Source organism: Hyla sarda, chromosome 1 (assembly GCF_029499605.1).
Source record: "Hyla sarda isolate aHylSar1 chromosome 1, aHylSar1.hap1, whole genome shotgun sequence".
Classification (NCBI taxonomy): Eukaryota; Metazoa; Chordata; class Amphibia; order Anura; family Hylidae; genus Hyla; species Hyla sarda.
Window position 1 is genome coordinate 254262583 of NC_079189.1, and position 72089 is coordinate 254334671.

Below are 72089 nucleotides of genomic sequence, written 5' to 3' on the forward strand. Positions count from 1 at the left end.
GTGAATGAGTTCATGTAGATTAGCAGGGATTTCTCGTGCGGCCAGAACATCTTTAATGTTGCTGGATAGGCCTTTTTTAAAGGTCGCGCAGAGGGCCTCATTATTCCAGGATAATTCTGAAGCAAGAGTACGGAATTGTACGGCATACTCGCCAACGGAAGAATTACCCTGGACCAGGTTCAACAGGGCAGTCTCAGCAGAAGAGGCTCGGGCAGGTTCCTCAAAGACACTTCGGATTTCCGAGAAGAAGGAGTGTACAGAGGCAGTGACGGGGTCATTGCGGTCCCAGAGCGGTGTGGCCCAAGACAGGGCTTTTCCAGACAGAAGGCTGACTACGAAAGCCACCTTAGACCTTTCAGTGGGAAACTGGTCCGACATCATCTCCAGGTGCAGGGAACATTGGGAAAGAAAGCCACGGCAAAACTTAGAGTCCCCATCAAATTTATCCGGCAAGGATAGGCGTAGACCAGGAGCGGCCACTCGCTGCGGAGGAGGTGCAGGAGCTGGCGGAGGAGATGATTGCTGAAGCTGTGGTAGTAACTGCTGTAGCATAACGGTCAGTTGAGACAGCTGTTGGCCTTGTTGCGCTATCTGTTGTGACTGCTGGGCGACCACCGTGGTGAGGTCAGCGACAACTGGCAGAGGAACTTCAGCGGGATCCATGGCCGGATCTACTGTCACGATGCCGGCTGGCAGGTAGTGGATCCTCTGTGCCGGAGAGGGATTGGCGTGGACCGTGCTAGTGGATCGGTTCTAAGTCACTACTGGTTTTCACCAGAGCCCGCCGCAAAGCGGGATGGTCTTGCTGCGGCGGTAGTGACCAGGTCGTATCCACTAGCAACGGCTCACCTCTCTGGCTGCTGAAGATAGGCGCGGTACAAGGGAGTAGACAGAAGCAAGGTCGGACGTAGCAGAAGGTCGGGGCAGGCAGCAAGGATCGTAGTCAGGGGCAACGGCAGGAGGTCTGGAACACAGGCTAGGAACACACAAGGAAACGCTTTCACTGGCACGATGGCAACAAGATCCGGCAAGGAAGTGCAAGGGAAGTGAGGTGATATAGGGAAGTGCACAGGTGATCAGACTAATTGGAACCACTGCGCCAATCAGCGGCGCAGTGGCCCTTTAAATCGCAAAGACCCGGCGCGCGCGCGCCCTAAGGAGCGGGGCCGCGCGCGCCGGGACAGGACCGACGGAGAGCGAGTCAGGTACGGGAGCCGGGGTGCGCATCGCGAGCGGGCGCTACCCGCATCGCGAATCGCATCCCGGCTGGAGGCAGTATCGCAGCGCCCTGGGTCAGTGGATCTGACCGGAGCGCTGCAGTGAGGAGAGTGTAGCGAGCGCTCCGGGGAGGAGCGGGGACCCGGAGCGCTCGGCGTAACAATAACAAGTACAGGGAATGCTCTCACAATAGTAAAGGAGTATAAATTTACATCAAGTGACCAAATGCAGTAAAACCATAGGACCTGATGGCCACCTGAAGCAGTTCAAGGAGTTGGGGAAAAGTTCCTTAACCCCTTAAGGACCCAGCCAATTTTCACTGTAGGACCCGGCCATTTTTTTGCACATCTGACCACTGTCACTTTAAACATTAAGGAAGATGCTTTTACCTTTCATTCTGATTCAGAGATAGTTTTTTCGTGACATATTCTACTTTATGTTAGTGGTAAAATTTTGTCGATACTTGCATCATTTCTTGGTAAAAAATTCTAAAATTTGATGAGAAAATTAAAAATTTTGCATTTTTTAACTTTAAAGCTCTCTGCTTATAAGGAAAATGAATATTCCAAATAAATTATATTTTGATTCTCATATACAATATGTCTACTTTATATTTGCATCATAAAGTTGACATGTTTTTACTTTTGGAAGACACCAGAGGGCTTCAAAGTTCAGCAGCAACTTTCCAATTTTTCACAAAATTTTCTAAATTGAAATTTTTCAGGGACCAGTTCAGTTTTGAAGTGGATTTGAAGGGCCTTCCTATTAGAAATACCCCACAAATGACCCCATTATAAAAACTGCACCCCTCAAAGAATTAAAAATGACATTCAAAAGGTTTGTTAACCCTTTAGGTGTTTCTCAGGAATAGCAGCAAATTGAAGGAGAAAATTCAAAATCTTCATTTTTTACACTCGCATGTTCTTGTAGACCCAGTTATTGAATTTTTACAAGGGGTAAAAGGGGAGAAATCTTCCTAAAATGTGTAACCGAATTTCTCTCGAGTAAGAAAGTACCTCATATGTGTATGTCAAGTGTTCGGCGGGCGCAGTAGGGGGCTCAGAAGGGAAGGAGCGACAGTGGGATTTTGGAGAGAACGTTTTTCAGAAATGGTTTTTGGGGGGCATGTCAAATTTAGGAAGCCCCTATGGTGCCAGAACAGCAAAAAATAAAAAAAATTTAAAAAAAAACACATGGCATACTGTTTTGGAAACTACACCCCTCAAGGAACATAACAAGTGGTCCAGTGAGCCTTAACACCCCGATCGATTATCGGTATGGCCGATATTATCGGCCGATAATCACGATTTTAGGCATTATCGGTATCGGCAATTACCTTGCCGATAATGAACCGGATACCGTTTTTTTTTTTCTCCCACGGTATGGATTTTTGCCCATACCGCTATACCGGTCGGGCCCCTCCCCCACCCTCCGAGTCAATAAAAAAAATTAAACTTACCCGTAATGTGGTTGGTCCGGGCCATCCATCCTTCATGTAGTGTCCGGCGGCATTTTGGGTGGAGGGTGAACCGGTCCGGGCTGCCCTTCTCCGGGGTCCTCTTCTCCACTCCGGGCAGGCTCCGGCCTAGTACGCTGCATAGACGCCGCTACGCCATGACGTCAGGTGATTCACGGGCGTCACTGCGCAGCGGCGTCTATGCTGCGTTACTAGGCCGGAGCCTGCCCGGAGTGGAGAAGAGGACCCCGGAGAAGTACAGCCCGAACCGGTTCACCCTCCACCCGGAATGCTGCCGGACACTACAGGAAGGATGGATGGCCCGGACCACCCTGACAGGTAGGGGGAGAGAAGCGGGTGGCGGCGACGGCCTATGGCACCGCAAAAGCCACTGCAGTGCATTGATTTAAAGCGCCCGCTTTAAATCCATGATCTGCAGCGGCGTCGCGGGGGGATAAATAGCCGATAACTTATACCGGAATATCGGTATAAGTTATCGGCTATCGGCCCTAACCTCCACCGATTATCGGTATCAGTATCGGCCCTAAAAAATCGATATCGGTCGATCCCTAGACAAAATGCCCCCCAAAATTTGTAACCCCATCTCTTCTGAGTATGGAAACACCCCATGTGTGAACATCAAGTGCTCTGCTGGCGCACTACAATGCTCAGAAGAGAAGGAGCGCCATTGAGCTTTTGGGAAAAAAAAATTTGGAATGGAAGAGTTTACAAAGCCCCCGTGGTGCCAGAACAAGTGGACCCCCCCACATGTGACCCTATTTTGGAAACTACACCCCCTCACAGAATTTAATAAGGGGTGCAATGAGTACTTACACCCCACTGGTGTTTGACAGATCTTTGGAACAGTGGGCTGTGCAAATGAATAATTACATTTTTCATTTTCACGGACCACTGTTCCAAAAAACTGTCAGACACCTGTGGGGCGTAAATGCTCTCTGCACCCCTTATTACATTACATGAGGGGTGTAGATTCCAAAATGGGGTCACATGTGGGGGTTCCATTGTTCTGGCACTATGGGGGCTTTGTAAACACACGTGGCCTTCAATTCCGGACAAATTTCCTCTTCAAAATCCCAATGGAGCTCCTTCTCTTCCGAGCATTGTAGTGCGCCAGCAGAGCACTTTACATCAACATATGGGGTATTTTCTTACTCAGAAGAAATGGGGTTACAAATTTTGGGGGGCTTTTTTCCTATTTTCCCTTGTGAAAAATTTAGGGTAACACCAGCATTTTTGTGAAATTATTTTTTTTTTTTTCATTTTTCCATCCAACTTTGAAGAATTTTCATTAAACACCTGTGGGGTGTTAAGGCTCACTATACCCCTTGTTACATTCCGTGAGGGGTGTAGTTTCCAAAATGGAGTCACATGTGGGTATTTCTTTTTTTGTGTTTATGTGAGAACCGCTGTAAATCAGTCACCCCTGTGCAAATCACCAATTTAGGCCTCAAATGTACATGGTGCGCTCTCACTCCTGACCCTTGTTGTGCGTCCGCTGAGCATTTTTTTTTTTTACACTAAAAAGCCCCAAACTTTTCCTTTTCATAAGGGGTAAAAGGAGAAAAAGATTTGTAGTGCAATTTCTCCCGAGTACGGAAGTCCCCCATATGTGGCCCTAAACTGTTTCCTTGAAATACGAGAGGGCTCCGAAGTGAGAGAGCTCCATGCGCATTTGAGGACTAAATTAGGGATCGCATAGGGGTGGACATTGGGAATCACTGGCGTAGAATACCCCTAACAGGGTGCCTCCAGCTGTTGCTAAATTCCCAGCATGCTTGGACAGTCAGTGGCTGTCCGGAAATGCTGGTAGTTGTTGTTTTGCAACAGCTGGAGGCTCCGTTTTGGAAACGCTGCCATACAATACGTTTTTCATTTTGAATGGGGGGGGGGGGGGGCAGTGTAAGGGGTGTATATGTTGTGTTTTACCCTTTATTTTGTGTTAATGTTAGCGTGTTACGGTGAGTTTCCTGCTAGGAGTTTGCGCTGCTGCGAAAAATTGGCCGCAGCCCAGACTTGAAGCAGAAAACTTACTGTAAACCTGCCTGTGTGAATGTACCCTGCTGTTTCAAAACTAAAACTCCCAGCATGTACTGACAGACCGTGCATGCTGGGGGTTGTATTTTTGCAACAGCTGGAGGCACACTGGTTGGAAAACCTTCAGTTAGGTTCTGTTAACCAACTCAGTATTTTCCAACCAGTGTGCCTCCAGCTGTTGCAAAACTACACTCCCTGCATGTACTGATTGCCGAAGGGCATGCTGGGAGATGTAGTTATGCAATAGCTGGAGGTACACAACTACAACTCCCAGCATGCCGAGATAGCTGTTTGGGCATGCTGGGATTTGCAGTTTTGCAACATCTGGAGGGCTACAGTTTTAGAGAACACTGCAAAGTGATCTCCAAAACTGTGGGCCTCCAGCTGTTGCAAAACTACAAATCACAGCATGCCCAGACAGCAAACAGCTGTTTGGGCATGCTAGGAGTTGTAGTTTTGCAAGATCTGGAGGAATACAGTTTAGAGACCACCGTATAATGGTCTCAAACTGTAGCCCTCCAGCTGTTGCAAAACTACATATTCCAGCATGCCCAAACAGCTGTCTGGGCATGCTGGGAGTTATAGTTTTGCAACATCTGGAGGGCTACAGTTAGAGACCACCATATAGTGGTCTCAAACTGTACCCTCCAGATGTTGCTAGGCAACTCACCGGCTTCCGTACGATCCAGCTACACGACATCTCCGCCCGCCGATCTCCGTCGCCCGCCCGGATGGGTAAGTGGATCTTCGGCGCTGGTCCCCGTTGTTTCCCCGTTCTGCCCCGACTATTGTGGGTGGGCAGGACGGGGAAAACGAAAGTTAACCCCCCGCCCCCGATCTGCTATTGGACGTCACTTCTAGACTGCCACCTCACTCCTATCCCTTTAGGGGGATCAAGGGTGTCTTAGACAACCATGATCCCCCTTATATTTCAGGTCACCATAGACCCATAATGACCAGGAATCGCGCAAATGGCAAGTGTGAATTCACTTGCGATTAGCCGCGATCGCCGACATGGGGGGGGGGGGGGGGGGTCTGATGACCCACCCCCCCCCCCCCCAGGGCCTTTGCATGGGATGCCTGCTGAATGATTTCAGCAGGCATCCCGGTCCGATCCCCGCCCGGCGGGGGCCGGAATTCTCCATGACGTACGCGTACATCATGGGTCCTTAAGTACCAGGGTGTCATGACATACGCATACGTCAAGGGTCCTGAACAGGTTAAAGAACGGCCAAGGGCAGGAAGGGCCACATCAGGCTAATCAAAGATAGATAGCTTTCCATTGATGAGAACCCACAGCGTTGCAGGAGAGAAAGTACAGACAAGTATGCCCTCAGCAACTGTAACTGGTTTTGGTAACTGAAGAATACTTGCCGAGGCCAGGAACAAGGGTTAAAACATTCCGGGCCAATCTGGTGTTCTCTTTCGACGATCATGGTAGAAGACAGGTCCAGAATCTGGAGATCTCTGGGCAGTGAAGTGAAGTCGAGAAGATCTTTTTCAGATTTATGAAGACTGTTGCGTCAGATGTGATTTTCCAAATTCAGTTAAAGCTCCTTTTCCTTCAGACGGGAAGAGTAAGATTGGATGGAGTCTTCTAAGTCAGAGATTTGTTTTTCTTCTGCAATTTTTGTGTATTAGTTCTGAGAAGCGATAAATTCTAAGGCAGCTTGGAAAAATTTAAATCTGCTATCAAATACAGGCATTAGAAGTTCTGCAGTTGTCTTGGCCAAAGCTTGCGTGGATTGTTAAGATGGGTATTCTTAGTCTTGGCAGCCCTTGTAAGCTGAATTCTAGCAGAGGGAGTTGTTTTATGGTAGGGTCACAGGTAGTGTATATGCAGTGTATTTCACACTGCGCAAAATCCACAGCACAGCGGGAAATAAGCTGCGTATTCTTTCGTGAGAAAACACACAGGGCTACCCGGCGGCAGCCCTGTGTGCGCAATGAGGTTTGAACGCGGGCCTGTGCGTCACAGTCATGTCCACTTGCTGGCCCCACCTCCAAACCTCACTGCACACACACTACCCACGGCAGCCCTGTGTCTGCTCAAAGGAGAAAATGCAGTGTATTTCCTGTTGTGCAGCAGATTTTGCGCTGCGTTAAATATACTGCATATACAATGTGTCACCCTACCCTTAAAGGGGTAGTCCAGTGGTGAAAAACTTATCCCCTATCCTAAGGATAGGGGATAAATTTGAGATCGCGGGGGGTCCGACAGCTGGGGCCCCCTGCGATCTCTCTGTACGGGGCCCCGGCTCTCCGCCGAGATAGCGGGTGTCGACCCCCGCACGAGGCGGCGACCGACACGCCCCCTAAATACATCTCAATGGCAGAGCCGGAGATTGCTGAAGGCAGCGCTTCAGCTCTGCCATAGAGTTGTATTGAGGGGGCGTGTCAGCCGCAGCCTCGTGCGGAGGTCGACACGCCCCCTTCCCGCGGGCTGTCGGGGCTCCGTACAGGAGATCGCAGGGGGCCCCAGCGGTCGGACTCCCCGCGATCTGCAACTTATCCCCTATCCTTAGGATAGGGGATAAGTTGCTCACCACTGAGTCACCACTGAACTACTCCTTTAAAGTCATTTTCTAAGTAGTTCAGAAAAAAGCTCTTTTCAGAAGAACCCTTCTTGCATAAGCTGAAGGTCCACCACCCCCCCCCCCCCCCACACACACACACACACACACACCATAATGTGAACAATTTTTGTTTTACATTGAAATAATTTATTTTTTTATTTTACTAATAATCTAGTCACAAGACACTCTAAGGGCCTATTCACAGTGTGGAATTTCTGTGTAGAATCCAACAGAAAAATTCTGCTTGTAAAGTCCGTTACTGCAGCCTTTATTGTTTTCAATGGAATTGTGCAGAACCCTGCACACAGCAGAATTTCCACGGGAGAGACATCTGCTGTGCAAATTCAAATCTTAGACTCCGCAGAAAGAATGATCATGTTATTGCCATCTATGGAGAGCATTTCCAAGCAGTCCTAGTGCAGCTTGTTCTACCGACACCTGCTGTCCGTGAAATGTCCAGCCGGAATTTTTCCGTCCGGTAATTTGCTGTGTGAATGGCCCTTGGGGACACATTCATATGGACTTAGATAACGCTGAAAAATCTATATTAAAATAAGCCCAGAATCTACAGCACAGATTTTGGTGTGGTCTGCCAGGGTGGTTTTTATTAAAGGTCAAACTAACTTTAATGTAAGTCTAAGATGGAACTGCATAGAAGTTCCACACAGAAGAAAAATGTAATAGAGTTTTAGAAAATTAAGCATTTTTTTCTTCACATGTCCCATTAACATGAGAAAATAGCACAGTGTCCACGTAAAAAAAAACCACATGCAGCTTTTACCTTAGTGACACAGCCTTAACAGTTTGCCAGATTTACACTTGCCTTTTATTATCAGCACTCCTCTGGTGTTCGCATCTGGGCATTTAGTGGCATTGTGTGGCTTCTTATCCATTCATCGATATTGCATGGTGACATGACCATTCAAACGCCATCTGTAGAAGCAAAAAAACCTTTGTTTAAAAAACAAAAAACAAACACAATGCAACTGCTTAACAATACATACAGGGATCAACACAGAAGGGTTTTAGGTTGAACTTGAGTGACTCTTGTCTTTTTTTCAACTTTACAAACTATGGGGGAGATTTATCAAAACCTGTCCAGAGGAAAAGTTGCACAGTTGCTCATAGCAACCAATCAGATCGCTTCTTTCATTTTGCAGAGGCCTTGCTAAAAATGAAAGAAGCGAGCTGATTGGTTGCTATGGGCAACTTTTCCCCTGTCCTCTCGACAGGTTTTGATAAATCTCCCCCTATGTGTCATCAGAAAATGGCCTATTGTCGAAATCAATTTCTTTTAACCACTTTAAGTGTACCTGTCATATCCTGAAAAAATTTTTTTATATTATTACTCAGTACCTAATCCTGATTATTTGTGTGTCTAGAACTTATATTTCTCACACAAACACCTTCTATCTGTTGCTCACTTGGCTTGTTCCTCCCTGAGTCTCTTCATCTAACCCCTCCTCCCTTTTTTTGCATGCTGCATACTGCAATTTTGATCCCCTGTTGCTTTTTTACATTTGCCCACTGACAAGTGATGAGTCTATATTTTTAATGGTCGGTTTATTTTAACAGTAAGAAACAACAAAAAATCTAGAAAATGGATGCATTTTAGGCTGGGTTGCCATATCTCCGGCATCCGGGATAGTTTCCCTCTGGCATGCACCAGAGGGAAACTGATGCTAGAACTGACCCCATTCATTTAAATGGGACAGTTCACAATCATCCAGCGTCTCAATTTGGACGTCGGATGGTTGAACACGCTGCGTTCCCCTGTCCAGCATCCAGAAACAATGGACGCCGGATGCCATACAACTGATGACAACTGATGAATGTTGTCATCAGTCATGGCATCAGTTGCGTCGAGATCTAGGCTGAGTTTACCTATGAAGGATGCTGGTCATATGTGAACCCAGCAGAACTCAGTATGTATAAGTATTTGATCCCCTATCAATCAGCAAGATATCTGGCTCACTAGTGTCTGTAATACAGGTAAAGAGCTGGGATTAGGAGCACGTAGGGGGAGTGCTCCTAAACTCAGCTTGTTACCTGTATAAAGGACAACAGCTCACAGAAGCAATTAATCTGATTCTGAAATGTCCACCATGGTCAAGACATAGGCCGACATTTATCATTGTCTTTAGACCGTTTTTGTGTCTAGAAAAGGCACAAAAAAGGTGCAAGCAGGGTTTATTTGCGCCTTTTTTGGTTTACACATTTCTGCTGATTTTGAGTTGCAATCTACTGATTTTGGCAATACACATGATATGGAAGGGTTTTATGAGTCTGCACCTTTTTGTGAAAAGGCAAAAAAAGGCGCAAAGTCACTGAAAGGTCTCTAAAACTACACCAGCCCAGACCTAGCTTAGCTTTTTGGTGTATGTCAAGAGAGAAATTTCATAAAATATTTACCTGCACAAAATTTATCAAATGCTCTACAAAAAAAAAGGTGTAGAAAAATGCTCCACTTACACCTACAATGATAAATGCTGGCCATAGAGCTGTCCAGGGATGTCAGTGACAACATTGTAGATCTACACGAGGCTGGAATGGGCTACAAAACGATCACCAAGCAGGTTGGTGCAATTATTCGCAAATGAACGAAACACAAAATAACTGTTGATCTCTCTCAGTCAGTGGCTCCATGATCTCCATGATCTCCAAGATCTCACGTCGTGGAGCTTCAATGAGAAGAATGAGGAATCAACCCAGAACTACAAGGGAGGATCTTGTCAATGATCTCGAGGCAGCTGGGATTATAATTAAGAAAACAACTGAAATTCTGCAGTGCCCACAAGGTCCCCGTGCACAAGAAAACACATATACAGATCCATCTAAAGATTGACTCTCAAATTTTTTAAAGTTTGCCTCTCAAATGAGATTTACGAAGTTAATCGACCCCTTAGGTGGTTCACATGAATTAAAGTAAAATGAAAGGGGTATTCCGGGCAAAAACATTTTATCCCATGTCTGATCACGGGGGGGCCCAGCTGGGACCCCCTGCAATCTCCCTGCAGCACCCGCATTCATGTACATGGGAGGGGGCGTGATGCCCCCCCCCCCCAATCAGACATCTTATCCCCTATACTTTGGATAGGGGATAACATTTTTTTGCCCGGAATACCCCTTTAAAGGTAACATTTAAAAATCTTAATTTTTTTCGCAAATTTTCATTTCAATAAATTTTTCTGTAACATAGCAGGTATTAACAGAAATATCCCACATGTCCACCGAGTATGCTTCACCTGACACACACAAGCCTAAGACATATTGAAGCTCCTATTGATTTTGACACCACCTTTTTAAAATATTTTGCATCCATCCTTTCACATTTTCAGAGGCCTTAGGGTGCAGAAACATAAGAAACACCCCCTGAAAGACCCCATTTTGGGGACCTCAGGGTTTGCCCATATAGGGGTCAGAAGGGGAAGATGATTAAGGGGACACTGCAGCGATGCCTTCATTAGGGAGCTTTAAAGTCACTAGAGGAAGTGGAGGAAGGTGGGGTTATCATCCTCACTAGCGGACTCTGATGAGGCAAAAGAATGATATGCCTACTCAGCAGAATACACACGTTGGGACATATTAATTAATATGAGGTGCTTCAACACATGAATCTGGTCGGCTCATTTTTGCCCCGTATCTGGTTTGGTCAGTGGCGTACCAAGGGGGGGTGGCCTGCCCCTGATTCTACTCACAAGGGGGGTGCCATGACGGTGTCACCCCCCCCATCCACTGCTGCACCGCAACGCTTTTCCGCCCAGCACCTGCATCTGTGGGAGTGGGGGAGTGGTGTCGCAGCGGCACGCAACGTGATGTCACAACGCTGATGCTGCCTTCACAAATCTTTTAAAGGAGCGGAAGGGTCCATCCCCAGCGGTCGAACGGAGGCATCATCAAGATGTAAGTAAATAATTCTATGTGAAGCGAGGGGGTGTATTTAAGGGGGGAGGGAGGGGGTGTAATTAAGGGGGGTAAAGTAAAGCCAGCAACATCACAAATGTTGCAATTCACAACAATTACAGGATGGAAAAGCTCAAATTGGTCTCCCCGACAGGTTACTGTGATTGCCTTCAACAAATAGCAGCAGTGATTACAAAAGTATCTCTGTAAGGTAATACCCAATGTATGAAGTATAAATAAGTCAGATCCCGCGAACCTTAACCCACCTATGACACAAATATATCTAAGAAGAGGTCAAAGAACAAATAATTTTTAGTGCTGTTTTTACTATTTTAGCAATTTACTATCAGTATTCATTATGCCTTCTAGGCTTAATATTAAGATGAGAATTTGAGGGAATTATAATTCCTTGAACCAATGAAAAGTGGCAAAATTGCATAAATTTTTTGGACAAAAGCCCCGTCTTTTTGTGCAAAAAAATAAAATAAAAACTTGCACAAAAAATTTGCACAATTTTGACAGGAAATAATAAATTCCTCTTTTTGTGTTATGTAGAGATCACTTTCAGCAGTCTCATCCTTATCAAAAAAGGGTTATAGTGTAATAAGTGATCAAAACACAAATAAAAGTGAAGCGCCTCAAGAGTAGTATCTCCTATAAAAGCGCAATTAACATAAGCCAATACACAGGTGCTCACCTGAGGAAATTGTGAAAAAACCACAACTACCCTATGTAGCAGATAATGGCCTCACACAAAGAAAATCTGAAGTTAGGATCTGGTGGTTGGCTATAATAGGCATAGACATAAGCTTAGCACTTAAAACCACCAGACGATACAGTCAAATTCAAAATAAAAAACTAAAAAAATGCTATGCTACATGCAATGCTACCACATAGCCATTGTGACATTAATAAAACTTAAAGGGGTACTCCAGTGGAAAACATTTTTTTAAATCATCTGGTGCCAGAAAGTTAGACAGATTTGTAAATTACTTTTATAAAAAAATGTTTACCCTTCCAGTACCTTTAAGCAGCTGTATGCTACATTCTTTTCTTTTCTTTTTTTGACACCTAGTAGACAGAACTTTTTTCTCCATAAGTTAAAAGTAATGTGGCGTGCAGGGGGTGCAATGTAGGGCAGATGTTATTAACCCCTACTTGTCGTGACACCAGGGTGGGGTTTAGCCTTAACCACCTGAAGGTAATACTGCTGGTCCTGGGCTAAGCACGGGGGCAATGAAGACACCGACGCCAAGTTATGGACAACGGTAGCTTTACTTAGGGTAGACAGGTGTTACAGTCTATGCAATACAGCCAATATCCCAAGGAGGTGACCAGTGACACAGGGGGACCTTGCAGGCTTGCTGGGACTTGCAGTATGTAGAGACACTTTAGTGCAGGCCATGGTGACTAGATAGGGGTGTCTAACAAAGAGCCCATAGGTCACTTGAGAGGTCACCTGGTCACTAAGTGCCTCCTGGGTAACAAGCACATAGTCAAAGTAATTAACCCCTTAAGGACGCAGAAAATTTTATTTTTATGTTTTTCATTTTTTCCTCCTCGCCTTCAAAAAATCATAACTCTTTTATATTTTCATCCACAGACTAGTATGAGGGCTTGTTTTTTGAACGACCAGTTGTCCGTTGTAATGCCATCACTCACTTTACCATAAAATGTATGGCGCAACCAAAAAAATACTATTTGTGTGGGGAAATTAAAAAGAAACCCGCAATTTTGCTAATTTTGGAAGGTTTAGTTTTCAAGCCGTACAATTTATGGTAAAAGTGACGTGTGTTCTTTATTCTTTGGGTCAATACGATTAAAATGATACCCGTGATTACATACTTTTCTATTACTGTTGCACTTAAAAAAAAATCACTAACTTTTTAACCAAATTAGTATGTTTAAGATCCCCCTATTTTGAAGACCTATAACTTTTTCATTTTTCCGTATAAGCAGCGGTATGAGAGCTCATTTTTGTGCCGTGATCTGTACTTTTTATTGATACTATATTTGCTTATATAAAACTTTTAATAAATTTTTTGTTATAAAAAGCAGCTATTTTGGACTTTTTTTTTTTAACGTTCACGCCGTTCACCGTACGGTATCATTAACATTTTATTTTAATAGTTCAGATATTTACGCACGCGGCGATACCAAATATGTATATAAAATATATTTTTTAACACTTTTTGGGGGTGAAATAGGGAAAATGGGGGGTTTTCAAATTTTTTTAACTTTATTTTTTGCCTTTTTTAACTTTTATTTTTACACTTTAATAGTCCCCATAGGGGACTATTTAAAGCAATCATTGGATTGCTAATCCTGTTCAGCGCTATGTATAGGACACAGCACTGATCAGGGTTTTCGGTCATCTTCTGCTCTGGTCTGCAGGATGGCAGATCAGAGCAGAAGACTCCCGGAAGACAGCGGAGGAAGGTGTATTGATCATGGCATCTGAGGGGTTAGTGGTGGACATCCGCGGGATCGCGGATGTCCGCCATTACCAGCGGGTCCCTGGCTGCGATCAACAGCAGGGACCTGCCGCGCATGATCCGGCATCGCTCCGGCATCGCTCCGATGCCCTCGGTTATGCTTAGGACGTAAATGTATGTCCTGGTGCATTAAGTACCACGTCACCAGGACGTACATTTACGGCGCTCATCGTTAAGGGGTTAGAGAAACAGTACACTTTTAACATATAACATATGTACATAGTGGATAACACTGCAGGGGGCCCTGGGGACATAAAAGGACTGCCTGACAGGGCAGTAGAAGGATACGGGGAAACACCATCCCGCACTGGGCTACCATAGTAAAATATTTAATGCAAACAAATTGTAAAGTTGCCTAATTTTATATAATCTATTAAAAAATAAAATAGTTTATGGTGGCAGTGCCTATTTAAAAAAATAAAAAAAACACCATAGTTCTCAGCATGCTGCGATTTGGCAAAGAAAAAAAGTAAAAACCTAGTCTTAGGGGAGTATAAAATGGGTACAGGAGCTGAGCCCGCTCCATACAAGCAGCAGCTAGTATACTTTTAACAACTGACGGCCACAGTTAGAGATTATTAACCAACTAGTTGCTGTTGTCAATGGTGTGGAGTGCCAGAGGGGTGCGATCAGGTGTATGGGGCAGATGTTGTAGCCTAGGGGCAGGTGTTATTAACCCCTAAAATGTTCATGGGCATGGTTTTCCCGGTAACCACCCGAATGGAAGCAATGCTATCCCTAGGTTAGGCAGGGTAATAATTGTCCCGGTTAGGGTTAACGGTAGCTTTACCTAGGTAGACAGATTGTAATAGTCTTTACAGCTAGGCCAGGATCTCAGAGAGATGGCCAGTAACACAGAGGGTACACCAATGGACACAAGGAAAGATGGAAGTAATTCCACGCTGCCAGTCATCATTCAATGAGGTGAGAGTCAGAGGTGATACTGGGATCATAAGTTTTATTAACACACACAACGCCTTTCAAGGCAGAGATGGCCTTTTCATCAGGCGTGCACAATAGAACAAAATACATGTATATAAAGGAATCAAAAATACACATCACTTCCGTAGGAGTGACGGACATTCAGGTACGCCAATATTAAATTACAAAATATATCAGAACACTATATAAAATATATCAAATATATTATATAAAATCACAATACAATGTAACAATGAGAATACAAATAAATTATGTAATAGTCCTCTCAATCGTCTCATTCAATCCTTCTGAAAATGATTTGGACAATTCTCAGGGATAGAATCAATGACACACAAAGACAACCCGCTCATGTGACCAGCATGCACCAATGTTATATGGCGAGATAAACTGTGAAGCATAAACTTGATGTTGATATTATGTCGGTGCTTGTTAATTCCAGCTCGCAGTGTTTGAATAGTCCGATCTATATTGAATACCGCACTGGCAGGTTAATAAGTACACCACATACAATGAAGAACAAATGGCAGAAATTTTTAGCAGAAATTTTTCTCCTGTAGATCTCGATGTAAAACTTCCACTGCCTTCAGTGGGTATCAAAGTGCAACAAAGGCATCGTGAATGCCCACAGCGAGAAGTGCCAGTGACATGGACATTAGTTGCTAGAGAAGAGGATACCGCACCCAATGTATTAGATTTATTAATTTGGCTTGGAGCCAAATCATTTCGAAGCATTTTGGCTTGTCAAAATGTTATAGCTGTTTTTCCTTTTTTTTATCAATTCCTTCAAAATAGGGTCCATTAACAATACTGGCCAATACATGTATAGAATTTTCCTAATATCTTTCGTACAAGAATTATAATTTGTTATTAAATTAAATGTCCTTTCAGAATTCATTCCCTTTTTACGGCTAGTCATAGTTTTTAATGCATTCTTATTTTTTATTATATTTTTGTTGTTGTAATTTATTCAGCACAACTACAACCCCCAGCATGCCCCTTGGCTCTCTGTGCATGCTGGGAGTTAGTAATGCAACAGATGGCGGCACTTTTTTTGCCTCCAGCTGTTGCATAACTTAACCCCTTAAGGACCAAGGACGTACCGGTACGTCCTTGGTCCTGCTCTTCTGATATAACGCGGGGTTACACAGTAACCCCGCGTCATATCACGGCGGGCCCGGCGTCATAGTGAAGCCGGGACCCGCCTCTAATAGCGCGCAGCACCGATCGCGGCGCCGCGCGCTATTAACCCTTTAGCCGCGCTAAAAGCGGCTAAAAGTGAAAGTTCCCGACTAGCTCAGTCGAGCTGTTCGGGATAGCCGCGGCTAATCGCGGCATCCCGAACAGCTGACAGGACAGCGGGAGGGCCCCTTCCTGCCTCCTCGCTGTCCGATCGCCGAATGACTGCTCAGTGCCTGAGATCCAGGCATGAGCAGTCATGCGGCAGAATCGTTGATCACTGGTTTCTTATGAGAAACCAGTGATCAACATAGAAGATCAGTGTGTGCAGTGTTATAGGTCCCTATGGGACCTATAACACTGCAAAAAAAAAGTGAAAAAAAAAAGTGAATAAAGATCATTTAACTCCTCCCCTATTAACCCCTTCCCGCAGAATGTCATATATAAACGCCGGGTTGTGCAGTGCGTTCGCGCATCCCGGCGTTTATAAATGACATGCAGTTAAAACGGCAATGCGCAGCATCGCACGGGTTAACTGGCAGAAGTCCCGCTGTTTCCAGCAGGGGACAACTTCTGCTTCACCCCCAGGACCATCAATTGATGGTCCTGGTCAGCGATCACTGTGATTGGTCCCTGTGGACCAATCACAGTGATCTGGGGTGAAAGTTCAGATCCCCCGCACTGCCCGCCCCTGGAAGTCGGGCAGAACGGGGGACGAAGGCTGCAGGGGCTCGCGGGGACCTGCGGCATTCGGGGGGAACACGTGGGGACCGGCGGACTTACCTGATCCAGCGGCGGGACCGAGGAGCAGCGCGGGACCGGCCACGTGGACGAGCAGCGACGGGTAAGTATGTGGTCCTCAGAGGCAGCAGTGAAGATCTTTACTGCTGCTTCTAGGAGTCTGAAAACTACAACTCCCAGCATGCCTAGACAGCCTTTGGCTGTCTGGGCATGCTGGGAGTTGTAGTTTTGCAACATCTGGAGGGCCTCAGTTTGGAGACCATTGTATAATGGTCTCCAATCTGTGCTCTTCCAGCTGTTGCAAAACTACAACTCCCAGCATGCACTGACTGTCCAGGCATGCTGGGAGTTTTAGTTCAGCAACATCTGGCCCTTCAGATGTTGCCGAACTACAACTCCCAGCATGCCCTTCAGCTGTCTGGGCATGCTGGGAGTTGTAGTTTTGCAACAGCTGGAGACACACTGGTTGGGAAACATTGTTTCTAACTCAGTGTTTCCTAACCTGTGTGCCTCCAGCTGTTGCAAAACTATAACTCCCAGCATGCACTAAAAGACCATGCATGCTGGGAGTTGTAGTTTTGCAACATCTGGAGGGCCCCAGTTTGGAGACCATTGTATAATGGTCTCCAATCTGTGCTCTTCCAGCTGTTGCAAAACTACAACTCCCAGTATGCACTGACTGTCCAGGCATGCTGGGAGTTTTAGTTCAGCAACATCTGGCCCTTCAGATGTTGCCGAACTACAACTCCCAGCATGCCCTTCAGCTGTCTGGGCATGCTGGGAGTTGTAGTTTTGCAACAACTGGAGACACACTGGTTGGGAAACATTGTCTGTTTCTAACTCAGTGTTCCCTAACCTGTGTGCCTCCAGCTGTTGCAAAACTATGACTCCCAGCATGCACTAACAGACCATGCATGCTGGGAGTTGTGGTTTTGCAACAGCTGATGCAAGAACCCCCCCCGCCCCGCCACCCCCGTGAATGTACAGGGTACATTCACATGGGCGAGGCTTTTACAGTGGGTTTCTCGCATCTTGAGATGCAGCAAATTTTGCGCTGGGAAACTCGCTGTAATCCCCCGCCCATGTGACTGTACCCTAAAAACACTACACTACACTAACACAAAATAAAATAAAAAGTTAAAACCACTACATATACACATACCCTTACACAGCCCCCCTCCCCCAATAAGAACGTCCGGTACACCACTGTTTCCAAAGCAGAGCCTCCAGCTGTTGAAAAACAACAACTCCCAGTATTGTCGGACAGCCGTTGACTGTCCAGGCATGCTGGGAGTTTTGCAACAGCTGGAGGCACCCTGTTTGGGAATCACTGGCGTAGAATACCCCTATGTCCACCCCTATGCAAATCCCTAATTTAGGCCTCAAATGCACATGGCGCTCTCACTTTGGAGCCCTGTCGTATTTCAGGGCAACAGTTTAGGGCGACATATGGGGTATCGCTGTACTCGGGAGAAATTGCGTTACAAGGTTTGGGGGGCTTTTTCTTCTTTAACCCTTCATGAAAAGGAAATGTTGGGGTCTACACCAGAATGTTAGTGTAAAAATTTTTTATTTTTTACACTAACATGCTGATGTTGCCCTATACTTTACATTTTCACAAGAGGTAAAAGGGAAAAAAGCCCCCCAAAATTTGTAACACAATTTCTCCCGACTACAGAGATACCCCATATGTGAGCGCAAAGTGCTCTGGGGGCGCACAACAAGGCCCAGAAGGGAGAGCGCACCATGTACATTTGAGGTGATTTGCACAGGGGTGGCTGATTGTTACAGCGGTTTTGACAAACGCAAAAAAAACAAAACCCCACATGTGACCCCATTTCGGAAACGACACCCCTCACGGAATGTAATGAGGGGTGCAGTGAGAATTTACCCCCCACAGGTGTCTAACGGATCTTTGGAACAGTGGTCCATGAAAATGAAAACTTGTACAGCCCACTGTTCCAAAGATCTGTCAGACACCAGTGGGGGGCAAATGCTCACTGTACCCCTTGTTACGTTCCTCAAGGGGTCTAGTTTCCAAAATGGTATGCCATGTGTGGTTTTTTTTGCTGTTCTGGCACCTTAGGGGCTTCCTAAATGCGACATGCCCCCCGAGCAAAATTTGCTCTCAAAAAGCCAAATATGACTCCTTCTCTTCTGAGCATTGTAGTTCGCCCATAGTGCACTTCAGGTCAACTTATGGGGTACCTCCATACTCAGAAGAGATGGGGTTACAAATTTTGGGGGGTATTTTCTGCTATTAACCCTTGCAAAAAGGTGAAATTAGGGGGGAAACACACATTTTAGTGGAAATTTTTTTTTTTTTTTTTTACATATGCAAAAGTCATGAAACACCTGTGGGGTAATAAGGCTCACTTTATTCCTTATTACATTCCTCAAGGGGTCTAGTTTCCAAAATGGTATGCCATGTGGGTATTTTTTGCTGTTCTGGCACCATAGGGGCTTCCTAAATGCGACATGCCCCCCGAGCAAAATTTGCTCTCAAAAAGCCAAATATGACTCCTTCTCTTCTGAGCATTGTAGTTCACCCATAGTGCACTTCAGGTCAACTTATGGGGTACCTCCATACTCAGAAGAGAAGGGGTTACAAATATTGGGGGGTATTTCCTGCTATTGACCCTTGGAAAAATGTGAAATTTGGGGGGAAACACACATTTTAGTGAAAAAAAAAATTTTTTTTACATATGCAAAAGTCGTGAAACACCTGTGGGGTATTAAGGCTCACTTTATTCCTTGTTACGTACCTCAAGGGGTCTAGTTTCCAAAATGGTATGCCATGTGAGGGTTTTTTGCTGTTCTGGCACCATAAGGGCTTGCTAAATGCAACATGCCCCCAAAAACCATTTCAGAAAAACGTACTCTCCAAAATCCCCTTATCGCTCTTTCCCTTCTGAGCCCTCTACTGCGCCCGCCGAACACTTTACATAGACATATGAGGTATGTGCTTACCCGAGAGAAATTGGGCTACAAATATAAGTATACATTTTCTCCTTTTACCCCTTGTAAAAATTTAAAAATTGGGTCTACAAGAACATGCGAGTGTAAAAAATGAAGATTGTGAATTTTCTCCTTCACTTTGCTTCTATTCCTGTGAAACACCTAAAGGGTTAAAATGATGACTGAATGTCATTTTGAATACTTTGGGGGGTGCAGTTTTTATAATGGGGTCTTTTGTGGGGTATTTCTAATAAGAAGACCCTTCAAATCCACTTCAAACCTGAACTGGTCCCTGAAAAATAGTGAGTTTGAAAATTTTGTGAAAAATTGGAAAATTGCTGCTGAACTTTGAAGCCCTCTGGTGTCTTCCAAAAGTAAAAACTCGTCACTTTTATGATGCAGACATAAAGTAGACATATTGTATATGTGAATAAAAAACATTTTTATTTGTAATATACATTTTCCTTACAAGCAGAGAGCTTCAAAGTTAGAAAAATGCAAAATTTTCAAATTTTTCATCAAATTTTAGGATTTTTCACAAAGAAAGGATGCAAGTTACCACAAAAATTTACCACCATGTTAAAGTAGAATATGTCACGAAAAAACAATCTCAGAATCAGAATGATAACTAAAAGCATTCCAGAGTTATTAATGTTTAAAGTGACAGTGGTCAGATGTGCAAAAAACGCTCTGGTCCTTAAGGCCAAAATGGGCTTGGTCCTGAAGGGGTTAAAAGTTTGAATCACCCCCCTTTTCCAATAAAAAAAAAAAACACAGTGTAAATAAAAATAAACATATGTGGTATCACCGCGTGCGGAAATGTCCGAATTATAAAAATATATCATTAATTAAACCGCTCGGTAAATGGCGTGCGCGCAAAAAAATTCCAAAGTCCAAAATAGTGCATTTTTGGTCACTTTTTATATCATTTAAAAATGAATAAAAATGATCAATAAGTCCTATCAATGCAAAAATGGTACCGTTAAAAACTTCAGATCACGGCGCAAAAAATTAGCCCTCATACCGCCCCATACACGGAAAAATAAAAAAGTTATAGGGGTCAGAAGATGACAATTCAAACCTATATAAGTAGGGTATCATTTTAATCGTATGGACCTACAGAATACATATCAGGTGTCATTTTTACCGAAAAATGTACTACGTAGAAACGGAAGCCCCCAAAATTTACAAAACAGCGTTTTTTTTTCAATTTTGTCGCACAATGATTTTTTTTACCGCTTCACCATAGATTTTTGGGCAAAATGAATGACGTAATTACAAAGTAGAATTGGTGGCGCAAAAAATAAGCCATCATATGGATTTTTAGGTGTAAATTTGAAAGAGTTATGATTTTTTAAAGGCAAGGAGCAAAAAACGAAAATGCAAAAACGGAAAAACCCCCGGTCCTTAAGGGGTTAAACCCCAGCATTAGGGTGTTTCATTTTGCAAAGCAAAAAATAAAATGTAACATTTTTGCAGACTTTGCTTACGCACCAAATCTCAGTGATGTAAAAGATATATATACCAAATTTCAAGAAGATTGGATAATATTTAGAGGTTGCACACTTTGATCAGTTTTGTAAAAGAAGGCAAAAAATATGATTTTTCAATGTTAATTACTTTTATTGGGAAAACTAGAAATCACAAACTTAAAATATATGATATGATAGGCAAAACATTATATTAAAAGGGGTACTCCGCCCCTAGACATCTTATCCCCCATCCAAAGGATAGGGGATAAGATGTGTGATCACTGGGGTCCCCCAGCAATCTCGGCTACGACACACCACTGTCATCACCGCACAGAGCAAACTTACTCTGTGCATAATGACGGGTGATACAGGGGCCAGAGCATCATGACGTCATGGCTCCGCTCCCTCAATACAAGTCTATGGGAGGGGGCATGACAACACAAGGGGGTCTGGCCCTGATGTCACGATGCTCCGACCTCTGTATCGCCCATCATTACGCACAGAGAGAGTTTGCTCTGTGCAGTGATGACAGCAGGGTACCACAGCTGAGATCGTGGGGGTACCGCAGCCGAAAACGCGGGGGTCCCCAGCAGCGCGACCCCCGCGATCAGACATCTTATCCCCTATCCATTGGATAGGGGATAAGATGTCTAGGGGCATAGTGCCCCTTTAACTTTAAACAATGCAATCGCTTCTTTTCTTCGCTTGGTGACGACTTTTCTGTGATGCTCGACTACCTTCAACAAGAATAGTATTTCTTCGATTCGTTAAACTTTTTTTTTATCAGAGCGATTCCTCTTTCTACAATATCATTGACCAACTTAAGAGCATCCACATAGCTTCTTAGAAAATCATTGCAGTATTTTGTCACGTCGTGTTTTATTAGTAACGAAATGGCTCAAGTCTTTTCCTTCAAAAACTAGGTTTTTACCCTCTAATAATTTCATTTCCTTTTTCTTTGCATGTTTGGTTTCTAAATTTTTAGTCATATTTTCCCTATCAGCCTGAGTAATACATTCGGCCAAAAAAGCCTATCCTACGTTTGTTTCTGACAGATACCAAGAGGTATCACTTAGAGACTGTGAGAGCACATTTTTTGACTTCTGCATCCGGGTAAGTGCTCAGAAGCTGTAGCATATCCAAATCATTCTTTGGAGTCCATCGACTTACAATTCCCTCATGCCAAAAGTGAACATATATGAGGCTGACAAAATGTGCAGCCCGTTTCATTCCTTTCAATTCTAGTTGGGGAATATTTAACTGTTTAGTGAAGAGGACAATTTTAAGTGCATATATTGCCTTTGCCATCCACCTTGCTTGATACAGAGCCCCCTGGGATCCTGAAACTGAATATTAGAAATTTCACTAGTTTGAGATAAAAGTGATCAATGTGAGCAACCCCTAAATATTATCCAATCTTTTTGAAATTTGGCATATACAGTCATAGCCATAAATGTTGGCACCCCTGACATTTTTCTAGAAAATGAAGTATTTCTCACAGAAAAGGATTGCAGTAAGACATATTTTGCTATACAAGTGTTTATTTCCTTTGGGTTTATTGGAACTAAACCAAAAAAGGGAGGAAAAAAAGCTAATTGGAAATAATGTCACACCAAACTCCAAAAATGGGCTGGACAAAATTATTGCCACCCTTGACTTAATATTTGGTTGCACACCCTTTGGAAAAAATAACTGAAATCAGTCGCTTCCTATAACCATCAATAAGCTTCTTACACCTCTCAGCCAGTTGGACCACTCTTCCTTTGCAAACTGCTCCAGGTCTCTCTTATTGGAAGGCGCCTTTTCCCAACAGCAATTTTAAGATATCTCCACAGGTGTTCAATGGGATTTAGATCTGGACTCATTGCTGTCGACTTCAGAACTCTCCAGTGCTTTGTTGCCATCGATTTCTGGGTGCTTTCAGACGTATGTTTGGGGTCATTGTCCTGCTGGAAGACCCAAGATCTCGGACACAAACCAAGCTTTCTGACACTGGGCTGTACAGTGCGACCCAAAATCCGTTGGAAATCCTCAGATTTCATGATGCCTTGCACACATTCAAGGCACCCAGTACCAGAGGCAGCAAAACAACCCCAAAACATAATTGAACCTCCACCATATTTCACTGTAAGTACTGTGTTCTTTTATTGTTAGGCCTCCGTTTTCGGTAAACAGTAGAATGATGTGCTTTACCAAAAAACGTTTTCCCCGAAGGATTTTGGCTTACTCAAGTTCATTTTGTAAAAATGTAGTCTTGCTTTTTTATGTCTCTGTGTCAGCAGTGGGGTCCTCCTGGGTCTCCTGCCATAGCGTTTTATTTCATTTAAATGTTGACAGATAGTTTGCACTGACAATGATGCTCCCGGAGCCTACAGGACAGCTTGAATATCTTTGGAATTTGTTTGGGGCTGCTTATCCACCATCCGGACTATCCTGTGTTGACACCTTTCATAAATTTTTCTCTTCCATCCATGCCCAATGAGATTAGCTACAGTGCCATGGGGTTGCAAACTTGATAATGTTGCGCACTGTGGACAAAGGCAAATCTACATTTCTGGAGATAGACTTGCAACCTTGAGATTGTTGATATTTTTCCACAATTTTGGTTCTCAAGTCCTCAGACAGTTCTCTACTCCTCTTTCTGTTGTCCATGCTTAGTGTGGCAGACACAGACACACAATGCAAAGACTAAATTAACTTCTCTCCATTTATCTGCTTTCAGGTGTGATTTTTATATAGCTCACATCTGTTACTTGCCCCAGGTGAGTTTAAAGGAGCATCACATGCTTGAAACTATGGGATGATAGACTGAGGAAAGAAGATTCCAGGTTCTTGGAGCAAATCACCGGCAATGGATAAAAGTTTCTTCAAAAGGAATTTTATTGCCAAGGAAAACAACGCGTTTCAGAGCTTTGGAGCTCCTTCATCAGGTAAGTATGGCAGCATAACAATACAAGATACAAAGACGCTCTTTATGCTCAAAACTGGCGCCAGATTAAGGCGAACCCCGCCCTGTGGGTGTGGCCGCCAACTCAGGGCCAATGGTGATCAAAAGAGTTAAACAGAGAGTGACATCTTAAATATGAATAAAATTACACATAACATATATAAAATCGATGTAGTTGCACATGTTAGATAGATGTCTTGCATTATATGTGGGTTTTGGATAGTAATAATGGGACGCTGGACACCGGCGACTTGAAGCGCACGCGTCCGTAGTGTGATGCGGGCACAGGTTGTGTGTATCCGCTGCTATGGTGACGAGCATATTAGGAAGTGGTGTGCATATGCGCATGCGTATACAATGGGGAGATCGCAATGAATGGGTTTCAGAGGATAGAAAAACCCAGGCTGAGTATTTGTGCGTGCGTGTTGGTGAATGACAGGATAGTTCTAATTGCGCATGCGTTAGAGGCGCTTGTATGAATGATTCAATGGACGTTTTTTAAGTGGTGAGTATCTTTTTGCATACATATTGTTAGCGTTATGTAGATAAATAAATAGATACTGCCTCCCCTATCAATTATCTAAGGATGTAGTTAGGAAGAAGAAATGCGATTATGGACGGAATGACACCCAGTTCCCATGGATAATAATGAATATTGTAGTGTACACTTATAGGGCATCATTAGTGTGGTACTGTGTAGACTATATTGGTTTGGCAATAGGCAATGATGTAAATATTATTTTAAAATACGTGAATAGATAGAAACAACATACATTCTCATATACATATAAAATACATAAAATACATATTTGGACCATATTAGATCTGCTATGTAATGAATTGAACTTAAAAATATGAACACATGGGTACTTAACAGTTGCTACATGGCAACAATGACATTTGACAAGTAATCAGCTTGTGTGCCTATATACTGCTTATGTAAAAACAAAGACCTGGAACTGATAGGTGTTTGTAGGGATGTATCCTATGTACTGCTGATTTTGTTAGTGATGTGAATGCTCAATGATTGGTATGGCATGGATGTATTTATCGGATGATATCAATTGCCTCATTAAGGCCTGCCGGATATAGGCTGTTGAGCTTATAGATCCAGTATGACTCACGGCGTTGGAGTCTCTCAAATCTATTATGTACATCACTGGAAATATGTTCAATTGCTAGAAGGGATAACACTGTGAAGTCTCTGTTGTGATGGGATGCCGCATGTCTAGAGACACTGGGGGAGATTTATCAAAGGATTTAGACTGCTTTTTCTTGTCTAAATTTGTCGCACAGAAAGTCGCAGTCTAAATATGTCCGACTTTTCTGCGACTTTTGCTCTAGAGGATTTTAAGAACATGTTGCATGCAAGTCTATTTTAGACTGAAATGCATTGGAAAATGCATTGGTGCTGAATTTATCAAAAGCGACTTTTCAGCGACAAGTCGCATAGGCTGAAAGTACGCTGAAATGTCAGACCATGTTGGAGCAGGTTTAAATATAGACTAAAGCATAGATCATGCAGTCTGTGCACAGAATTTATCAAGAGCTGTGTGCCATTTGATAAATTAGGTGCACAATAGACCAGACTAACCCTCTGTAGTTTGGTCTATATTGATGCGGGACATAGACAACTTTGATAAATATCCCCCACTATGTTGGAGAAAACCTCTGGTGTCATTGTACCTGTGGCTGTTCATGCGGGTCCTAAGTTGTTGGGAGGTTCTGCCCACGTATTGAAGTTTGCATGGCCATTCCAACAGATAAATGACATATGATGTTGAGCAATCAATTTTATTCTTAATAGGGAAGGTTTCTCCTGTTACATTGCTCTTATAATCCACCTTCCCATGTGAGATGTTGATACAACATTTGCATGTCTTAATACCGCATTTATAGACTCCTTTGATGGTTGCTTGTATTGGTAAAGGTGGGCCTCTTTTTTTGAGGCGGCTTGGTGCTAGAGCATTCTTGAGGGTTTGTCTGGAAGATGTTCTTTCAGGAAGATATCTTGAGTAAGGATGTTCCAGTGTTTTTTTAGGATAGATAATACTTCTTTATGAGTATCGGAATTTGTGGTCATGGCTCGAAAGGTCGTACGAGCAAGTATACGAAAAAAGGAGAACAAGAGTACTTACCGTCCTGAGCCTTGGAACCCCGGTAGACCTAGTACAGAATTATGAAATACAAACAGCGGATGAGGTGTGCCCAATAACCGCGACCGAGGGCACGCCTATAGAGGGCATGCCCTATGTATGGATTATGATAGAAAAAGGGAGGGTTGGGTGGGTGACGCCCACGAGTCATACGCCCCTACCTGAGGGAGAGGGGAGTTTATATACCCCACGCCACTCCCACAAATGCAGCCAATTAGGCTTTTTACTTGTGGTCATGGCTCGAAAGGTCGTACGAGCAAGTATACGAAAAAAGGAGAACAAGAGTACTTACCGTCCTGAGCCTTGGAACCCAGGTAGACCTAGTACAGAATTATGAAATACAAACAGCGGATGAGGTGTGCCCAATAACCGCGACCGAGGGCACGCCTATAGAGGGCAAAGAGTCAAGAGTAGGGTGTAACTCTAAAGTTTTGGCGTTGTGATACAAATAAAATAAACACATTAGCCATTTCGGTAGAGGGATCCGGAATGTACCGGTCAAAACAGCTGGAGTTCCAGCGGCCTAGCTTCTTAATGATGTGAGCTGGGACATCATGTTTGGAGGCTGCGGAGGCCGCCCCGATCCTGAATGAGTGTCCTGAGATGACAGCGGGATCATGACCTAGCATGGTGACTAGGGAGCGGACGTATCTGATAAACTGGGAGGAAGACAGAGCATGCCCAGCCACCGGGAGGAGCGGACTGTCCGCTGCTTGCCCGGACAGCATTGAGAGGAGGTCGGTGAGAGACGAGACTGGGCACCACTGATGTGAGGTGGGGAAATATCTGATGGATGCTCCCCATCTGCAGGTTTTAGTGGATGGAAGGGTGAAAGTGAAACCTAGCCTGTTGGATGATAGCTGGCTCAGGGTTGGCCCGGGTGCTCTGCAGCCAGTGCGCGTGAACTCCCCCGGTCTAAGGAAGCCGTAAAAAGCAAGGTGTATGGCAGCTTTGATGACCGTGCTGAGGTGAAAACCAAAAGGGTGCGTGTCCAGTAAGGAAGACATAGCCCGGAAAAGATCCCCCGTGACCGGTGCGCGAGAAAGAGATTTGGGGTGCGACAAGACTGAAATACCCTTGAGTGCTGCTTTGATCGGATGAGCAGAGAGTAGAGAAGAGGCGTGAGGGTGCGAGAGTGACCTGTGGTGTTGAAGACCTGTTAAGTGAAGTTTGATGGTGTTCTGGGATAAGTGTAAAGAAGAATGGCAAAAACCAACAAAAGCTAGGGCAGAGTGTAAAGTGATTGTGGGGGAAAGCCCTAAGCCCTGCATGAAGGAGGAGAAAACCGCCAAAGCGGTATCATAAGCCCGGATCGTGCTGGGAGCTAAAGACTTCTTGATTAGAGTGTTGGCAATGGAGACGTATCTGGCTAGTCCGTCAGCAGTTGTTGGAACGGAGGCACCGGGACTCCGACCCGGTCTGCGTCTGGTTGTACCTGAAAAAACACACCGAATTTAGCCCGAGAGAGTGCATCAGCCGCCAAGTTCTTCCTACCTTCTATGTGTTCGATCAAAAAATGGAAATTGTGCTGGAGAGACAATAAAATGAACCTCCTGACAAAGCGCATTATGTGGGGGGATCTAGAGCGTCCTCTGTTGAGAATGTCGACTGTAGCGGAATTATCACACAGAAATCGAACTGTGGAGTTAGCCCAGGAATTTCCCCAGACAGCAGCGGCGGCTACGATGGGAAATGTTTCAAACAGGGCTGAAGTTACTCTGAAGTCAGGAATGTTGCGGATCTCAGCTGGCCAGGGGCCGGCTAACCACTTGTTCCCGAAAATGGCTGCGAAGCCAACCGATGAGGCATCGGACACTATAGTCGGGGACCCGTCTGATAAAGGGGGAACGAAGAAAGAGACACCGTTCCAGCTCTCCAAGAAGTGATCCCACATGAGTAGGTCAGCCATCGCCTCATTGTTGATGTGAATGACCTGCCTCTGACCCGATACTGAAGGGAGAAGGTCCAAAAGTCTGGATATGAAGGCTCTCCCCTGCGGGATGATCCTCATAGCGAAAGCCATCATGCCCAGGAGGCTCTGGAGTTCGACCCTGGTTACTGTGCGACTCCTGGATAGGTTGTGTATCATCTCCCGGGTTCTGACTAGTTTCTCCTGGGGAAGCCTAGCCTGCATGTTTACAGTGTCTAGGATGACGCCCAAGAACACCAGCTGCCTGACGGGGCCCTCCGTCTTGTGAGGTGCCACTGGGACCCCGATTTCCTTGAACAGAGACAGTAGTGAAGTGAGGTTGAGAGGAGCGAGACTGGGATGTTCGAGTAGTAAGAAGTCATCCAGGTAATGTATGACGTGCTGGCAGTCAGCCACGTTCTGGAGTGCCCAATGCAGTGCTGTGGCTAGTTGGTCAAAGAGCCAGGGGCTGCTCTTTGCCCCGAACTGTAGGATGATCTGTATGGCTCGGTCAATAGTAGCATATTTCATGGAGAACTCGTCGGAGGGGATTAAAGCATTGATGCTGGGAATGATGGAGGAATAAGGCGCTGAGAGGTCATAAATTAATCTTCTTTTATTGGAATATTTGCCTGTGGCAAGCCCCAGAGGGCTGACTCTCCAACATGAAAAAGGGGGCACATCAAAGGGACCTATCATGAAACCTTTTGCCAGTTCCTGCTGGATTAGCCCGGACACGATCTCTGGCTCGGAAAGGGCTGATGACAGGTTACCACATTCATACGTGCTTTGCGGCAAAGCGACCAAACCTGTGTGGAACCCATCGCAGAAACCCGCCACCAGCCATCTCACCCAGTCGGGCTCAGGATGACCAGCTAGGACCTGGGCGAGGACCTGGACCACGCCTAGTCATGCCTGAGGGCCCTTCTGGGAGCAGATAGAGCTGGGGTGAGCCCTGAAACAAATGAAACACACATGTAGTAGTCTGCAATTGCTGTACACGCAGGAGGAAAGATTGAAGTTATTGCAGATCTGGGTCTTGCCCAGGTACCTCACTGGTCTACAGAACCTATCTAAGGCGGCCACGTTCCTTGGAGCTGGAGGGGTGAAGGCGTTCAGGCTCCTACTGGTGCTGGGTTCCCCTGGGTTGCTGACCTGCGGGCACCAGCTGGAGGAATGCGTGGTCACCCCGCATGCGGTGCAGGAGGGGGCTTTCAGACCCGCAAAATGTTCGCAGTATAGCTCTGTGTCTATGGACCCCCAGTTGGTGACGTAGCCGAACTGCGCGTATGCGGCTGCTACTTTTGCTGAAAAAGACTTGTGGTACTCGTAGAACGTGGTACCCCCGTATTTGTACGCCATCTGCACAACCCTGTGTAAATACAGGTCCAACTCCTCCCTGCGGCCAGGGCTGACTGAACAGAGTACGTCCCTGAATAGTCCAAATGCCAGCACAAACTCAGTGACACTCAACTTCCTGCTGAGCCTAGCGTCCTTGCTTTTGAACGTGACCGCCAGCTCCCCGCAGGCAACGGTTTTGGTATCATGTACGTCCGTGGTGGCAATTAGCAGAGAGGCGAGGTTGACCTCTTTTCCCTCAAGGATGTCCTTTTTTATGGCTGCCGGGATGAAATGTGCGGGCGTGATGATCGGTGGAGGATGTGGCATACCTGAAGGCGTGGCCTGAGAGGTAGAAGCCGTGGGCGACGCTGCGGTCGGGACTGCTTCGTCGCTCCTGGAGAGTTCCATTAGGTCTAGCCTAGCCTTGAAACCTGACACCATCATAAGCACCTCAGTCATCATAGTGTGAAGCTGAGACAAGGAGGCGCTTGAGACTTGATCCTGGGCCGCAGCCTGGCTACCCCGGGGGGCTTGGTCAGCATTCAGCAAGTTGAATAACTCGCCCTTCCTAGCTGAGGCCGGAAAGCGGACACCCCTCCTTCTCAGCTCTTCCATTAGCCTGGGGATGGTCCAGGACCTGTACGAGGGCAAGCTGCCTCGGTCCGAGGCCCTGGCGGGAGTCTCAGGAACCGAGAGTGCCTCCTCGATATCCGCTGGCTGAGACATGCTGCTGGCAACCTGTCCGGGCCATAGAAGGGTGCCGGCAAGAATAAGAGGAAAGAGAGAACAATAAAAAATGACTAGTGAAAAAGAAAAATATCCTCCCTGTGTATATATATACTCTCTGTACACAGGTTTTATTTTTTATTTTTTTATGTGCATTTTTTTTTTTTCAGTTCTCCTGGCTACAGGAGGGAACTGACCTGCTGAATTTCCTGAAAAGCTTCAAACACCGGGAGTACTGACCGCACGGCAATGGCTTCCAGCTGTGGATATTTAGGGAAAGATTAATTACACATGAAATGTGACCGACCGAAAGGTGTGATGGAGGAAAGTGTGATACTGAAACTGAGGCTAAGTGTATGCTGTTGCGCTGAAGAAGAGTCAGAACAGCATACGCAGAGGATCCCACTGAAGATGAGTCAGACGCAGGTGATCCTCTGCCTATGAGTGGTGTCGAGTTGTTCTGAAGAAGAGTCAGAAATAACCATGTCGTCAAGCCCCAACTGAAATTGAGTCAGGCTGGGGCCGATTGACGTGAGTGTGGTGACGCACGTGGCTCTGAAGACGTGTCAGTAGCAGCGTCCTAACCGGTGGCGGGAGTGCTCGTGACTGCGTAAATGTACGGGATGAGTATGGAGTGATAGACGGAGGGAGAACATACGGTTCCCCTCTCTAACATTGATTCTGTAAGTACCTCAACTGAAAGCTGTATGAGATGTTTCGGGAATACGGACACAATCCGACCATGATGAGGCAGGAGGCAACCTGACTGGCCATAACTGCCAACGTTGATGAGCCACCGGCCGACAAGCTACATATATGTATACAGTGACATCAAGCAAACAAATTCCGTGCCGTAGTGGTGATAAGCAGCTCCTAACCCTGCTCCCTTGACACCCCCTCCCCCTCCCTCCGGCAACCAGGACCGGCTGGGCCTTGCGACTCCTGCCACGTGCCCACCCTTGGCCTGCGAAACGGGGGGGGGATGGGGCAGTGGTGGGAAAGAGTCGTTGTCGCCTGGGAGAAATCCGGCGTGATAAGCAAGGCCTACGTGCCCTGGAGGGTAGCAGTGGCCTCCGTGCGTGGCTCTAAACAAAAACTGAATCTACCCCCACCCCCAGCCGACTGGCGAAGGGGAGCGGGACTGTGTGGCGGGTCCCGGGAAACCCCTGCCCTTTGGCCGGCTCAGTTTGTGGGGAGGCCGGCAGCGGCAGCGACCTCCGGCTGAGCTACGGCAGCGCCGCGGCGCCGGACTACGCCGCCACTACCCCCCCCGGGCCAGGAACCCCGCCCAGCCAGCGCACGCGGCAGGAGATGGCGTGGAGACGGGCCACCAGGCCCGGACGGAGCGGCTGGACCGCCGAGGGGCGGCGGCGCGGCTGAGCCGGGGAGGTCCCCCACCCACACCCGGAAATGCGACACCGGGGAAAACGCCGCAGTGCAGGGCCCGACAACCCGTCCCCCCCCCCCCCCCCCCGGCCAGCCGAGGAAGTGTTGACGGCCGGCAGGAGAGGATGGGCCGCGCGAACCGCGAGAGCAGCGCCCCCCCCAGAGCGGCAGCGAGCAGGTAGCAGGCAGGTAACCGGGACAGGGGCCTGGGGCTGCGGCAGGAGTGATACTCACCGACCTGAACACGAAACACGAAAACAACTGCAACCAACTGCAAATGACTGACACCTCCGAGACGTACGCCCTAACACGGTATCCTACAAGAGAGATACCGCCCACGAGTCATACGCCCCTACCTGAGGGAGAGGGGAGTTTATATACCCCACGCCACTCCCACAAATGCAGCCAATTAGGCTTTTTACATGTTGTAATGAAGTTATATTTGCTATTGCAGTTGTGTCATTATACACAACTAAGCAAGGTGAGTGGTACAACTACACTCACCACACACTATCTGCTTGACACACATTTTATGTATCAGACGATACTTGTCCCATGAGGAAGCTCTGCCGTTTTTGTCCCTTCAGATCCATGCTTGAAACTATCTAATTTTTTTACACAATTTTGAAAGGGTACCAATAATTTTGTCCATACCATTTTTGGAGTTTGGTGTGACATTATGTCCAATTTGCTTTTTTTCCTCCCTTTTTTAGTTTAGTTCCAATACGCACAAAGGGAACAAACATGTGTATAGCAAAACATGTGTTAATGCAATCCTTTTCTGTGAGAAATACTTAATTTTCTAGAAACATTTCCGAGTTGCCAACATTTATGGCCATGACTGTATATCTTTTACATCACTGAGATTCGGGGTGTAAGCAAAGTGATATGAAAATCACATCTTTGAAAAAATGAAACACCTTACACAGCATGCACGGACAGCCGAAGGGTATGTTGGGAGTTTTAGTGGTGTGCCTCCAGCTGCTGCATGACTACAACTCTCAGCATGCCCTTTGGGTGTCCGTGCATGCTGGGAGTTGTAGTTATGAAACAGCTGGAGGCAAAAAAGTGCCACCATCTGTTTCATAACTACAACTCCCAGCATACACGGAAAGTCAAAAGGCATGCTGGGAGTTGTAGTTATGTAACAGCTGGATGCACACAACTACAACTCCCCAAATGCCCTCTGCCTTTTTTCAAGCATAAAGTGTGCCTCCAGTTGTTGCATAACTACCACTCCCAGCATGCACAGACAGCAAAAAGGCATGCTTGGAGTTGTAGTTATGTGCCTCCATTTGCTGCATAACTACAACGCCCAAAATGCTTTTTGACTGTCCGTACATGCTGGAAGTTGTAGTTATGCAACAGCTGAAGACACACTTTTTGATAGAAAATAAGTGCCTCTAGCAGTTGCATAACTACAACTCCCAGCATGCACAGACAGTCAAAAGGCATGCTGGCTGTGGTAGTTATGCAACAGCTGAAGGCACATAACTAAAACTCTAATCATGCCCTTTGGCTGTCTGTGTATGCTGGGGGTTGTAGTTAGAAAAAAAAGTGCCTCTAGCTGTTGCATAACTACAACTCCCAGCATGCACAGACAGCCATTCACTGTCCAGGCATGCTGGGAGTTGTGGTTTTGCAACAGCTGGAGGCACTCTGTTTGGAAAAAACTGCAGTAGAGTATGCAAATCCCTAATTTTGGCCTCAAATGGGCATGAAGCTCTCACTGTGAAGTCCTGGATTTTTCTCCTTTTACACCTTATGAAAAAGAAAAGTTGTGGCTACACCAGCTTGTTAGTGTAAAAAAAATAAATGTTCTATACTAACATGTTCTTGTAGGACAATACTTTTCCCAAGAGGTAAAAGGAGAAAAAGACCCCCAAAATTTGTAACCCAATGTCTCCCGAGTACAGAAATACCCCATATGTGGACATAAAGTGCTTTGCGGGTGGGGCAACAGGGCTCAGGAGTGAGAGCACACCGTGTACATTCAGGGTGCCTTCCCACCTGGCGTATACGCAGCGTATTTCATGCTGCCCAAAATTTACGGTAGCAGTGGGAAATACGTTGCGTATTCCTTGCTCACTATACACACAGGACTTTCCGGCGGCAGCCCTGTGTGTGCAGTGAGTTTTGGAGGCGGAGCTGCGCTTCAGTGTCACGCGGACACACGGCCCCGTTTCCAAAACTCACTACACACATAGGGCTGCCGCCGGAAAGCCCTGTGTGTATAGTGAGCAAGGAATACGCAGCATATTTCCCGCTGCTGCCATAAATGTTACGCAGCGTGAAATACGCTGCGTATACGCCAGGTGGGAACGCACCCTAAAGGCCTAAATTGGTCATTTGCACAGGGGTGGCTGATAGTTGCAGAGGTTTTGACATAAACGCAAAAAAAAAAAAAAAGAAACACATGTGACCCCCATTTTGGAAACTACACCCTTCAAATGTATTGGGTGTAGCAGTGAGCATTTACAGCCCACAGGTGTCTGACAGATTTACACAACAGTGATCCATGAACATGAAAAGTAAAGTGTTTCCTTTGCACAGTATACTGTTTAAAAAATCTGTCAAACGCCAGTGGGGTGTAAATGCTCACTGCACCCCTTGTTACTTTCCATGAGGGGGGTAGTTTCCAAAATGGGGTCACATGTGGGGGGTCCACTGTTCTGGCACCATGGGAGCTTTGTAAACACACAAAGCCTCCCAACTTCAATTCCATTCAAATTCTCTCACCAAAAGCTCAATGGCGCTCCTTCTCTTATGAGCCCTGTTGTGCACCAGCATAGCACTTTACGTCCACATTTGAGGTATTTCCATACTGAGAAGAAATGGGGTTACAAATTTTGGAGGGCTTTTTTTTCCTATAACCTCTTGTGAAAATGGAAAATTTGGGGTAACACTTGCATTTTAGTGAAAAAAATTATTTTCATTTTCACGTCCAACTTTAATGAAAATTTGTCAAACACCTGTGGGGTTTTAAGGCTCACTGTACCCCTTGTTGCGTTCCTTTTGGGGTGTAATTTCCCAAATAGTGTGCTATGTGTTTTTTTTTTTTTGCTGTTCTGGCTTCCTAAATGCGACATGCCCCCCAAATACCGTTTCAGCAAAATGTGTGTATGATGTCGTAGATGGTTACGGAAAGGGAGTGACATGCTTGTCTGATTGTAATGGCTTGAATTCTTGCAGTGGCAAACAATACATGTAAAATGTACATGCAATTTGATACATACAATTATGAAAAACTGTGCATCTATTCAAATCATGAAGAACAGAACATCCATTAGTAATGTAACAATCATCAAAAAGCAGTGCATTCGATTCATGGAGCTCACAATTGATATCTAGGATGCATGTCTGTGATTGGTACATACTGTGTTGATTTGTGTGGACATGATATTTATATTAAAAAATAAATAAATTAATAGTGGTGGAATGAATTTAAAGGCTTAGCGCCAATTAGTTTTTTTTAGGGTATATGCATGGACATAGGGTTAGCTTATAGACAGCTCCGGAGGGTCCCGCAACAGACTGGATGATTGACAATGGCATGTGGGGGACTTGTGTGGCATGTGTGGAATAAGCAGAGAATTTATGGATTAAGTCTGGGAATGAAGTGACCCGTGGCATATACATAATATGTATACAATTTACTACGTGCAATTTGATGTACACATTTCGTGATGATCCTAGAGAACATAATTGGTGTCTGGAAAATATATGGCCGCAATTGATAAATAAAAATGTATATATGATTAAAAAGATAGTGGTAAAAAGTGGTAGAAAGGCTTATCACTGGCTAATTTGAAGGACTTGGAATTTACATATAGACAGTTCCGAACAGATATGGTTAAACAGTATTGGATGACACGTATGTGATCCATTCACATGGTAGTTAAGAGATGAGTTCTGTGGCTATATAAATTGTGGCCATATATTTTCAAGACACCAATTATGTTCTCTATGATCATCACGAATTGTATACATCAAATTGCATGTAGTAAATTGTATACAAATTGTATGTAAATGATATATAAATTATATCAATTGTATGTCAGTCAGTCAAGCGGGTCACTCCATTCCCAGACTTAATCCATAAATTCTCTGCTTATGCCACACATGCCCCCCACATGCTATTATCAATCATCCAATCTGTTGCGGGACCCTCTGGAGCTGTCTATACGCTAACCTTATGTCCATGCATATACCATAAAAAACTAATTGGCACTAAGCCTTTTAATTCATTCCACTACTATTTATTTATTAATATAAATATAATCTCCACACAAAAATGTACCAATCACAGACAAGCATCCTAGATATCAATTGTGAGCTCTATGAATCGAATGCACTGCTTTTTGATGATTGTTACATTACTAATGGATGTTCTGTTCTTCATGATTTGAATAGATGCAGTTTTTCATAATTGTATGTATCAAAATGCATGTATTGTTCGCCCCTACGAGAAGTCAAGCCATTACAATCAGACAAGCATGTCACTCCCTTCCCGTAACCATCTCCCACATTGTACACACATCCCTCTTACGCCACCATCCTATTTTCGTCAACCACAACTATTTCTATTTATTATTAACACTGCGCAAACCATGTCAATCATTTTTACTGGAAAACTGAGCACAGCGCCAACCATGAAAACCATTCAGCGCTTATCCATACACGGGCCATCCCAATACGTCACTTCCGCCAACCACGCCAATCATTGAGATCGTAACCCATGCACGAGAATACCAACACGTAATTACCTGACGTCACCGTGACATGGTCGTTCCTGCGCTCTGCTTGAAATATGGTATGTGCTCATTTCCTATATGTTATTATATAAGTCATACTAGGTCTATATTCTGTATTAGCCTAACAAAGCTAGAGTTACCTCATGAAACGTGTTGCTTTTATCTGTAACCATTTGAATACTTCAATAAAACAGGCGTCTTTTAATAGCAAGCACTTGATCATTGTCGTAACTTTCTGCGAAAATATCCTCAGCCGCCGGACAAGCACCCGCTTTTTACACATGAGAGGGGTGCACGCTTCATTCTCAGCTAACCTATCCTGATGCCATACTGACATCCCTGATGACCGGGCTTCAGATGCTGGGCTGCTATGAGGAACTAGAAGAGTGTTTGTTCACTCCGTGCTGATCAGTGTTGTGCCTGTAGCGCAACACTAATAGGTGAGTGTAATCTTCCCATGCCTCACCACAACACCAATAACTACGAATCATCTCTTCTTAATCATCTGTTATAAAGATTTAATGGCACTTAGCGCCTGTATTTTGTTTCTTTTTTTCCTCCCTATACATATTACATCCAAATATGAGTTATTTCCTGACTCCAGAGAAATTGGGTTACACATTTTGAGGGGGCCTTTACTCTTTTTACCTCTTGTAAAAAAGAAAAAATAGGTCTACAAGAACAGTGGAAAAATGGAGATTTTGAGTTTTCTCCTCTACTTTGCTGCTATTCCTGTGAAACACCTGAAGTGTTAAACTTTCTGAATGTCATTTTGAATACTTTGAGGAGTGTAGTTTCTATAATGAGGTAATATATGGGGGATTTATTATAGAAAGTCCCCTCAAATCCGCTTCAAACTGAACAATTCAGATTTTTTATTTTACGTGGGAATTTGGAAAATTGCTGCTTTACTTTGAAGCCCTCTAATGTCTTCAAAAAATAACAAAGAAAACATATTGTATTTGTGAATCAATTTATAATTTATTTGGGATGTCCATTTCCCTTACAAGCAGAGAGTTTCAAAGTTAGGAAACTTTGGAATTTTTCACAAGGAAATGATGCAAGTATCGAAGAAACTTTTCCACTAACAATCTTGGAATCAAATTCATAAGGAAAAGCATCCCAGAGTTATTAATGCATAAAGTGACAAAAGGTCAGATTTGCAAATAACGGCTGTGGCCTTAAGGTCAAAATGGGCTGCGTTCTTAAGGGATTAATACGTTTATTTTTCTGTATATGGGCCAAATAATTCCTCCACAACATGACCATTACAGTTCAGTAATAATTCAGTAATACCATTATACAGTTACTAGCTGAAAAAAAACATCTCCTTCCCCATCAAAGCCCGACACCTCTGTAATCCACTGCATGGAGCGAACTTCACTCTGTGCCGGATTACAAGCGACCATGGCCACCCAAAGCCTAGCGCAGCTGGTGTTCTTACCATAAATGTTGCCAGGTCAGAGATCGTGGGGGGTCCCAGCGGCAGGACTCCCCTTTGAGAAAGGGAATAAGATGTTTATGGGTCGAGTACCCCTTTAAGCCACTCCTCTGCACTACACTACCAGAAGATCCCATATAAACGAGGCTACCCATCACGCCTCCTCATTCAACGTGAGGAAACTAATCATGCGATACGTGGCCTAGATAATGGTTCGGTTGTTCTCAAGAACTGGGGAATCCTGGTTGAAATTCAAGCTACTTTTACCTCCCTGTCCAACCTGAATGGCAGGTTGTGGGTCCTAACCACAAAAGTCATATCCCTGATATGCTTAGGATGGTTCCTTACCACCATACATTCTGATATGCCTCTTGCTGGGCTTAAATGGGTACTCCAGTGGAAAACTATTTTTTTTTTCAAATCAACTGGTGCCACAAAGTTAAACAGCTTTGTAAACTTCTTCTATTTAAAAATCTTAATCCTTTCCCTACTTATCAGCTGCTGTATGTTCCATAGGAAGTTGTTTTCTTTCTGGAGCTCTTTTCTGTCTGACAATAGTGTTCTCTGCTGACACCTCTGTGCGTATCAAGAACTATCCAGAGCAGGATAAGTTTGCTATGGGGATTTGCTTGTACTCTGGACAGTTCCAGAAATGGACAGAGGTGTCAGCAGAGAGCACTGAGGTCAGACAGAAAAGAACTCCAGAAAGAAATACAACTTCCTGTGGGGCATACAGCAGCTCATAAGTAAGGGAAGGATTAAGATTTTTAAATAAAATAATTTACAAATCTGTTTAACATTCTGGCACCAGTTTCTCCCTTCTACAACACTGGTGGTAAACTATCACCACTTTTGTGTTTCCAGAATGTTGCTCTTGGCCATCTCCTTGAGCTCTGTCCCTTAATGTTGATGGGCTAAATGTACCCCAAAAAGAGGTTTATATTATGGGCTGCGGCAAAGCAGGCCAATTGCGACATTCTATGTGCCCAGGAGATGCACCTCCTCCAGAAAGATGTGTTTCGGGTTTGTAACATTTCAAAAGGTATCCCTGATTACATATCCGCATGGTAGATAAATCTTACTGGTTTGTGCGATTATTAATGTTATTTATACAATCCTTTTGGTTTATGCTCCAAATCGTGGTCAGATCCACTTCTTTAGCAGACTATTATCCAAACAAAAACGTGGCCGCCTTCTTATATGCGGTGATATCAACACAGTTTCTGATACGTTGCAAATTTGCATACTTCTGAGAGAGATTACACTTACCATCCTGTGACACACAAAACCTACTCACGCATAGATCTCTGCTTGACAGAAAGACAGTTACTTGAGGACTTAAAATCTGGAATGCTCACAAGGCATTCATCAGGTGGTCATTTATTAAACTAGGATAAGTTTATAAAAAGGAAATGTCGGCCCATATAGATGATCTCTTAAAAAAGCAAAAAACAATAGAAGACCAAAACAAATCCAGCCCTTTCTGCCTCATTTGCCTCAAATCTTGGTCTAAGGGCTCATTCACATTAACGTCTGCCCCCATTAATTCATGCTGTTATGAATCCGTTTGATAATTTTTCAAACCGGTTGCAAACGGCTGTAAAATAATCCCATTGATGTCAATGTGACTTTCTTTACAATCCTTTATCACCTGTTTGTACCCATTTACTTCCTGTTCCATTTTTTTTTTTTTTTTGACGGGGAAAATATGTTGCATACAGTATTTTTTTTATTTTCTCCCATCAAAAATACATAGTTCATAAGGTTGAAAAAAGACCAAAGTCTATCAAGTTCAACCTATAACCCAAATAAGTCCCTATTGAGTTGATCCAGAGGAAGGCAAAAAAAAAACTCATACCAGAGGTAAAAATTCCTTCCCAACTCCAATATGGCATCAGAATAAATTCCTGGATCAATGTTCTGTCCCTATAAATCTAGTGTACATAACCAGAAATGTTATTATTCTCCAAAAATGCATCCAGACCCCTTTTGAACTCTTACTGAGTTCACCATGACTACCTCCTCAGGCAGAGAATTCCACAGTCTCACTGCTCTTATCGTAAAGAACCCCCGTCTGTACTGGTGTAGGAACCTTCTTTCCTCTAGACGTAGAGGATGCCCCCTTGTTATAGATACAGTCCTGGGTATAAATAGATCATGGGAGAGATCACTGTACGGCCCCCTGATATATTTATACATAGTTATTAGGTCTCCCCTAAGCCTTCTTTTTTGTTAACTAAATAACCCTAATTCTGATAATCTTTCTGGGTACTGTAGTCCTCCCATTCCCCGTATTACTCTGGTTGCCCGTCTTTGAACCCTCTCCAGCTCCACTATATCTTTCTTGTACACTGGCGCCCAGTACTGTACACAGTATTCCATGTGTGGTCTGACTAGTGATTTGTACAGCGGTAGAATTATTTCCTTGTCGTGGGCATCTATGCCCCTATTGATGCACCCGATTTTGTTTGCCTTGGCAGCAGCTGCCCGACACTGGTCACTACAGCTAAATTTACTGTTAACTAAGACTCCCAAGTCCTTTTCCATGTCAGTCATCCCAAGTGTTCTCCCATTTAATACATAATCCCAGCCCAGATTTTTCTTCCCCATGTACATTACCTTACGTTTATCAGTGTTGAACCTCATCTGCCACTTCCCAGCCCAAGCCTCCAACCTATCCAGATCCATTTGTAACAGTGCACTGTCCTCTATAGTGTTTACAGCTTTACAGAGTTAATATCATCTGCAAAGATTGCTACTTTAAATAATGGAATAGAAACGGATATTATAAATTTAACATTAAAGTCTGTGGCAAACAGATGAGCCTTTAACCTCCCTGGCGGTATGATTCTTTCTGGAAATTTGTACCAAAAGCGGTACAATTTTTTGCACTGAATTTCACATCTCCCCCCCGCCCATTTCACATCTCCCCCATCACATTCCCCCTCCCTTGTCACATTCCCCCTCTCCCTTGTCACATCCCCCCGTCACATTCTCCCCCCTCCTTGTCACATTCTTCCCCCCTTGTCACATTCCCCCCTCTTGTCACATTCCCCCCCCCTTCATGTCACATTCCCCCCTCTTGTCACATCCCCCCCTGTCACATTCCCCCCCTTGTCACATTCCCCCCTTGTCACATTCTCCCCCTTCATGTTACATTCCCCTCCCCTGTCACATTCCCCCCCCCCCCGCTCCCTTCATGTCACATTCCCCCCCCCTTGTCACATTCCCTCCCTGTCACATTCCCCCCCCCGCCCCCTTCATGTCACATTCCCCCTCTGTCACATTCCCCCCCCCTGTCACATTCCCCCCTTGTCACATTCCCCCCCCCCTTGTCACATCCCCCCCCTGTCACATTCCCCCCTTTGTCACATTCCCCCCTTTGTCACATTCTTCCCCCCCCCCCCCCTTGTCCTGCAGTAACATACACTGGGTTTGCCGGGCAGATTTCAAACCTAGTGTATTTGCTGCAGAACAAGCCCTTTCCCCTTCAGCCAATCACAGGCTTTACACCACTGCGGCCTGTGATTGGCTGAAAAGTGAAAGGTCCTGTAAGATGAATAGAGGAGGGACCAGAGTGCACGGAGGGGAACGACATCTTCAGGGACCGGGACTAGGTGAGCAAAAGTTTTTTTTATTTTACTACTTTTTCCTTTTACATTTAGCTCAGTGTTTTTCTAACAGGGTGCCTCCAGCTGTTGTGAAACTACTACTCCCAGCATGCCCGGACAGCCTTTGGCTGAGAGTTGTAGTTTTGCAACAGCTGAAGGCCCCCTGGTAGGGAAACACTGACTTTTAGTCTTTTTCTTTACCTGCTCTGGCCGGCCCCCGCAACGGGAGCCGACCAGAGCAGATAATCGCATGTTTTCCCGGGGGCCGCATCGCTATATCGCATTGCTTTTGCGATATATCGTGCAGCCCGGCCGGGAACTCTGCAATTCTACCCCGAGCGTGACTCGGGGTTACCGATCCTAGCAGGGAAAATTAACCCAGAGTCACGCTCGGGAATACCGCTCAGGAGGTTAAAGGAAAACTGTCACCAAGTTCACCCACACTAAACCTGATATAGTGTGGGTGAACAGGAATCTAATGAGGGGTCACTTACTCTTCTTCTTCCAATTGCCGCTGAGTTATGCGCCGGTAAAGTTCCATTTTTTGGCCCCTGCATCGCGCTTCAAGGCGGGACCCCAACCGGCTGTCATCCTCTGATCCTCTGACAAGTCCTAAGCTCACCCCCTTACTTAGCATAATTATTGCCTTCAACTCCACGTCCTAGTGATGTGGAGTCTAATGCCACGTGAGCGCAGCGCTCTGTCTGCAGAGCGCATCCGCCTAAACCTTTCGCCCTCTCGCTGAAGCCTTGCTACTACCGACTTCCGTGTGTAGCGAGGGACAGGCACATGCGCAGTAACAATGGCTAGAGCAGATAATGTCCTGTTATTATACGCAGATGATATTATTAATTTTACTAACCTGAGGCAGTCCTTTCCAAAGTTCCTTTTGGTGCTGGAACATTTCAGCCGCATATCATACTACAAGCTTGATGTACAGAAATCCCAAGTCCTCCCCATAAATTTGCTGCCACACTTAAAAGACTCACTGTCCTCCAGATATGCTCTTAACTGGAGGTCTGACGTGATTTCATATTTGGGGTTTAAAGTGTACTTAGCAAAAACTTTTAGATAATGTAGGTAATACCATTATATGTATATATAGTTAATAAAATTGGGGAAAAAAATGCTGTCCCTGCAGCTATTGCCTGTGTGTCTCAGTGAGGAGACCAAATACAGGAAGTGTGGGCGGGACAAGCAGGGCTCTGTCAATCATCCTGCTCTGTGAGTCGGGAGCATGTCGCATAGTCTCACTGCACAGAGCCCTGCTTGTCTATCCACACTTCCTGTATTTGGTCTCTTTAAAAAGATATGCAGGCAATAGCTGCAGGAACAAAAGTATTCACAACTTTTAACCAATGTATATTAAAAATATACATATAGTGTTATTTTCTATATTATATAAAAAGTTTTTGCTAGTGAGAGGTACACTTTAAAGTGATAAGCTCCTTCCACCTATAATATGCCCAAAATATATACCCTTTATTCAAGAGTTTACCCTGTTAAAGAAGAAGGACGGATACCCTTGCATCCTTGTACTTAAAGGGGTACTCCGGTAAAAAACTTTTTTTCAACTGGTGCCATAAAGTTAAAAAGATTTGTAAATTACTTCTATTTAAAAATTGTAATCCTTCCAGTACTTATCAGCTGCTAGAGAATAAAAATAGAATTCCCAGTCCTCAAGTACCTCAGCCAAAAAAGATGTACAATGGATAAATATATTAATATATCATATACAGAAATATAAAATTTCTCATATGATAAATTAAAATGATATATTAAAATGTATGTATTTTCTAACTATCCATTGTACACCTTTTTTTGACTGAGGTACTTGAGGACTGGGAATTCAATTGTTTTAATCTCTATTGTTACTTCACCTGGAGGTACAGGTGTTCCCAGTTAACCCCGTACATTTTCTGTTTTGAGCTGTCCATTTCTTTTGCTATTTTTACTTATCAGTTTCTATATACTACAGAGGAAGTTCTTTTCTTTTTGAATTATTTTCTATCTGACCACAGTGCGCTCTGCTGATGACTCTTTCTGTCTCAGGAACTGTCAAGAGCAGGAGCAAATACCCCTAGCAAACCTCTCCTCCTCTGGACAGTTCCAGAGACAGACAGAGGTGTCAGCAAAGAGCACTGTGGTCAGACAGAAAATTAATTTAAAAAGAAAATAATTTCCTGTGGAGCATACAGCAGCTGTTAAGTACTGGAAGGGTTAAGATTTTTAAATAGAAGTAATTAACTTTCTGTCACCAGTTGATTTAAAAAAAAATGTTTTCCACCAGAGTACCCCTTTAAGCACCAGGGGCGGACCTTTACGCCCTGGTCCCATTAACGGCATTTAAAGCACGCTCCCGGGCTGAGCATGCTTCAAACCCGATGCCAGGACCCAAGGTTAATGCTGGGCATCACCAATCCTCTGTTGCATTACCAATCCTCTGTTACTGAGCAGCAGAGCACTGATAACACTGATCAATGCTATGCTAGGGCATAGCATTGAACAGTGTATGCAATTGAATGATTGCATGGTAAAAAAAGTAAAATGTGTAAAAAGAAAAAAAGTTAATTAATGTGAAAAAGCCCCTCCCCTAATAAAAGTTTTAATCACCCCCCCCCCCTTTTCCATTTTTAAATAAAATAATGTAATAAAAAATAAACATGAACATATGTGGTATCGCCACGTGCGTAAATGTCAGAATAGATATTAAAATACCGCATGGTCGAAGGCGCATGAAAAAAAAAACACCATGTGAAACAAGTCCAAAATTGCGCATATTTGGTAATTTTATATACTATTTAAAAAAAAATTTAATTTCCATCAAAACAATAATAAAAACTACAGACCACAGCCCAAAAAATATGAGCCCTCATATAGCCCGTATGCGGAAAAATAAAAAAGTTATAGGTGTCATAAGATGACAATTTTAAACATACTCATTTTGGTATATGTAGTTATGATTTCTTTAAAAGTAGTAAAATAAAATAAAACAATAAAACTTACAAAAATTGGGTATCCCTGTATCCGTAAACCTCATCCCAGCTAGCTCAGTGGAATTAACCCCTTCCCTAATAAAAGTTTGAATCACTCCCTTTTCCTATTTTTTTTATTAAATAATGTAAACAAAAATAAACATGTGGTATCACCACATGCCGAAATGTCTAAATTATTAAAATATATCGTCGATTAAACCGCACGGTTAATGGCGTACACGTAAAATATACCAAGGCCCAGAATTGCATATTTTGGTCACTTCATATATGATTTTTTTAAATGAATCAAATGCAATCAAAAAGTACCATCACAACAAAAATGGTACAGATAAAAACACAAAATGGGCCCTTACACATCCTCGTATATGGAAATTAAAAAAAAAAAAGTTATAGGGGTCACCAGAACAGGACAATTTTAATCATACAAATTTTCCTTAAAAAAACAATTTTTTAAAAGTAGTAAAATAAGACAAAACCTATACAAATTGGGTATCATTTTAATTGTAAGACCTAATAAATTTAGATAATGTGTACTGAAAAGTGAAGTGCATAGAAACTATGAAAGAGAAAAAAAACTATTGCATTACCCAATTGGATGGGAGTATAAACGTGTTTAAAATGTGAATGTGTCCCAGGCTTACCCACACTAACATGCTGGTACAGGACAATAGTGAGGGTGACAATGATTCCAGTGCTTTTTCCCTCTTTTGACACATGTCTGAAACTTCAAATATGTGAACATATTTAATGTATATGTCGGGAGCTTTCCTCTTGATATACCTGCTATGCATAAAAGTCTCCTAATATATATATATATATATATATATATATATATATATATATATATATGTATATATTTTATAATTTTTTTTTTTTACTATATTTTTTTTTAACCCCTTAATGACCAAGCTCATTTTCACCTTAAGGACCAGGCCAATTTTATTTTTGCGTTTTCGTTTTTTCCTCCTCGCCTTCTAAAATCCATAACTCTTTTATATTTCCATCTAAAGTCCCATATAAGGGCTTGTTTCTTGCGTGACCAATTGTACTTGGTAATGAAACCTCTCATTTTACCATAAAATGTACGGCAAACCCCCTAAAAAAAATTTTAAGGGAGGAAATTTATATTAAAACCAAAATTTTGCACATTTTGGAGGGTTTTGTTTTCACACTGTAAACTTTACGATAAACATGACATGTGTTCTTTATTCTGTGGGTCAATACAATTAAAACGCTACCCAAGGCTAGATACTTTTATATTTTTGTACCGCTTAAAAAAAAATCTTAAACTTTTTGCACAAAATCAGTAATCTAAAATCGCCCTATTTTGACCACCTATAACTTTTAAATTTTTCCGTATATAGGGCGGTATGAGGGCTCATTTTTTGAGCCGTCATCTGTACTTTTTTAAGATACCACATTTACATATATAAAACTTTTAGATCATTTTTTATAACATTTTTTTGGAAGAAAGCAGCATTTTTGGACTTTTTAAAAAATTTTACGTTTGCGCGATTCACCGTACGGGATCATTAACATTATATTTTGATAGTTCGGACATTAACGCATGCAGCGATACCAAATATGTTTATTAAAAAAAAAAATTACGCTTTTTGGGGGTTAAATGGGAAAAACTGACAATTTTTATTTTTATTGGGGGAGGGGATTTTTTATTTTTTTTTTACTTTTTATTTTTAAATTTTTCAAAGTACTATCTATAGCAATCATTTGATTGCTAATACTGTTCAGTGCTATGCATAGGACACAGCACTGCTCAGTATTATCGGTGATCCTCTGCTCTGGTCTGCTTGATCGCAGAGCAGAAGACCCCGGGAGACAGCCGGAGCCAGGTGAGGGGACCTCCGGCTGTCATGCTGGATGATCGGATCCCCGCTGCAGCGCTGCGGGCGATCCAATCATCCAATCAAAGTGCCGCAATGCCACAGATGCCGTGATCTGTATTGATCACGGCATCGGAGGGGTTAATGGCGGACATCCGCGCGATCGCGGATGTCGGCCATTACGGGCGGGTCCCCGGCTGCTGCTAGCAGCCAGAACCTGCCGTGTATGACGAGAGCACCCTTCCGATGCTCGCGGTCATACACAGGACGTAAATGTACGTCCTGGTGCGGGAAGTCCCACCAAACCAGGACGTACATTTACGTCCGTGGTCGTCAAGGGGTTAAAGCCATATAAAAATAAAGCCATAAGGAAATACACAACTCACTTTTTATTTCTGGTGGTGGCCGGCATATGACACGTTAGACAAACAGTGGTCAGGTGGTGGCCAATTGTAAACAAAAAATAAATAAAAAAACGCAGAGACTACTGGAACATCTATGCTAGATTGATGGGAATTTGAAGAGGTGTGTGACTTTTTTCTATTGTACAGCATGTGCTGCTGAATTTATTTAAGTAGATGACACTTTTAGTTCAGTTGACTATATCACCTTACTTTGTCCTTTTGAGCTTAGAAAAGAAATTGCACCATCCACAGATTATTTCTCGCATCCTTCTGCACTGGTCCTCAGGAAGTCATGTGTGACTGCATTAACAACATTCTACTGTTAGAACCCAGTGAGCAGGGACACCTGGAACTAAAGAGGCGTCTGAGTTCACACTTCGTGTTTTTTTTTTTTTTTCACATGCATCTTTAATTTTTGTTGGTGATCATACTTGCAAGATTTGCAATATCACCACCCCAAACAAAAGTACTACAGTCTGGGGTCTAAATTTATTTTTGTAGAGACTGTTGTGATATCTCTTTTGGAAATATGTGAATGAGGCCTACACACAGAGACTCTTTAGGACATAACTATCTTTACTATATTAACTGTGGAGAGAGAATTTAGTCAATCGAGAAAACAATTGGTATATTACAGAAAGGTTCCCCACAGTTGAGTATGCTTAGTATTGTGTCTGTACAAAAGTACCGGCCTGACTGTGGACCTGATGACTGGTTTGGTCATCTTAGGTCATCAGACCCACAGTCAGGATGGGACTTGTGACCGTAATATGGATGTAAAGATATACAGTCATGGCCGTAAATGTTGGAACCCCTGAAGTTTTTCTAGAAAATGAAGTATTTCTCACAGAAAAGGATTGCAGTAACATGTTTTGCTATACACCTGTTTATTCCCTTTGTGTGTATTGGAACTAAACCAAAAAAGGGAGAAAAAAAAAGCAAATTGGACATAATGTCACACCAAACTCCAAAAATGGGCTGGACAAAATTATTGGCACTTTCAAAATTGTGGAAAAATAAGATTGTTTCACACATGTGATGCTCCTTTAAACTCACCTGGGGAAATAACAGGTGTGGGCAATGTAAAAATCACACCTGAAAGCAAAAAAGGAGAGAAGTTCACTTAGTCTTTGCAACAATCTCAAGGTTACAAGTTTATCTCCAGAGATCTAGATTTGCCTTTGTCCACATTGCGCAACATTACCAAGAAATGTGCAACCAATGGCACTGTAGCTAATCTACCTGGACATGGACAGAAGAGAAATATTGATGAAAGGTGTCAACGCCGGATAGTCCGGATAGTGGATAAGCAGCCCCAAACAAGTTCCAAAGATATACAAGCTGTCCTGCAGGCTCAAGGAGCATCAGTATTAGCGCAAACTATACTTCGACATTTAAATTAAATTAAACGCTATGGCAGGAGACCCAGGAGGGCCCCACTGCTGACACAAAGACATAAAAATGCAAGACTACATTTTGCCAAAATGAACTTGAGTGAGCCAAAATCCTTCTGGGAAAATGTCTTGTGGGCAGATGAGACCAAGATAGAGCTTTTTGGTAAAGCACATCATAATAATGTTTACCGAAAACGGAATGAGGCCTACAAAGAAAAGAACACAGTACCTACAGTGAAATATGGTGGAGGTTCAATTATGTTTTGGGGTTGTTTTGCTGCCTCTGGCACTGGGTGCCTTGAATGTGTGCAAGGCATCAAGAAATCTGAGGATTACCAATGGATTTTGGGTCGCACTGTACAGCCCAGCGTCAGAAAGCTGGGTTTGTGTCCAAAATCTTAGGTCTTCCAGCAGGACAATGAACCCAAACATAAGTCAAAAAGCACCCAGAAGGACTTCCGGTTCCGGCGCACGCATGTGAGCAGGTCAGAGGCAAACCTCCTCCCTGCTGCCGGCACTTACCTGCACGGAGGGTCCCACCGGAGTCTGCTTCACCCGCAGAACTCTGGTAAGGAGCCGGTGAATGGAGCGGTACCTGCAGAGGACCACGCAACAGCCGCTCTCCTCCTTACAGCCCCGGCCAGCGCAGCCCTCCACAGCTCAGAAGATGGCGCCCGTTCCTCTCTCCTCTGCTTCTCCAACAGCGCTCCAGGAGGACTTAGATGAACTGCCGGAGGCCCCCGCCCACCCCGGCAGCCAACAGAATACAGAAGGGGGGGGGCACGCTACAGCTTCAGGGGGCTCCAGCAGGACCACACCAGCACCTACAGCCCCAGAGAATAAGGGGTCTGTTTCATCAGATACCACAGGCTGCAGCATTTCAGCCCCAACTCCCACCTCCTCCACACAGACATCCCAGCCTGCAGCACCACGGCCTGAAACACCTTTCTCACCACAACAACTATGTTCTCTGTCAGCTGCCTCCATGGATTATATGGCAGCAGAAGTGGCCAAGTGCATAGGACCCAATGTGCAAAAAATACTTGAAGAAATAGTACGCACTTCTCTCCAGCAAATACAGCTAGAGGTGACATCTCCTGCCATGAGACTAGATGAAGTGGAACATAGGGTCCCAGCTAGAGAAGAGGTGGACGCTGTTTTTGGAACCAAAATGCGCAATGCGGAGGTGGATCTGATTAAAATGAGTGAGAAATTAGAAGATCTTGAAAATCGCTGCAATAATTTATGGATGGTTGGGGTGAAAGAAGATATCTCTTCTCAGCAGCTACAATGCTTCTGTGAACGGGATTTGCCACAGTCCCTCGGTTTATCCCATCCAGTACGGGTGGAACGGGCTCATCGCATTGGCCCGGCTCCTGACGGGCGATGCGGGTCTTCCCAGGCTTTGGCGGAGAGACCACGCCAGATTATATTCAAACTTCTGGACTTTAATGACAAAGTAGACTTACTGAGGGCCTACAGGCGGCGATCTCAACCTCTGGTTATCCGCGGCATGAAACTCCTGCTGTTTGAAGATTACTCTGTGGAGGTAGTGAAGCGCCGGCGTGCCTTTAGCTCGGTCTGCATGTCCCTATACCAAGCCAATCGCAATGTTCCAAATAAAATATCCAGCGATGCTGAAAGTATATGAAGCTGACGGGACTATTTCCACGTATTCTACCCCGACTGCGACTGCTCTGGAATCTCTGGACTCTTCATCACAGCGTACATCCAAGCGAAGATGCAACACGACGGTGCGTTCCTGCTCGCCACTTCTGGACCGACGTTTTCCGACCGGTACTCAAGAACGCTAAGGGTCACCGCAACGGGATCGCCGTAAGAGACAATGCTCGCCAAGACGAGGGGAAAGCTATGACAGGTCTCCTTCACAGGACTGACCCTCCCCCCAGAGACATTACAGTCGTATCATCTATGTTTGTTGCACTGATGGGTGACAGGGACATTTACTTAAATATAGGGGTATTGTTCCTTTAAACTTATGGAGGGGTTAAAGCCAATGTTATTGCATACTTTCTCATTTGTTCCCTCCGTCTACTATGGGTTCCTACATTAGCCGGGGGCGGGGAGGGGGGCCTTGGCCTAGTGAACCTCAGATGTGCGAAAAAAGGGGGTCCTATTCCCATGTCTCGGGGGAGGCTAGCCTCCTATTGCAACCCGAGGGGACATCTTTCTGTTCTGATTGTTTTCAGTTTTCTTTTCAATTGTTTATTGTACTGTATTGCCTTACTGTATTAACACGTATATTTGTTCCAGTGGGCAATCGGCTCGCAGCCTCCCTTGTCCGTATTATTCCCCCTCCGAGTCTAGACACACAGTTCCACAGGACATGTCAGTCCTATTGCACCACACTCCCCTTGTCGCTCCACATTTCCCACCTGTCCCTTAGTGAACTCATTTACAATCCCTTTTTCCTGCATATGTACCTGAAGCACATACTTTCATTATGATCACAGAGATAACTTGGAATGTAAAGGGGCGTAGAAGCCCTCACAAGCGGCGTATGGTTTTACGTCACCTCAAACGCCTTAAGCCTGATATAGCACTTTTGCAAGAAACCCACTTACCTTTGGGAGATTTCACTCAAATGCAACAGCAATGGGTGGGTCGAGTTTGTGGTTTGCCAGCTCTGGAGGGTAAAGCAGGGGTCCTCACCCTAATTCATAAATTGTTCTCTCATACTTTACTCTCGCATGTAGCAGATGATATAGGGACGGTCTCCCACCTCACCCTAGACCACTTAGGGGAACACTTTAGCATTCACAATGTCTACGCCCCTAATGACACTAATACTGAATTCTTTCAATCCCTGTCCAGGTCTCTCCAGGGGGTGAGGGTGAACCACATAATTATGGGTGGCGATCTGGCAATCTTAATACGGTACATGACCCGCTGGTAGACAGGAAAACTCCACCGTTACAGTGCCCTTAGAATGCATGATAAGGTCCACCCGGTATTCCTGGAGGAGACAGGCCTGCAGGATGTCTGGCGCACGAGGAATCCAGATTCTCTTGCCTTTACTTTTTTACTCTAGTGTACACCAGGCTTGGTCACGCATAGATTATTTTCTCCTTAGCCCTTCTCTAGCACGTAGAGTATATAGGTTAAACATTATGGATCTGGTAATATCGGATCATGCCCCAGTTCTCCTTGAACTCCAGCCATCCTGCCCTACAGGCACTGATTATATCTGGCATTTCCCATCCTTCTTGGCAAAGGACGAGGCATTCCTTGACCTATTGCGGGCGTGGTGGCTGGAATTCGAGGCAGACAATCAATCACATAAAACGAACCCGCAACTCTACTGGAATACAGCTACTGGAATACAGTTATGCGGGGTAAAATCATGGCTCATGTAACATCCCTGAAACGCAAGACACATGTTAATTTCCAATGAGCTAGTGCGGATTTGCGTACAAAATATGCCACTTATCTAGATACCCCCACGGAATTGAATAGATTAGCATGGTCTGCAGCAAGAGCCACGTTTGAATTGTGGCTGGACAGGAGCGAACGTTTGCACCGCTCATATTTTGCCACTGACCTTTTCAGGCATGGTAATAAAGCAGGACGGCTGTTGGCTCGATTGGTCAAAGGTCGCTCGCTGCCCCCCATGATCTCACCACTCAGAGACAGCTCAGGAGCGGTGCAAACGGATCCTCATCGCATTAATAGAATATTTGCTGAATTTTACGAGTCGTTATATGCTGACTCACCCATGGATTTTTCGGCAGGCTCCGATTTTTTGGACCGACTGTCTCTCCCGTCCCTTGATGAAGCTCAGCGATCGGAACTGAACACTGACGTCTCTGAAGAAGAGGTTTGCTCCACGATTAAAGGGCTACACAATGGTAAGGCCCCAGGTCCGGACGGGTACCCTGGTGAATTCTATAAGTCTCTCGCAGATCAGGTGGTCCCATGCTTAACAGAAGTTTTTAATGGGTTCCTATGCACGGGCGGGCTCCCGGACACGACAAAAAAGGCTTATATCAAAGTTTTGCCAAAGCCGGGCAAAGACCCTTTAAGTCCAAATTCCTATAGACCAATCTCGCTTATTGATCAGGACGTTAAATTGTTCTCTAAGATCTTAGCTAACCGCCTTGCCAACTTTCTGCCAGGACTTGTGGGATCTCATCAGGTTGGCTTCGTTCGTCACCGCTCTGCCACCTGTAATATCCGCAAGGTCCTCGCTGTACTTGATTCTGTGCAGCATCACTCCACGCCCATGGCTCAACCAGCCCTTTTGTCTCTAGATGCCGAAAAGGCTTTTGACAATGTTCAATGGGCGTGGCTTGACCTGGTGCTGAACAGAATTGGTATCACGGGGGCATTCCGGACTTATTTGACGGGTTTGTACTCTTCACCTAGGGCCAGAATACACACACCGGGGATCTTTTCTTCTCCCTTCACTCTTTTTGTTGTCCCCTCTCCCCACTCCTTTTCGATCTAGCGTTGGAGCCTTTGGCTCAACATATTCTACGCTCCCCAACGTTTTGTGGCATACCAGTGGGATCAGCATCGGTCAAACTGGCAACGTTTGCAGATGATGTGCTAATCTTTCTCAGCAATCCTTCAACGGCATTGCCAACCTTACTGGCAGACTTAAGTTTATTCGAGACCTTCTCAGGTTATAAAATTAATGTGGATAAAACTGAACTGTTGCCAATAGGTAGGTCCCCCCCCCCGAGGTGGCTTCCCGACATACGTCACTTGGGTCTCAGGATTGCGACCTCTACTATCACTTATTTGGGCATACACATAGGCAGAACCTCAGATTTGTTATACACTTTAAATTATCCCCCTTTATTTTCCAAAATCCGTCAAGAACTTCATAAGTGGCATAATCTTACATTATTCATTATTCGTTAACATTCATGGGTCGGTGTCATCTCATAAAAATGGTGAGCTTTTCCCGCTTACTTTATCCTTTACAAACATTGCAGCTCTCGTTAAAATACACTGATGTTCGCTCTCTGAATTCGGCTTTTACCTCCTTCATTTGGGCAGGTAAACGACCTAGAATCGCCTTAAGCAAATTAATGCTAGGTAAATTGGCAGGAGGTCTAAATTTCCCAAACATTAGAGGGTACAATTTAGTCTGTCTCTTCCGTTAAGTTGTAGATTGGGTTCATGGATCCTCTTATTATGCTAATATTCCCCTAGAGAGGGCACTGGCGACACCGTGGAACCTAACAGCGTTGTTACACACTACTTATTCCCTTCTACCTCCACAAGTCAAACACTCTACACTGCTCCGTGACACAATAATTACATGGAAGGAAATTAGGAAGTTGTTTAAATTGCCCTTTATTCTATCTAAACACATGCCCTTAACCGATCACCCGGAACTAACTAGGGACACTACTTTCCCCAGACACTCGTTGTGGCGAGACAAAGGTCTTAGGGTAGCAGGAGATCTTATGGACGAATCCACTAGACAGTGGCGCTCTGTCAGATCGATCATGGAACGCTTTAATCTCCCCTCTTCCCACACGTTAGCAGTCAATCAGGATCTCTCCTTTTGCCACAGAAGACTACGGGATCTCAGCATGGAAGCCCCTACTCACGTACTAGATAATATTCAGGGCTCAGCGCCTCGTAGGGCATCCATTTCCGACCTGTATCAGGCTATGAGGGACCGTTTCCCATTTGTGAATTCGGACTCCCTTTTCGATGCATGGCGGACATGGGTACTGGACAAGAACATCACACAATGTATCCTCCAGGGTTGGCTACCGTTTGAAACTGTATAATTAATGAACGTTGGCGCGAGACTTACTTCAAACTGGCCCATAAGGCCTTGTATGCGTTCAATATTTTACCCTCCCCACATTTCCCAGACAGGATCACGGCCTGCCCAAAATGCTTTCAACCTCTAAGTGACCTGTGGCACGGAGTTTGGACATGCCCGATGATGAATGCTAATTGGATATCGGTTCTTGCTCATATACAGACACACTGGGGTATTGAAATCCCACTTACACCTCAGGCTGTCCTATTCCATCAACTACGTCCTCCTGAACCAGCGTCGGGAGGCTCGGTCCCACCCAGGGTTCCACCGATAATACACATAGTTCTACATGTAGCGCTTAGGTGCTTGTTTCATTCCTGGATATCTCCCAAACCTCCTGATATATCCTTTCTCACTTCTCAGCTAAAACTATATTGTGGGGCAGATCGACTTGATACGGAACGTCATAAGACAACAGGCACTAAGAAATTATTTTTAAAATGGAAATTTTTTATAGTTCCATATTACTCGGAGCCTGAAATAAGGGATCTTGTTAGGCCTTTCCGCTGGACGGAATGGTACCACATGGAGTCCCTGCGTGATACCATGGGTGTACTGCGCCTCCCTGACTAGCACGCCCCTACAGATCTTTGCTCTCCAGGGCTTCTGGGACTTTGGCTTTATTTAACCGCTTCTGCAACTTTGTGGACTTTATATCCTGAATTTCATAGGATGGTTTACCAGCATTTGCCGCAATAGACTGTGGGTGGGATGGGGCAGGTTATCAGTCGGAGGTGTGCACATCTCTATTACCATGTCTGGAATGGGGAACTTTGATTGTTTTTGACACCCAGCGAAATGCCCACGCTGTTATGTTGGTTGTTTTTAATTTCTATTATTATTTTCGAAAAATGTTTAATAAAAATATATTTAAAAAAAAAAGCACCCAGAAATGGATGGCAACAAAGCGCTGGAGAGTTCTGAAGTGTCCACCAATGAGTCCAGATCAAAATCCCATTGAACACCTGTGGAGAGATCTTACAATTGCTGTTGGGAAAAGGCGCCCAATAAGAGAGACCTGGAGACCTGGAGCAGTTTGCAAAGGAAGAGTGGTCCAACATTCAGGCATAAGAGGTGTAAGAAGCTTATTGATGGTTATAGGAAGCCACTGATTTCAGTTTTTTTTCCCCCAAAGGATGTGCAACCAAATATTAAGTTATGTACGCACAGTGACAGCGCAGGACGCCGACGGAGCCAGAACGATCGCAGACCCCCGGGAAAAGGTTATTATAACACTGGGGATGGGGGGAGGCGATGGGATAGCGGCGGCGGTGGTATGTGGGCAGAGGATGAGGGGGAGGCGATGGGGCAGCGGCGACGGCATGTGGCCAGAGGATGGGGGGAGGCAATGGGGCAGCGGCAGCGGTATGTGGGCAGAGGATGGGGGGGAGGCGATGGGGCAACTGTGGTGGTTAGACTCAGGACAGGCAGGGGGAGAGAAGCGGGCAGCGGCGGTGGTCTCTTGCACTGCAAAAGCCGCTGTAGTTCATTGATCCAAAGCGCCCGCTTTAAATCATTGATCTGCAACGGCTTCTGCCCCGCCGTGGGGGGGGGGTTGCAATAGCCGATAACTTATACCGGAATATCGGTATAAGTTATCAGCTATCGGCCTGAAATGTGACAGATTATCGGTATCGGCCCTAAAAAAACAATATTGGTCGATCCCTACAAAGCACACCTCATGGAAAACTTACTTTCTAGAGGAGTATTGCTCCTAATTCTCCTCATTCCAGGCAAACCTTCAAAGCCTTGGGATCAGGCCCTTCCTTGCTAGAGCTCCAACAAGCCTCAAATTTCTCACAAGAGGCTCAAGTCCTGCACTTTTCCACAGCATGAACACCGTTGCCATTAGCATGAATCCTGCAGGACCAGCCCTTTAGTGGAAATCTTGGATAAGTTCCCACACTTTTTTTCCCCAGGACTTGATCCCTGATTCTCACAAACAGGTGTTTTCCTTTCTGCTAGCCCAGATTGTGACCATTACCAGTTGAAGCCTATGTTACAGCTACATCTTAAAAAAATTTTGGACATTTATTAAAACATGACTATAAAACAACAAAAATACACAAGAGATCTGACAAGTGTTCTGGGTCCATACCGCTTCCTCAGAAGAGTTACAAGAATAAGAAAATGGATCTTTTATATAATGCACACTACAATTTTCATTTAGCGCCATACTCTAGGTGGCGCATTCCACTGGTTACATTCGACCAAATGGACACACAAAGCCTTACATTGCTCCACATAGATTACACTTTGAAAAACAGATTGCATTGGTATGAGATGCCATCTCGCCTATCCATCGCCTATCTAATATATCCAGATGTCTCACCAAGGTTCTGGAGACAGTGTGAACAGGTTGGTACGTTGTATCAGATATGGGAATGTCCACTGATTTCTAAATTTTGTAGAGAAGTGGAGTTTTTCCTAAACTCCAAAATAGTATTGCTTCTCATTCATGATGTGCCTCCCCACTCTAGAATGATGGCCTGCAAAATATTAATAGAAAACTGGTGGTGGTCCACCACTGGAAATCCGCATTCTCTAAAACATTATCTGAGGTTGTGTCTTTGCTCAACACATCATGCAAATATGAATGAGCCATTGCCTGTACAGAAGCCCTCATGGCAATCCTCTCCACATTTTCTTGCATAACTTATCCCATGTTCTGTTATTAACCTTCTGCTTTCGGTGATACACTGTTTATTGTTTGTTAATATTTCTAATAGTAAAAACTCACATGCTGTGTATTTTGTAATAGATCGTTATTGACTGTTTATCATTTTCTATTTGCACAAAGAATCTTTCAATAAAGATTGTATTATAGCAATACAATGAGAAGCCACCAGAGAAGCATCATTAATCTGTACGGGATATGTAAGGGGACTTCCTTACTGTGTGCGGGGTCACTATGAGGGCAGCATTATATGTGGGTAACAGTAGGGACATGCATTCATTGATAACAAAAAAATAATGCACATAGATATAAATGTTGGATTGCTGCAAAACTGGGTATGCATTTATGTCCAATGCAAATATAACAATGATGACCGATGTGGTCTGATTAGAAACAAAGCCTTGCCACAAGAGGGCATAAAAGTGCTTCAACTCTCAGAGGTTTCTTTTGGGTAGTGTACCTCTTGGTGAGAGAATGTTGACTGCTAAATATGCCTCTATGATGCACTGTAAGACCTTTTGCCTAGTTAACATACTTTGAGAGAGAGAGAGGGAGGGAGAGAGGGGGAGAGAGGGGGAGAGAGAGAGAGAGAGAGAGAGAGAAAGACTCATTGGACTAAGAGAAGCAGGACTGTTGTTATGACAAACTGACCACCATTCTGACCAAGCTTTTAAGAGCTTGCAGCACTAGTTATATGAGGTCACGTACACACAGCTCCAGGAGGCCCAGACAGGACACCAATAGAGAGGATCATTTGAACGGTTTCCTTGTCTACCATACACACACAGGTGGTATCTGTATTATGCCACCATCCCCCCCAACATCCCTCCCTTGACCAGATGGAATAGAAACAGGTCTGATTTTATTTTATACAGTTCCAGACAGTTAACACCCTAAGGAACCATGCTCCTGCCGAACCTAAGCCTCCTAAATCTGTGAAAAAGTTTTCTGTCTCCATATTGGAAGTGTTTCCTATGTTTACCAGTAGAAAGGACTTTTAGTCTTTACTGTACTTGCCTAAGGAGTGTGGGAGTCGTGACACCCCTCATCCCATCAGCTCCTCTATTTCCTTCATTCACATCCACTTGGCTGCTGCATTATTGGCTTTGTTCTCCAAAAACAGCACCACATCTGCCCTCCACAAGTGGTATTACAACGTTGGTCCATTCAGTTCGATGGAACAGAGCTGAAATACCACATGCAACCTGAGGAAAGATGTTTTTAAAGTAATCAGCAATTTTTTCTTCTAATCCTGTATAACCCCTTAATAAAAATTAAGCACATATATCACAATAAGACAATTAAGTTTTAAGATTTGGCTTATTTCTCTTTAAAACCAAGGAGGCACTGTAACATAACCTGGCTTATCGCTAACTGATTGTTTGGACAGATGGGCTGCCTATACTACCTAAGGTTAAAGGGAATGCTGATGTCTTCCCTCTCTCCCTTGCTTCAGCTTACATGAAAGTGTCTTGAGTTTAATCAATAAAAGTTTTTTCGGCATATCTATACCTTGAATAATACAATAAATGTAGACATGCCTAGGGGTATGAAACATCTACATCAGTCAAGTGCCTAGTCTGATGGTCTGCAACCTTCATCATCTCATAGGCCTGTTCTTATGTTACTTTGTTTAAAACTGTCTGTCATACAGTGGTATGTAAGATTTTAGGCAACTAAATCTAAAGTAGACTAAGTTGAATAAAATCTTACAGGTTTAGTAAAAGTGTAATACAAAGTCTAGAGAAATGTTTAATAAAGCATACTGACTATATACTATTGGAGTAAATATCCATTAACATATTATTAGCTAAGGTATTAAGGTTTGAAAATTCAATACAGCAAAAGGATTAGTTCTGATGTAATCACCCCCCAGATCTTCTATACCTAACATTTTGGTCTGGTTTTAGTCAGTTGACTAAACTGTCTAGAGATTTTAGTTATAGATTTAGTCACAATACTTAGTTTTTATTTAGCTTTAGTCTAGTTTTAGTCTCTGAAAAAGCATTGACTAAAACTTTTACGAAAATGACTAGTCTACAACATTAACTCTGGTCTCCTGTTGAACAAGGGTTACTGACGGGACAAAGCATTTGAAAGAGGGTTACGTTCTGTGTCTTGTGATTATAGTAACTATACTGGAATGTAGTCTGTGTATCAACCATTGTCTTGTTTATTTTTTTATATCTATGCTGGAATTGACTCGTGTCTTAACACTTTTTTGAACACTAATGCATCTTTCCTTGGACAAGCTTGCCACATTAGGAAATTAAAATATAACTCACAGCTCAACAACAATCTTTTCTTTCACCTTAGGAAGAGAATCACCAGTAAATATGGAGGGAGTCAATTACGTTGGTGTCGCTCTTCCTGGATGCATGCTTTGAGAGACAGGGACAGTACCTGAGTGAATTTAAGCCCTATTTCTTTCCCTTCCCCTATCACACTTTATTCTAGTGCTCGGCCAATCGCAGATAAAGTTGACAGATTACTGGGAGCGGCTGTAGAAGACCCAGCGATCATGGGGCACACCGACACCAATGACAAAGTAAGAACTAGAAAAAAGATGGCCAGAAGGGTGAAGTAGTATTTAAACTACAGACAATAACTCTTTAAAGGGGTATTCCAGGAAAAAAAATATTTTTATATATCAACTGGCTCCAGAAAGTTAAACAGATTTGTAAATTACTTCTATTAAAAAATCTTAATCCTTCCAATAATTATCCGCTGAGGGGATTTGCTTCTACTCTGGACAGTTTCAGAGATAGGTGTCATCAGAGAGCACTTAGACAGAAAAGAACAACTCAATTTCAGCAGCTAATAAGTACTGAAAGGATTAAGATTTTTTAATAGAAGTAATTTACAAATCTGTTTAACTTTCTGAAGCCAGTTGATATTTAAAAAAAAATGTTTTTTTACTGGATAACCCCTTTAAAGGGGTACTCCAGCGCTAAGACATCTTATCCTCTATCCAAAAGGATAGGGTAATAGGATGCCTGATCACGGGGATCCCGCCGCTGGGGATAGGATAGGGGTAGCCTTTGGATAGGATAGCCTTTGGATAGGGGATAAGATGTCTTAGCGCTGGAGTACCCCTTTAACTATCCCAATATAAATTGAGAAACTGAGACCTGTGAATCTCTGAAGGGAACATGTTTCTGCCTATAGTGATCACAATATAATACATTATAACTTGTTCTTCAATAAGGGAACCTTTCGAGGAGCCACAAGTACAAATAACTTTAGTTAGACAAATTTTGATCAGCTCAAAGAGGCCCTTAACATTATAAATTAGGATAATGTCCTCAAAAACAAGAGGACACTATGTGGGAGACTTTTAATCTTAGGCTATGTTTTAATCTTAGGCTATGTATGCATACTTTTTATCTTAGGCTATGTTCACACAATGGAATTTCCATGCGGAATTCTGCATTGAATTTTTGCTCAAAGATTTCGCAGTAGCAGAGCCCTATCGATTTCAATGGGATTCTGCTGCGCTGTTCACATATCAGAATTTCTGTGCCGGAAACATCTGGCACAAAAATTTAAATTCCGCTGTCCGAAGAAAGAATAACAGGGGTGTGGAAATATAAAAAAAAACTACTTGTCCAAGGGACTAAAGCGGAACACAATATACTTGTCCCTCAAGAAAATCCACTTGTCCTGGTAGATAAAATAATTTTCACCAAAATAGTACGATCCCCCCCACTAGACCACCAGGGATGGATATAAGATCCTTTAGACACTGCTGACAGCGGTGATCTAATGGGTTAATAGGTGATCGCAGCATGTCAGGATATTAGCGGGGGGAGAGCTGTAGATCCTCTTACACCCCAGACAAGCCCAGAAAAGTCTATATGTTACTTTTTGATCCTTATAAAAAATTTCTAATATGAAGTGACCAAAAATGAACAATTCTGGACTATTTTTTTACATTTACACTGTTCACCGTATGGTTTAATTAACATTATATTTTAATAGTCTGGACATTTCCACATGCAGCGATACCACTTATGTTTATTTTTGTACATTATTTTTATTTAAAGAAAATTGGAAACTTTTATTAGGAAAGGGGCTTATTCACATATTTACGCACTTTTTAAAATATTTTAATCACTTTTTTTCAGTTTTTATGTTACTGGGGGGGGGGGTTCTGCTTCTCCAGTTTATATGGTGCATTTTGTGTCAGAAAATGCTGGAAGTTGCATTTAGTTACTAGATAACTACAACTCCCAGCATGCCCTGATGTAGCCTATGGTTCTGTGGGTGTTGCAGCAGGTTGCACTGTATAGTAGTACAGTTAAGGTTATTGTGTAACATGCTGGGAGTTGTAGTTTTGGCTCTTGTCAGCTGCAGAGCCATAGTCTGTGTCAAGGAATACTGGGAATTACAGTTAGTAACTACAACACCCAGCATGCCCTGATGCAGCCTATAGCTCTGCAGCTGACCCGAACAAAAACTACAACTCCCAGCATGTTACACTTTATAGTTCTACAGTTTAGGTTATGGTCCAACATGCTGGGAGTTGTAGTTTTGGTTCAGGCGTGTTTGCGTGCATCCGTGGGGCTCTTGGTTGGCGGGTGAGTATGAAGGGGGCGGGATTCTGGGGGTGCAATTTAGTGCGGGTGCCACTAAAAATAAATAAAATGAGATGGTACAACTGCCCTAATGCCCGACGTGACAGTCCGCTCCTATACAAAACATTCATGCATACACATATCATACATGCACCAGCCACTGCCCCCATATCATACATACAACCCCCCCCCCACCACTGCCCCCCCCCCCCACATCATACATTACATACACACATACACTCACACCATACATATACTCCATACTGGTGCACACATCATACATACACCTGCCGCTGCCCCCCCACATCATACATCACATACACAGACATCACACTTAGACATTATACACACATTATACATTACATACACATCACACACAGACATCATACACACATTATACATTACATACACATCACACACAGATATCATACACACATTATACATTACATACACATCACACAGACATCATACACACATTATACATTACATACACATCACACACAGACATCATACACACATTATACATTACATACACATCACACATAGACATCATACACACATACACTCACACCATACATATACACCATACATATGCACACATCATACATACACCTGCCGCTGCCCCCCCACATCATACATCACATACATACACATCACACTTAGACATTATACACACATCATACATTACATACACATCACACATAGACATCATACATTACATACACATCACACATAGACATTATACACACATCATACATTACATACACATCACACATAGACATCATACATTACATACACATCACACAGACATTATACACACATCATACATTACATACACATCACACAGACATCATACACACATTATACATTACATACACATCACACATAGACATCATACACACAGTATACAATACATACACATCACACATAGACATTATACACACATCATACATTACATACACATCACACATAGACATCATACACACATACACTCACACCATACATATCCACCAGTGTTTCCCAACCAGGGTGCCTCCAGCTGTTGCAAAACTACAACTCCCAGCATGCCCAGGGCATGCTGGGAGTTGTAGTTTTGCAACAGCTGGAGGCACCCTGGTTGGGAAACACTGATATACACCATCCTCCCCCATCATACATCACATACACATCACACATACACTCACACCATACATATACAACCACCCTTCCTGCCGCCGCCTGCATTCTTGGTCTCCTCACCTGAGCCGCCATGAGTGGACATCAGAGCTGTAGTCCCGGCCGGTGTGAGGTGAGATTTCCGTCCTCCCCCTCCCCTCCCCCGCTCTGTGTTTACCCCGTGCAAACAAGCAACCGCCCCGTGGTGGATTAGGTCCTGTCTAGACAGAGCAGGGGGAGGGGAGGGATAGAGCTGAGTGCGGGGGATGGAGCTGTGCACGGAGCTGTCTACATCCTCTCTCTCCCCCTGCTGTGTCTTCTGAGCTCCGTCCATCCTCCGGGAGGGGAGATAAGGGGGCTCTGCAGTCAGCTGGAGGCCGCCGCCCCCTCCATATACTCTGAGTGCTGGTGTGAGGTGTAGACTTCCATCGGCTCCTGCACCTCACACCGACATTAAAGAAAAATAAGGGGGAAGTCGGTCTGTCCCTGCCCGATACAGGGCTAAATCTATAAACAATTCACCTGCCCGGTGCCCAAAACTACTTGTCCCGGGCGTCGGGCTATAGGATTTCCACATCCCTGAATAGACATGTCTAGTCTTTCTGTGGACTCCACACAGAAATGCATTGCTGTGTATGAGATGGCACATATCTGAGCGGTCCTAGCACCAGCATACTCTGCTGGCGCTCCACTGTCAGAGGAATGTCTGCACAGAGATTTTCTGTGCAGACATTTCCCCATGTGAACATAGCCTTAAATTCTCACCAAGAGAGGTACATACCTTATTTGGAATAAAAGGGTCAGAAGAACAGAAGAAAACCAAGGTGCATAAATAAAAATTTAAAGGTGGCAAAAAAAAAAAAAACATTTACGCTACTAAAACAGGAAGGCAGTGAAGTAGCATTAGAAGCTATAGGTAATGAAATAAAATAAAAAACATATACAAGTAACAAAATAGGAGACCAAAAGACTCAAGAGAGTATAACACTTACCCCCAAAATGTTCCTTAACTATATAAATACTAAATAGGTTAAAAATCAAAGCGTTGGCCCTTTAAAACGTAATGAGGGAGAAATTATAGGTGGTACTGAGGAAAAAAAAAAAAAGCGATATATTAAACACATTCTTCTCCACTGGATTCGCAGAGGGAAAAAATTGCAGGTTTAATACAGCGGAATTAGATAAACTGCCCAGTACATGTCACCTGCACCAGGAGCTGCCTGGAAGAAAAAAATCAAAACAGACAAATCACCAGGTCCAGATTGCATTCATCACCGCGTTCTAAGGAAGTTAAGTAATGTAATAGACAGACCCCTAGTTCTAATATTTAAATGTGCACTGTCAGATATAAAAACTTTTTATATGATGTACATCTTGGCAAAACAATAGTTGTTCTAACATACTTTAATAAATGTTCACATTTGATAAATTTTCACTTTTTATTAAAGAAAACTGCCTTTGAAAATCCCACCACTAGGGGCCCATACACCTCCTGGGACACTGATGAGTCCCACAGCAGCATGAGGGTGTCCTGGGGCCATGGACACGAGATTGCTGATTGACAAGGCCGCAGGAGGAACACAGCCTGCAGCAACACTGCTGTAACACAGAGTTTTACCAATCATCTGCATTCAGCTGTTGCAAAACTAAAACTCAAAGCATGCCTGGACAGTGAAAGGATGTCTGGGCATGCTGGGAGTTGTGGTTTAGCAAAAGCTGTAGACCAACAACTGAAGGCAACACTGCTGTAAAAAAAAGAGTTATCCAAACACTGTACCTCCAACTATTCCAAAACTACAAGTTCCAGCATTAAAAGACTGCCTAAGGATGACACACATGAATGACATAGGAAGATGGTAAGTTGAAGGGGTTATCCATGAAAAAACTTTTTTTTTTATATATATATATATCAACTGGCTCCAGAAAGTTAAACAGATTTGTAAATTACTTCTATTAAAAAATCTTAATCCTTTCAGTACTTATGAGCTTCTGAAGTTAAGGTTGTTCTTTTCTGTCTAAGTGCTCTCTGATGACAAGTGTCTCAGGAACCGCCCAGTTTAGGAGAAAATCCCCATAGCAAACCTCTTCTAAACTGGGCGGTTCCCGAGACACATGTCATCAGAGAGCACTTAGATAGAAAAGAACAACCTTAACTTAACCCTGTACGCCCGTGGGAATTTCGGTCCCCGCCGCGCGCCGGGCGGGGATCGCGCCGGGGTGACTGCTGATATCTATCAGCAGGCACCCCGCGCAAATGCCCAGGGGGGTCATTAGACCCCCCCATGTCGGCGATCGGCGCAAATCGCAAGTGAATTCACACTTGCGATTTGCGCCGATTCCGGGTCATACGGGTCTATGGTGACCCGGTGACCCGGAATAGAAGGGGGATCGCGGGTGTCCTAGACACCCACGATCCCCCTGTAGCGATAGGAGTGAGGTGGCAGGGTTGCCACCCCTCCTATCTCTGCTATTGGTGGTCTAGACGCGACCACCAATAGCAGATCGGGGGCGGAGGGGTTTACTTTCGGTTTCCCCGTCCTGCCCACCCACAATAGGCGGGGCAGAACAGGGAAACCGACAGGGACCGGCGCCGAAGATCCACTTACCCATCGGCGACGGCAGCGGCGACGATCAGCGGCGGCAGCGGGCGACGATCGACGGAAGAAGAGGACGGTGACGCAGCTTCCTGGATCCAACGGAAGCAGGTGAGTTACTTAGCAACATCTGGGGGGCTACAGTCTGAGACCACTATAGTGGTCTCTAAACTGTAACCCTCCAGATGTTGCAAAACTACAACTCCCAGCATGCCCAGAGAGCTGTTTAGGCTTGCTGGGAGTTGCAGTTTTGCAACAGCTGGAGGTCTACAGTTTGAGACGACTGCAAAGTGATCTCTATACTGTGCACCTCCAGATCTTGCAAAACTACAACTCCCAGCATGCCCAGACAGCAGTTTGCTGTCTGGGCATGCTGGGAGTTGTAGTTTTGCAACATCTGGAGGTCCACAGTTTGGAGACCACTATGCAGTGGTCTCTAAACTATAGCTCTACAGATGTTGCAAAACTGCAACTTCCAGCAAGCCTAAACAGCAAACAGCTGTCTCTGCATGCTGGGAGTTGTAGTTGCGATCCCTCCAGCTGTTGCATAACTACATCTCCCAGCATGCCTTTCGGCGATCAGTACATGCTGGGAGTTGAAGTTTTGCAACAGCTGGAGGCACACTGGTTGGAAAATACTGAGTTAGGTAACAGAACCTAACTGAAGGTTTTCCAACCAGTGTGCCTCCAGCTGTTGCAAAAGTACAACTCCCAGCATGCACGGTCTGTCAGTACATGCTAGGAGTTGTAGTTTTGAAACAGCTGGAGGTTTGCCCCCCATGTGAACGTACAGGGTACATTCACACTGGCGGGTTTACAGTAAGTTTTCTGCTTCAAGTTTGGGCTGTGGCAAATTTTTCACCGCAGCGCAAACTCCTAGCGGTAAATTCACTGTAAACCTCTGCCAGTGCGAATGTACCCTAAAAACACTACACTACACTTACACATAATAAAGAGTAAAACACAACATATACACCCCCTTACACTGTCCCCTAATAAAAAATAAAAAACGTATTGTACGGCAGTGTTTCCAAAACAGAGCCTCCAGCTGTTGCAAAACAACAACTCCCAGCATTTCCGGACAGCCACTGACTGTCCAGGCATGCTGGGAGTTTAGCAACAGCTGGAGGCACCCTGTTTGGGAATCACTGGCGTAGAATACCCCTATGTCCACCCCTGTGCAATCCCTAATTTAGTCCTCAAATGCGCATGGCGCTCTCTCACTTCGGAGCCCTGTCGTATTTCAAGGAAACAGTTTAGTGCCACATATGGGGTATCTCCGTACTCGGGAGAAATTGCACTACAAATTTTGGGGGGCTTTTTTTCCTTTTACCCCTTATGAAAAAGAAAAGTTGGGGTCTACACCAGCCTGTTAGTGTAAAAAAAAATTTTTTTTTACACTAACATGCTGGTGTTGTCCTTTACTTTTTATTTTCACGGGAGGTAAAAGGAAAAAAAGACCCCCAAAATTTTTAACACAATTTCTCCTGAGTACGGAGATACCCCATATGTGGGCGTAAAATGCTCTGCGGACGCACAACAAGGCTCAGGAGTGAGAGCGCACTATGTACATTTGAGGCCTAAATTGGTGATTTGCACAGGGGTGGCTGATTTTACAGTGGTTCTGACATAAACACAAAACAATAAATACATACATGTGACCCCATTTTGGAAACGACACCCCTCACGGAACGTAACAAGGGGTATAGTGAGCCTGAACACCCCACAGGTGTTTGACAAATTTTCATTAAAGTTGGATGGGAAAGTGAAAAAAAAAATTTTTTTTCACTAAAATGCTGGTGTCACCCTAAATTTTTCATTTTCACAAGGGAAAATAAAAATAAGCCCCCCAAAATTTGTAACCCAATTTCTTCTGAGTAAGAGCATACCCCATATGTGGATGTAAAGTGCTCTATGGGTGCACTACAATGCTCAGAAGAGAAGGAGCGCCATTGGGATTTTGAAGAGAAAATTTTTCCGGAATTGAAGGCCACTTGTGTTTACAAAGCCCCCATGGTACCAGAACAATGGACCCCCCCCCATATGTGACCCCATTTTGGAAACTACACCCCTCATGTAATGTAATAAGGGGTACAGTGAGCATTTACGCCCCACAGGTGTCTGACAGATTTTTGGAACAGTGATCCGTGAAAATGAAAAATGTAATTTTCCATTTGCACAGCCCACTGTCCCAAAGATCTGTCAAACGCCAGTGGGGTGTAAATGCTCACTGCACCACTTATTAAATTCTGTGAGGGGTGTAGTTTCCAAAATGGGGTCACATGTGGGGGGGGGTCCACTGTTCTGGCACCACGGGGGGCTTTGTAAATGCACATGGCCCCTGACTACTATTCCAAACGAATTCTCTTTCCAAAAGCTCAATTGTGCTCCTCCTCTTCTGAGCATTGTAGTTCGCACGTAGTGCACTTCAGGTCCACTTATGGGGTACCTCCATACTCAGAAGAGATGGGGTTACAAATTTTGGGGGGTATTTTCTGATATTAACCCTTGCAAAAATGTGAAATTTGGGGGGAAACACACATTTTAGTGAAAAAAATATATATATTTTTTTACATATGCAAAAGTCGTGAAACCCGTGTGGGGTATTAAGGCTCACTTTATTCCTTGTTACGTTCCTCAAGGGGTCTAATTTCCAAAATAGTATGCCATGTGTTTTTTTTTTGCTGTTCTGGCACCATAGGGGCTTCCTAAATGCGACATGCCCCCCGAGCAAAATTTGCTCTCAAAAAGTCAAATATCACTCCTTCTCTTCGGAGCATTGTAGTTCGCTCGTAATGCACTTCATGCCAACTTATGGGGTACCTCCATACTCAGAAGAGATGGGGTTACAAATTTTGGGGGGTATTTTCTGCTATTAACCCTTGCAAAAATGTGAAATTTGGGGGGGAAACACACATTTTAGTGGAAAAAAAAATATTTTTTTTACATATGCAAAAGTCGTGAAACACCTGTGGGGTATTAAGGCTCACTTTATTTCTTGTTACGTTCCCCAAGGGGTCTAGTTTCCAAAATGGTATGCCATGTGGGTTATTTTTGCTGTTCTGGCACCATAGGGGCTTCCTAAATGATACATGCCCCCCAAAAACCATTTCTGAAAAACGTACTCTCCAAAATCCCCTTGTCGCTCCTTCGCTTCTGAGCCCTCTACTGCGCCCGCCGAACACTTTACATAGACATATGAGGTATGGGCTTACTCGAGAGAAATTGGGCTACAAATATAAGTATACATTTTCTCCTTTTACCCCTTGTAAAAATTTAAAAATTGGGTTTAGAAGAACATGCGAGTGTAAAAAATAAAGATTGTGAATTTTCTCCTTCACTTTGCTGCTATTCCTGTGAAACACCTAAAGGGTTAAAACACTTACTGATTGTCATTTTGAATACTTTGGGGGTGTAGTTTTTATAATGGGGTCATTTGTGGGGTATTTCTAATGGGAAGACCCTTCAAATCCACTTCAAACCTGAACTGGTCTCTGAAAAAAAGCGAGGTTCAAAATTTTGTGAAAAATTGGAAAATTGCTGCTGAACTTTGAAGCCCTCTGGTGTCTTCCAAAAGTAAAAACACGTCAATTTTATGATGCAAACATAAAGTAGACATATTGGAAATGTGAATAAAATAAAAAAATATTTTGAATATCCATTTTCCTTACAAGCAGAGAGCTTCAAAGTTAGAAAAATGCAAAATTTTCTAATTTTTCATCAAATTTGGGGATTTTTCACCAAGAAAGGATGCAAGTTACCACAAAATTTTACCACTATGTTAAAGTAGAATATGTCACGAAAAAACAATCTCGGAATCAGATTGATAACTAAAAGCATTCCAGAGTTATTAATGTTTAAAGTGACAGTGGTCAGATGTGCAAAAAACGCTCTGGTCCTAAGGTGTAAAATGGCCTGGTCCTTAAGGGGTTAAATATAGACTAAAGCATAGATCATGCAGTCTGTGCACAGAATTTATCAAGAGCTGTGCGCCATTTAATAAATTAGGTACACAATCGACCGGCCAAACACTCTGTGGCTTGGTCTATATTGATGCGGGACATAAACACACTGGGGGATATTTATCAAAGTTGTCTACCAAGGTGTTTCACAGGAATAGCAACAAAGTGAAGGAGATAATTCAAAATCTTCATTTTTTACACTTGCATGTTCTTGTAGACCCAGTTTTTGAATTTTTACAAGGGTTAATAGGAGAAAAAGTCCCCCAAAATTTGTAACCCAATTTCTCTTGAGTAAGGAAATACCTCATATGTGTATGTCAAGTGTTCGGCGGGCGCAGTAGAGGGCTCAGAAGGGAAGGAGCAACAACGATTTTGGAGAGTGAATTTTGCTGAAATGGTTTTTGGGGGGCATGTCACATTTAGGAAGCCCCTATGGTACAAGAACAGCAGAAAAACCCCCACATGGCATACCATTTTGGAAACTACACCCCTCAAGGCACATAACAATGGGTCCAGTGAGCCTTAACACCCCACAAGTGTTTGACGACTTTTTGTTAAAGTCGGATGTGTAGATGAAAAAAAAAAAAATATATATATATATACATATATATATATATATTTGGGATCGACCGATATCGGTTTTTTAGGACCTATACCGATAATCGGTGCAGGTTAGGGCCGATAGCCGATAACTTATACTGATATTCCGGTATAAGTTATCGGCTATTTAACCCCCTGCGACACCGCTGCAGATCATTGATTTAAAGCGGGCGCTTTAAATCAATGATCTGCAGTGGCTTTTGCGGGGCCATAGGCCGCTGTCACCACCCGCTCCTCTCCCCTACCTGCCAGGGTGCTCCGGGCCATCCATCGTTCATGTAGTGTCCGGGGGCGTTCCAGGTGGAGGGTGGTCCGGTCCGGGCTGTCCTTCTTCTCCGGCGGTCATCTTCTCCACTCCGGGCAGGCTCCGGCCTAGTACGCTGCATAGACGTCGCTGCGCAGTGACGCTCGTGCGCAGCGACGCACCTGACGTCACGGTGTAGCGGCGTCTATGCAGCGTACTAGGCCGGAGCCTGCCCGGAGTGGAGAAGACGACCGTGGGAGAAGAAGGACAGCCCGGACCGGACCACCCTCCACCCGGAACGCCCCCGGACACTACATGAAGGAAGGATGGCCTGGACCACCCCCATTACGGGTAAGTTTAATTTTTTTATTGACTCGGAGGGTGGGGGAGGTGTTTGACAACTTTTTGTTAAAGTTGGATGTGTAAATGAAAAAAAATAATAATAATTTCACTAAAATTATGTTTTTTCCCCAAATTTTAAATTTTCACAAGGGGTAATAGAAGAAATGGTGTCACAAATTTTGGGGGTAATTTTCTCCTGAGTATGGAAATACCCCATGTGTGGACGTCAAGTGCTCTGCTGGCGAGTGCTCAGAAGAGGAGCGCCATTGAGCTTTTGGAGAGTGAATTTGTTTGGAATGGAAGTCCATGTGCCATGGGGGCCATGTGCGTTTACAAAGCCCCCCATGGTGCCAGAACAGTGGAACCCCCCACATGTGACCCCATTTGGGAAACTACACCCCTCACAGAATTTAATAAGGGGTGCAGTAAGTATTTACACCCCACTGGCATTTGACAGATCTTAGGAACAGTGGGCTGTGCAAATGAAAAATTACATTTTTCATTATCAAGGACCACTGTTCCAAAAATCTGTCAGACACCTGTGTAGCATAAATGCTCACTGCACCCCTTATTACATTACGTGAGGGGTGTAGTTTCCAAAATGGGGTCACATGTGGGGGGGGGTCCATTGTTCTGGCACGTGGCCTTCAATTCCGGACAAATTTTCTCTTCAAAAGCCCAATGGCGCTCCTTCTCTTCAGAGCATTGTTGTTCGCCCGCAGAACACTTTACATCCACATATGGGGTATGTTCTTACTCAGGAAAAAAAGCCCCCAAAAATTTGTAACCCCATTTCTTCTATTTTCCCTTGTGAAAATGAAAAATTTAGGGTAACACCAGCATTTTTGTGGAAAAAAAAAAAAAACTTCATTTTTCCATCCAGCTTTAACGAAAATTCGTCAAACACCTGTGGGGTGTTAAAGGGGTTATCCAGTAAAAAACTTTTTTTTATATATCAACTGGCTCCAGAAAGTTAAACAGATTTGTAAATTACTTCCATTAAAAAAATCTTAATCCTTTCAGTACTTTTGAGCTTCTGAAGTTGAGTTGTCCTTTTCTGTCTAAGTGCTCTCTGATGACACGTGTCTCGGGAACCGCCCAGTTTAGAAGAGGTTTGCAATGGGGATTTTCTTCTAAACTGGGCGGTTCCCAAGACACGTGTCATCAGAGAGCACTTAAGACAGAAAAGAACAACTCCTCTTCAGAAGCTCATAAGTACTGAAAGGATTAAGATTTTTAATAGAAGTAATTTACAAATCTGTTTAACTTTCTCGAGCCAGTTGATATATATAAAAAAAAGTTTTTTCCTGGATAACCCCTTTATTGTTACATTCTGTGAGGGGTGTAGTTTCCAAAATGGGGTCACATGTGGGTATTTATTTTTTTGCGTTTATGTCAGAACCGCTGTAAAATCAGCCACCCCTGTGCAAATCACCAATTTAGGCCTCAAATGTACATGGTGCGCTCTCACTCCTGAGCCTTGTTGTGCGCCCGCAGAGCATTTTACGCCCACAAATGGGGTATTTCCGTACTCAGGAGAAATTGCATTACAAATTTTGGGGGTCTTATTTCCTTTTACCGCTTGTGAAAATAAAAAGTATGGGGCAACACCAGCATGTTAGTGCAAATTTTTTTTTTTTTTTACACTAACAGGCTGGTGTCGGCCCCAACTTTTCCTTTTCATAAGGGGTAAAAGGAGAAAAAGCCCTCAAAATTTGTAGGCAATTTCTCCCGAGTACGGAAATACCCCATATGTGGCCCTAAACTGTTTCCTTGAAATACGACAGGGCTCCGAAGTGAGAGAGCGCCATGCGCATTTGAGGACTAAATTAGGGATTGCATAGGGGTGGACATAGGGGTATTATACGCCAGTGATTCCTAAACAGGGTGCCTCCAGCTCTTGCTAAACTCCCAGCATGCCTGGACAGTCAGTGGCTGTCCGGAAATGCTGGGAGTTGTTGTTTTGCAACAGCTGGAGGCTCCATTTTGGAAACACTGCCGAACTATACATTTTTCATTTTTATTGGGGAGAACAAGTTTAAGGGGTGTATATGTAGTGTTTTACCCTTTATTATGTGTTAGTGTAGTGTTTTTAGGGAACATTCGCACTGGCGCAGGTTTACAGTGAGTTTCCTGCTAGGATTTTGCGCTGCGTCGAAAAATTTGCCGCAGCTCAAACTTCAAGCAGGAAACTTACTGTAAACTCGCCCGTGTGAATGTACCTGATGGAC